Below are 72,089 nucleotides of genomic sequence, written 5' to 3'. Positions count from 1 at the left end.
CAGGATTGCTACCTGTGCCACGTGCCAGTGAGGGAAAGTGTAGGATGCTCTGGAGGATGAACACTTGGCTGAGGAACTGGTGTAGGGGGTAGTGTTTCAGATTTCAGGATCATTGGGACCTCTTCTGGGACTGGTGGGACCTGTACAAGAGAGACGGGTTACACCTGAACTACATGGGGGCCAATATCCTTGCAGGGAGGATTGTTAGTGATATTGGGGAGGGTTTAAACTAGTTCCATGCAAAGTCAGAAATAGAAGGGTTGTGTGTGCTGGTAATAATCTTCTGAGGTGTGTCTGTTTCAATGTGAAGAGTATTGTGGGGAAGGCAGATGAGCTGAGGGTGTGGACTGACACATGGAATTATGACATTATAGCCATTAGTGAAACCTGGCTACAGGAGGGGCAGGACTGGCAGCTTAATGTTCCAGGGTTCCGATGTTTCAGATGTGATAGAGACAGAGGGATGAAGGTTGGGGGAGGTGGTGGAGGTGGCATTGCTAGTCAGGGAAAATGTTACAGCAGTGCTCCGTCAGGACAGAATAGAGGACTTGTCTACCAAGGCCATATGGGTGGAGCTGAGAAACAGGAACGGTATGACCACATTAATGGGGTTGTATTATAGACCACCCAATAGTCAGCGAGAATTGGAGGAGCAAATCTGCAGAGAAATAGAAAACAACTGCAGGAAACATAAAGTTTTGATTGTAGGGGATTTTCATTTTCCACATATTGATTGGGACTCCCATACTGTTGAAGGTCTAGACGGGTTAGAGTTTGTAAAATGTGTTCAGGTAAGTTTTCTTTCTTTTTACAATATTTTTATTCAGAAGAAAAAAAAGCAAGATTTACAGAGTGCAACAAATAGATACATTTCAACATAACTTGTGTACATTCATACATTGTAATAAAATTGATCAAAATGTTATAGCATAACACATAAAGGTATACCACTCTGTAATCAAGAAATTAAAGATAAGTCATACATAATAAAAGAAATTTTTTATATAAAAAAAAGTCAACCCCCTACCAACTACCAAAGAAAAAAGCTGATGGATGACAATGGATAATTAGAAAAAAAAACATATTCACTTAAGAAATGAAGATAAAAATATACATAAAAGTCTGTGCACTGTTAAACTTTATAAACTGGAAAAGTAATTTAGGAAAGGTCCCCAAATATCATAAAAAGCTTGTTTCAAATTTAAGACTGAGCAGCAGATCTTTTCTAAATTTAAATAAGACATAATATCACGTAGCCATTGAAGATGTGTAGGAGGGGTAGACTCCTTCCATTTAAGCAAGATTGCTCTTCTTGCTAAAAGAGAGGTAAAAACTAAAACCTGTAGGTTAGGAGTATTTAAAGTTATATCTTCATTTGCAATAATACCAAACAAGGCAGTAAGGGGATTTGGGTCAAATTGGACCCTAAAAAGTTGTGAGAAGGTATGAAATACTTCCCGCCAAAACTTTCCAATTGTAGGGCAAAACCAAAACATATGAATTAAAGAGGCATCAGCAGAGTTGCATTTATTACAAAGTGGAGAAACATTCGGGTAAAAACTGGTAAAAATAGTAATAGGAAAGTTTTCTAAATGAATATATAGAGGTACCAACTAGAGAGGATGCAATATTAGATCTCCCATTAGGAAACGCATTAGGACAAGTGACGGAAGTGTGTGTAGGGGAACACTTTGGGTCTAGTGATCGTAACACCTTTAGTTTCAACTTGGTCATGGATAAAGATAGATCTGGTCCTCTGGTTGAGGTTATAAAATGGAAAAGGCCAAATTTGAAGAAATGAGAAAGGATCTAAAAAGCGTAGATTGGGACAGGTTGTTCTCTGGCAAGGATGTGATTGGTAAGTGGGAGGCCTTCAAAGGAAAAATTTTGAGAGTGCAGAGTTTGTATGTTCCTATCAGGATTAAAGGTAAAGTGAACAAGAAAAAGGAACCTTGTTTTTCGAGGGATATTGGAAATCTGATAAAGAAAAAGAGAGAGATGTATGACAGGTATAGGCAACAAGGAGCAAAGAAGGTGCTTGAGGAGTTTAAAAAGTGGAAGAAAATATTTCAGAAATAAATCAGCAGGGCTAAAAGAAGGCATGAGGTTGCTTTGGCAGTCAAGGTGAAGGATAATCCTAAGAGCTTCTACAGGAATATTAAGAGCAGAAGGATAGTAAGCGATAATAATAGGAGGAGGAGAAGATGGCGGAGCAATGCAGCGCGTGCGGCCTCTCCGGTGAAATGATATCTGTTATTTGTACAGTAGGATATCGTGCACAACTCTGATTTCATGGAGACACACATGAGAGAACGGAGGAACATCTGGAGAAACTTCTGAAATGCTCGCTTCACTGCCGCTGCTGCTGTGCGGTCCGGAATCTCCGGAGGAGAAGGCCTCGGAGACATCGGCTTTGCTTGTTTCGGTGGCCAGGATGAGGTCGAAGGCGCTCGGCAGAGGATGGTGCTGGGGAGGCTGTATCGGAGGGGCTGGTCGGAGGCTCGAAGTATTCGGACGGACTCAGAGTCTGCCGTGGTCGGGTGCTTCCAATGCATCAGTTGTCGGGGCCTGGAAGTTTATGGCAGTGAGAGTTTCTCCCTTTTTGCTGCCTGCGATCGGGGACTATCGGAGTCGATCGGGACATGAGACTTTTGTTTACCGTGCCCATAGTCTGCCTTTATCAAATTATGGTATTGTCTTGCACTGCTGTAACTGTATGTTATAATTATGTGGTTTTGTCAGTGTTAGTCTTTGGTTTGTTCTGTTTTTTTGTGATATCACTCTGGAGGAACTTTGCATCATTTCTTAATGCATGCATGCATTTCTAAATGTCGATAAACAAGGACTGAGTGTCCTCATAATCTAATATTGGTCCTCTTGAAGATCAGAGTGGTCGGCTACGTTTGGAACCAAAAGAAATGGAGGAGATCTTAAATAGGTTTTTTGCATCTGCATTTACAAAGGAAACTGGAATGGAGTCTATGGAAATAAGGCAAACAAGTGGTGAGGTCATGGAACCTATACAGATTGAAGAGGAGGAGGTGCTTGCTGTCTTGAGGCAAATCAGAGTAGATAAATCCCAGGACCTGACAGAGTATTCCCTCAGATCTTGAAGGAGACTAGTGTTGGAATTGCAGGGGCCCTGGCAGATATATTTAAAATGTCGGTATCCACGGGTGAGGTGCCGGAGGATAGCTCATGTTGTTCCGTTGTTTAAAAAAGGCTCTAAAATTAATCTGGGAAATAATAGTCTGGTAAGTTTGACATCAGTATTAGGTAAATTATTGGAGGGAGTACTAAGAGATAGGATCTACAAGTATTTGGATAGACAGGGACTTATTAGGGAGAGTCAATCTGGCATTGTGTGTGGTAGATCATGTTTAACCAATCTATTAGAGTTTTTGAGGAGGTTACCAGGAAAGTCGATGAAGGGAAGGCAGTGGCTGTTGTCTACATGGACTTCAGTAAGGCCTTTGACAAGGTCCCGCATGGGAGGTTAGTTAGGAAGATTCAGTCGCTAGGTATACATGGTGAGGTAGTAAATTGGATTAGACATTGGCTCAATGGGAGAAGTCAGAGAGTGGTAGTGGAGGATTGCTTCTCTGAGTGGAGGCCTGTGAATAGTGGTGTTCCACAGGGATCAGTGCTGGGTCCATTATTATTTGTCACCTATATCAATGATCTGGATGATAATGTTGTAAATTGGATCAGCAAATTTGTTGATGATGCAAAGATTAGTGTTGTAGTGGACAGCAAGGAAGGTTTTTAAAGCTTGCAGAGGGATTTGGACCAGCTGGGAAAATGGGCTGAGAAATGGCAGATGGAGTTTAATGCAGACAACTGTGAGGTATTGCACTTTGGAAGGACAAACTAAGGTAGAACATCCAAGGTAAATTGCAGGACACTGAGGACTGCAGTAGAACAGAGGGATCTGGGAATACAGATACAAAATTCCCTAAAAGTGGCATCACAGGTAGATATGGTAGTAAAGAGAGCTTTTGGCACATTGTGGTGAACTACATATACCTGTCTGGACTGCTCCTGTGGCTCCTCCCTCAGACCCCTGCTGACTGCTCCTGTGGCTCCTCCCACAGACCCCTGTATAAAGGTGATTGAGGGCTGTGCCCGGCCTCATTCTCCAGGATGTAGTGTTGTTCATTCTTCCGGTCAATAAAAGCCGATATCTCGCTTCTTACGTCTCAGAGTGAGTTATTGATGGTGCATCACACATTGGCCTTCATAAATCAAAGTATTGAGTATAAGAGGTTAAGGGTGAAAAGGGAAAAGTTTAGAGAACATTGGGGAGGGGCTTCTTCACACAGAGAGTGGTGGGAGTGTGCAATGAGCTGCCAGATGAAGTGGTAAATGCGGGCTCACATTTAACATTTAAGAAAAACTTGGACAGGTACATGGATGAGAAGTGTATGCAGGGATATGGTCCAGGTGCAGGTCAGTGGGACTAGGCAGAAAAATCAGTTTCTGCGTGGTTATCTACCCTCGGGGAAGAAAGGAAAGAAAATGAGAAGAAAAGAAGGCAAGGTTGATCTTAGCCATTCGGAGCCTTTCAGGGAAAGATGGGATGCAAAATGTTAAGAAGTCTTTCAGCACAGAAGGAGAACAGAATGGCAAACTGCTGACAATAGTGTGATTTCAGTGGAAAGACCTGAAAAGGGACCATACATGGAATACAATACAGTCTCAGAGGATGAGGAACTGGGAGTATTGTATGATTTATATGCAAACTCCACAAGATGTGATAAGTGATTTCTATCAGTGGACAGGCCAACATGATAATTGACAGTGAGGGCAAAATGGGCTCCAATATGATTGAGGATGAAGCTGAATTCAGTCAGGGGGCTGGGGGACCTGTGTCAGAGTGATAGATAGGGTCAGGCAACCATGAGTGAACAGGAACCGTCACAAGAAGTGCCTGAGGCTGAGGAAGCTGAAGAAAAGGTAAGTTCTCAGAGAGTCAAGAAGCCCCCAGACAGGCTGGCATCTGATGCACGGGATAAACAGTGTTGTATCCATCCCAGTAGTGAGATCTGTTACTGCCATTTACAGAAATCACAACATTTATTTGAATATTGTGTCATTGATAATGATTTACTAAATTTTAAAGACATGAGGACATGACTTTTCTGGTGGTGGGGGGGAACAGATTGCTGTGTTTAAGATTTCTACTGTTATGCTGTGAGGTATTTTATTTTTGCAGTTTTCTGTAAATACAGTGTGTCCCCAAGTTAAGAGAATTGTGGCTTCAGCTAAAGAAAAGTGATCATGTTGTCCAACTTGGGAGTGTTGTGTCAGCCAATCAGGAGTAGGATGGCAAGGAGGACTCCTGAGAGCTGGGCAAGGAGAGTTTTCTGCAGGACAGCAATCTGGTTTGGGGTCTTTTCTGGTGGGAGGTACAGAGAAAAGACCACCAGGGAAGATGCCTGGAGGATCCCATCCGAAGGGAACCCTTTAGCAAGGAGTGCTTCTCGAGGTGGAGAAATCCAGTAAGGAAAGTTCTACTTGTGCTGGGAGATGAGAATTCAGCGCCATGAGTTAAGCAATCACCCAGCTACTACAGAACTGAGTGCCAATCCTTATGTAACAGTTAGACTGGTTTAACTGTTATGGGCCCTTTTAGTTTTATATTTGTTTCTCTGTTAACTGTTTCATGAAGTTCAAAATTGGTAAATACACTTTCTACATAATTTTATGCTGTTGTACGATCTGTCATTTCTGGGCCACTGATATCTGTGTATGGGCAGTATTTACACAGCATTCACTCTTATTGAGATTTCTTTAATTGGAACATCCCGATGTTCCTGTTTGGTTGAACCCCAAATCATACCGACACTAGACGTGTATTGCTTATGAAAGGCGGCCTTCTCTCCACTGAGTCACGTGGCTGTTAGCAGAGTTACTAACGAGCCAAGTTGGTGTCCGAGGCCCGGTGAGAGTGTTGCACTTGTAAACCCTGTCCCTAAGAATCCTCTCCAATAGTTTGACCACAATTGCCTCACTGGTCTGTAATTCCTAGTGTTATCCCTAGTACCTTTCTTGAACAAAGGAATAACGTTTACCACCTTCAGAACATTTGGTTTAACTCCTGTGGCCAAAGGAAATGCAAAGAACATCAAAAAGGTGAAGCAATCTCTTCCCTCACTTGCAACTGAAATCTGAGGCATTTCCCGTTCGGCTTCAGGGACTTATCTATCCTAAAGTTTTTCAAAAGTTCCAACACATCCTCTTTCTTAATTTCATCACGTTCTAGCATATCAGCCTCACATTTGTCAGGGTTCTCTCACTAGTGAATACTGAAACAAAGTATTCGTGAAGGGAATGTGTCGTGAAGTGTCCTGATGAAGGGTCTCGGCCCGAAACGTCGACAGCGCTTCTCCCTATAGATGCTGCCTGGCCTGCTGCGTTCCACCAGCATTTTGTGTGTGTTGCGTGAAGGGCCTCCCCCACTTCCACTGATGCCAGGCGCATGTTTCCTCTTTTAACCCTGAATGACCCTACACACACTGTGGTCATGCTTCTGTTCTTCACCTACGGTTTTCCCTTATCTATTTGCCAAGGCCTTCTCAGGTCTTCTAACTTTCCTAAATCTGTACTTAAGCTGCTTCCTAATTATCTTGTAACTCTGTTATAAAGTTGCCACAAAAGAGCCCCGCCTGATCTTTGCTTCCACATCCTTAAGTATATTTCCTTCTTCCTCTTTATCAGATGTTCCACACTTCTTGTCAGCCAGGGTTGCTTCACTTATCATCCTTTCCTTGCCTCGATGGGACAAACCTGTCCGGAACCCCGTGTAGGTGCTCCCAAAAGAATCTCCACATTTCCAATGTGCATTTCCCTGAGAACATCCGTTCCCAATTTAAAGATCAAAGTACAAAATTCTGAGTAAAATTTATTATCAGAGTACACACATGTCACCTCATAAGATTCTTTTTCTATGAGGCCTGGTGAGAGTGTTAGCAAATCTATAGAACAGTAACTGTAAGCGGGATCAATGGACAACAAACTGTGCAAATGCAGATATAAATATGTTTCTAAGTTCCTGTCTAATAGCATCGCAATTGACCTTTCTCCAATTAAATACTTCCCCATAGTGTCTACTCCTATTGCTGTCCAGGCTATCAAAGTTCAAAGTAAATTTATTATCAGAGTACATATATGTCAGCTTGAAATTCATTTTCTTTTGGGCATTCACAATAGAATCAATGAAAAGCCGCCCACTACAAGATGGACAAACTAACAATGTGCAAAAGACAAGAAACTGTGCAAAAACTAAAAGAAGAAAAAGAAAAAGGCCAGGGAGTAATAAAAGTCATGAAGTTGTGGTTGCTGTCTCCAAACTGCTCACTCACCAAGAGATCTGTCACATGATTATGTTCCTTGTCTGGTTCTAGATCCAGTAAGGCCACTCCTCCAGTCGGCCTGTATACATATTGTGTCAGGAATTTTTCTTGGACACATCTAACAAATGTTGTCCCTTTAAAACTCTTGAGCTAAGAAGATGCCAATCAATATAAAGGAAGTTAAAGTCACCCTTGACAACAACACTGTTATTTTTACCCCTTTACAAAATCTGCTTACCTATAGGTGTGATCCTCAGTGTCCCTGTTGCTACTGGGTGGAGAGGGGTTTGTCTGCAGAATACTCCCAAAAGAGTGATTACTCCCTTCCTGTTTCTGACTTCCATCTACACAACTCAGTAAACGATCCCTCCAGGACATCCTCCCTTTCTGTATCTGTGACACTATCCCTGATTAGCAATCCCAGTCCTCTACCTCTTTTACCTCATTTTCTGTCCTGTTTGAAACGTCTAAACCCACAACATCCAGCAGCTATTCCTGCCCTTGTGGTAGCAATCTCTGTGATGGTTTCCATCCCACTGACTCTTGAACAGACCTTCCATACACTAAAACATGAACTCTTGATTTCCCAGTCTACTTTGTCAATGACCTTTGCACCTTATTTGTCTTCCAGCACTTTCTCTGTGTGGTAAACTACATATACCTGTCTGGACACGCCCCTCTGCTGACTGCTCCTGTGGCTCCTCCCACAGACCCCTGTATAAAGGCAATTGGAGGCACTGCTCCTCCCTCAGTCTCCAGGATGTTGTGTGGTGGGCTGTTGCTGCTAATCAAAGCCTATCGTTCGCCTCCTGTCTCCGAGAATTATTGATGGTGCATCAATTTTATTAGCAGCAGTTTTAAAACGTGAAGAGCATTTTACAACCAGTCAAATTGGACATTGCTTCTCAATCACCAGAAGCAGCCATTGCCTTTGAACTCTGGCTTGCATGCTTCCAATCGTACCTGGAAGAGATTCGCGTGACTGAACCTGCTATCATGCACAGAGTTCTCCTCTCCAGAGTCAGTCCACAGGTATACTCCCTAATCAGGGACCTGCCGACCTACCAAGGGGCACTGGACGCCCTCAAAAGATAATACCTGTGGCTGGTAAACACCGTCCATGCAAGACATCGCTTAGCAACGCGGCAGCAGCGGACCGGCAAGTCGAGCGCTGAATTTGTCCAGGCCCTACAGACACTCGTGCAGGCCTGCGACTGCCGGGAACTGACGGCGGAACTGCATGCGGAGCTCCTGGTACGAGACGCCTTCATTACGGGGATCAGGTCAGTATACGTGCGCCAGTGGCTGCTGGAAAACGCCGATCTTACCTTACAGTCAGCGATCAAGTTGGCCGACACGCTGGAGGCTGCTCTGCACAACGCTGATGCTGTCCACCCATGCGACCTCCCACCGGTCCCATGGACGCTGCAGACCCCGCCACCCACTGGCGAATCGACCTTGGCTGCTGCCAGTCACAAGTATGCACAGTGTTACTTCTGCTGACTCAAAAAGCACCCCCAAAAACGCTGCCCGGCCTGAGAAGCTACCTGCTCCATCCAGCTACGGAAAGAAGGGCCACTTCGCCAAGGCCTGTAAGTCTAAACCATGAGCGGGGTCGAGCAGCGCCGCGTGTGAGGCATGGGGTTGCCATCTTCATCGCCGCCATCTTGCCTGCCCACCTCATGCGAGGCATGGGGGCGGCCATCTTGGTCGCTGCCATCTTGCCTGCCGGCCTCGTGCAAGGCATGGGGGTGGCCATTTTTGTCGGCGCCACCTCGCCCCGCCTCCGACCCACGGGTGCTTACCGGGTACCAAGACGGCGATTCAACTCTGGCCTCCGTGACCTTTGACCAAAGCGCTCCACATCAGCTTGCAAGGTTAATGATGGACATCCTGGTGGAGGGGCTCAGGACTAGCTGCCTGTTCGACACAGGCAGCACGGAGAGTTTCATTTACCCGGGCACGGTGCAACGTTCCGGATTCGTGACACAGCCATTAAGCCAGAGAGTCACCATGGCTTCTGGATCGCATTCCACAGACATCCGGGGGGGTTGTGTAGCGACATTGGTGGTGTAGGGCACAGAATATCGGTTCTTTGCATTACTGTTCATGCCTCAACTGTGTGCCCCTGTGCTATTGGGGCTCGAATTCCAGAGCCACCTGAAAAGTGTGACAATGGAGTATAACGGGCCCCTCCCACCAATCACTGTCAGAAATCCTCAGTTCTGTGGGACTTAGTCACATACCCCGCTACTGACCACACACACACACCGACCCGCACATCCCACCCAGCACCATGCCAACGGCCGTGCTACTGACACCACTTCCAGCCTCTCCACCCTCAAGATCCCTCCCCCACCGCTGTTCGCCAACCTGACCTCCCACTGTAAACTTGTGGCAACTAAAAGCAGGAGGTACAGCATGGGGGACAGGGCCTTCATTAAGTCGGAGGTGCAGTGGCTGCTCAGGGAGGGGATCATTGAGCCAAGCACAACTCCTTGGAGGGCCCAGGTGGTTGTTGTTCGGACAGGGCAGAAAAATAGGATGGTCGAGGACTATAGCCAGACCATCAATAGGTTCACGCAGCTTGACGCGTACCCCCTACCCCGCATCACGGATATGGTCAACTAGATAGCTCAGTACAAGGTGTACTTGACCATAGACCTGAAATCCGCTTACCATCAGCTCCCCATCCGCCCGGAGGGCCGCCCCTACACCGCCTTCGAGGTGGGCGGCAGGCTCTATCACTTCCTGCGTGTCCCCTTCGGTGTCACGAATGGTGTCTCCGTCTTCCAGAGGGAAATGGACCAGATGGTGGACCAATGCCAACTGAAGGCTACGTTCCCATATCTGGATAACATCCCCATCTGCGGTCACGACTGGCAGGATCATGACACCAACCTCCAACGATTTGTCCAAGCTGCCAAAGCTCTTAACCTTACTTATAACAGGGACAAGTGTGTGTTCGGAACCACCCGACTTGCTATCCTTGGGTATGTCGTGGAGAACGGGGTTGTTGGCCCTGACCCCGACCGTATGCGCTCCCTGTTGGAACTCCCTCTTCCCACCACTCTCAGAGCCCTCAAACAGTGCCTGGGCTTCTTTTCCTATTATGCCCAATGGGTCCCTCACTACGCAGGCAAGGCCCGCCGTCTGGTCTAGTCCACCGCATTTCCCCTCTCAGCCGAGGCCCGCGCGGCCTTCAGCAGCATTAAAGGGGACATTGCCAAAGCAACGATGCATGCGGTGGACGAGACCATTCCCTTCCAAGTAGAGAGTCACGCCTCCGACTTCGCGCTGGCTGCTACCCTCAATCAGGCAGGAAGGCCAGTAGCATTCTTTTCTCATACCCTTCAAGGCCCTGAAATTCGGCACTCCGCGGTGGAGAAAGAAGCCCAGGCCATAGTGGAAGCTATTAGGCACTGGAGGCACTATCTCGCTGGCAAAAGGTTCACCTTGCTGACCGACCAGCGCTCAGTTGCGTTCATGTTTAGCAACCAACATCAAAAATGATAAAATTTTGCGGTGGAGAATAGAACTCTCCACCTACAACTATGATATCCTGTACCGGCCTGGAAGGCTCAATGAGCCCCCTGATGCCCTATCCCGGGGAGCGTGTGCCAGCGCACAGCTCAACCGGCTATATGTCCTCCATGCACATCTTTGCCACCCAGGGGTCACCCGACTTTACCATTTCGTGAAAACCCGGAACCTGCCTTACTCTCTTGAGGACATCAGGATGATGACCACGGACTGCCAAGTCTGCGCAGAATGCAAACAACACTTCTACCGTCCTGAAAAGGCACAACTTGTCAAGGCCACCCGCCCCTTTGAGCGACTGAGTGTCGACTTTAAGGGCCCCCTTCCCTCCACCGACCACAATGTCTATTTTCTCAACATTATCGACGAGTACTCGCGGTTCCCCTTTGCCATCCCCTGCCCTGATACCACTGCCACGTCCGGCATAAAAGCCCTGCGCCAGCTCTTCACTCTGTTCGGATATCCCTGCTATATCCACAGTGATAGAGGGTCCTCGTTTATTAGTGATGAGCTGCGCCAGTACCTGCTGGCTAGGGATATTGCTACTAGTAGGACCACGAGCTATAATCCCCGGGGAAATGGACAGGTGGAGAGGGAGAATGCCACTATGTGGAAGGCCACACTCTTAGCCCTTAAGTCAAAGGGATTGTCGGTCTCTCGCTGGCAGGAGGTCCTCCCCGAGGCACTCCACTCCATCCGCTCCGTTATGCACGTCCACCAATGCCACCTCTCATGAGCGACTCTTTTCTTTTCCCAGGAAGTCTGCCACTGGGACCACCCTACTGGCTTGGCTGACGTCCCCAGGGCCAGTGCTGCTCCGGAAACATGCGAGGAGCAATAAATACTCCCCGCTGGTCGAGAGGGTTCACCTACTTCATGCGAACCCCCAGTATGCCTACGTGGTCTTACCTGATGGGTGGGAGGACACGGTCTCTGTCTGTGACCTGGCACCCGCAGGAGCAGCAGACCACTATCCCGAACACTCCACGGTGACTATGAACCTTGTACCCACCGAGGTGTATACCCACCTGACACCGCGCACACCAAGCCCTACACAGACTCCTCACGACACTCCCATATCGGGCGCCTCGCACACGCATGAGGGATTACTGACACCTAACGGGCTGGCACCTCAAGTCAGGCCGGAGCCAGCACAACCACCGTCACCGGTGCAATCACCACCGGTGCTACGTAGATCGCAGCGACAGATTCGACCGCCTGATAGACTTAACCTGAAAATATACTTGTAAGAAACTTCGCCCCATGGGGATTCTTTTAAAACAAAAGGGGGGGGGGGGTGAATTTATTGAACTACATATACCTGTCTGGACTCGCCCCTCTGCTGACTGTTCCTGTGGCTCCTCCCACAGACCCCTGTATAAAGGCGATTGGAGACACTGCTCCTCCCTCAGTCTCCAGGATGTTGTGTGGTGGTCTCTTGCTGCTAATCGTGGTCTCCTGCTGCTAATAAAAGCCTATCGTTCACCTCCCGTCTCCGAGAGTTACTGATGGTGCATCACTCTGTAACTGCAATACAATGCATTCTGTTTCTCTTTTTACCTCCTCAATGTACTTATGTATGATACGATGTCTGGATAGCAAGCAAATGCAATCTTTTAATTACATCTCAGTACATGTGACAATAAACCAATAGAGCAGTAGTGTTAGATGGACTTCATTTGTGTTTTGATGACTTTACAAGACAACATGAACATATCATTGCAAAAAGTTGCAGTAAAGTGACAAAAATTTAAAATATCATTTCAAATTGTGGAGAAGGTTGTTTTAAAGTTCACTTTTGAAGGTCAGTTTGACGGTACTGGTGGGTTTCATTATTAATGAAACATTCAGCTCTGGGAAGGGTGACGAGCCACTTGCTGCCAAGGAACATATGACCATTTACCTGAAGTATATTTCACAGGGTGAGAAACACTGCACACTGATCTGTTGGGGCTTCTCCACCCAAAGACCCAAAAGAAGAGCTGAATCATCTTTAAGAAGGAATCAATTTATGTACAAAATGGTGACGGATTGCACAGATGCTGTTCCATGTAAAGATGGAATATTAGATGTGGGTAAAATATGCAGCGTCGAGTGGTTTTCTGTAGAGAGTAGTGCTGCAGCTTCTGTAGTTTGTAATATGTTTCAATGATCTTGATGATGTGCTGGTCTGATTTGTTAGATTAGTAGCATCCTTTCTTTTTGATTCTTGATTTTTTTTACAGCTAGATGGCTGGAAAGCTCTTTAAACAAATGTAAATACTGATCTTAAATTCTTACTGATAGAACCAGGCTGAAATTTAATCAGCAGAGAAGGGTATTGTCTCTCAGATGCAGACACCCCATCGCAGTCAGTCAGTAAATGCACAGATTATGAAACCAAGGAGGCCAAGAGGTTGCAGAAAAGTGAGAGCTCCCCAAATTATTCAGAGGAAATCAGAAGTCTGAGGCAACAAGAAGATCCAATGTACTAGAATACATGGCAGGAGGAGACTCCATTTTCCTTCTTCATGGGTTACATGCTGCATTCAATGAAGTATGTTTTCCACAAGATGTCAGGATCAGTTGTATTTGGCTGAAAAAATTGTAGAAAGCCATTTTAGTAATTAGAGCAGGTAATTCTTCTTTGATGTGTTACAATCAATGCAATTGGACACTTCAATGAAAATATAAGGAAACTGTCTGTACTATCTAAGCTCCCTGCCTGATTATTGGTTGGCTTTCTTTTGTTTCTCCAGTAACTGCAGTCTTAAATAAAGAAGGTGCTTCCATTTCAGTGATGTGTGTGGTGAAAGCCAATTTACAAGGAGTTTCTCAGAGCTGAAGGAACTTTCGATAGTTCTCCTTTCACATGCTCACCATACATGGATGCAGCGTGGAGTTATGTTACCAAAGCAGCAATCCAGAGTGCTGGACCTGAGTTCAGCACAGTAGCTGTGGAATTTAATTTCACTTAATATTAAGGAATTTTAGGGGTTGAACAGAAACTAGTCTTCACAATGATGGCTCTGATCTCTAACGTCTTCTGGAGAAAATATGTCTGTCATACTTACCTGCCCTACATGTGAATTCAGACTCAGATCCATTCCACACTGTTTAGCTGACTCATAAATGTCCTCTGTTGTGGCCTAACAAGTGATGCGATTGCTATTACTCTTGTCAAAACTCTCTCAAGGCCAGTTAGGGATGGGCAATAAAACTGTCCTTGCCAGAAACACCTTTATCCTAAAAACAACCCATTCAATAAGTAAAAATAATCTAACACATTTTAGAAAGTTACTGCCTAGAGTCCATTTTGTAACTGCCCAGTTAGGTGTCATGATGTTGGCAGTGTGTTCCTTTCAGTAGTCGTGCTTAAATCAACCAAGTAGGGTGACAGACTTGTAGTTGCACTGTGACTGTTCAACAATGATCATCGTTTCACCTGAAAGCTCCAACATGCATTGCCATTGGGTTTGTGTAAATAGTGAAATCTATTGTTGCTCTTCCTGTGATTTGGTACGTGCCTCAAGATGGGGAAAAGCAGGTTCATCAATATGAACAGCACATGGAAGTAACTGGTTTAATGGAAAAGTATTCCACCAGGAAGTGATTATTTCCTTTACCTTCTCCATTAAATAATTTCTGCCCTAAAAAAACAAGCTATTTGAAGCCACTTTTTGGCCAGGAACAATGTTTCAATAAACTATCCATGAATTATAATTTGTTGATCGAGTACACCATTCTGCACATTTCATTTAGATCTCCTATTTATTATTCTACATAGCTGAGCATTGTCAAGTGAGGTTTATTGGCATTTAACTACATACATGTATACAACATATAAAACCATGTCATGTATAGAGAAACAAGACAACTTTTCATCAAACCAGGGTGTAAATCACATAACACACATTACACACGATAACTTATGAAGGTAAGGATAAAATCTGCACATGAATCACCCATAAATAACAAACTGAAGTGCATTAATATAACATATTGTAAGGTTTGAAACCGATTAACCAGTGACGCTTTGAATATGAAGTGGCCAGGTGTTCAGAACCTAATGGTATGAAGGATGAAACTATTTCTCATCTCGACCGTTCTTGTTTTTATGCATCGTAGTTTCTTACCTGTAGGTTAAACGTCAAAGAGGACGCTGGATGGATGTGAGGGAGCTCTCATAATGCTACGGGATCATGAATGCGGCACACCTGATAAATGACCCAGTTGATGGTAGGGAGACCCCTATGACCCTCTCAGCAGTTCTCACTGTCCTTTGTAGGGACTTCTGGTCTGATGCTGAACATCTCCTATTCCAGATGGAGATGTATCTTGTCAGGAAGCTCTCAATGATGCTCCCGTAAAATGTAGTTCAGATGTGGATTGGGAGCCTTGCTTACCTCAATCTTAGGAATTGCAGGCGTTGCTCTGCCTTCTTGTTCAGGGAGGTGATATTAAGGGACCAGGTGAGGTCTTCCATAATGTGAACTCCCTAGAACTTGGTGCATTTAACTCTCTCTACAAAGGAGCAATGTATCTGCAGAGGGCAATGGTTCATCTGCAACTTCCAGAAATCCACAATCATTTCCTTTGTATTCTCCACATTCAGGCTTAGATTGTTCTTCTCACACCAATCCATCAGCCGCTCCACTTCCTCCCCATACTCTGTCTTGTCATCGTTTTTGATAAGGCCAACCACTGCTGTGTGTTCAAATTCAGCAATTGACTCTTTGAGTTTAATCCATCAGTTTTAGGACCACTTCCATGAGCTCACTCCCTTCTCAATCCTCCTATCAGGATGAACATTCACAGGCCTTCCCTGTTGGTGCTACACTCTACCTGTATTATGAATCTGGTACGCAGTGATTACTGTGTTTATTGTACAGTGTTTCAGGAAAGAGGAGGGAAACCCCTCTGCAGTTGCCACAAATAGACATCTCCTATCTTGAAGAAGGTCATGGTTATGTTGTCTACAAAAGCAAAACCCTCTAGCATGTTCTTCCCTTCCCAGAAACGAAAGATGTTAGGAATTTGTACCGGAAGTTCTTCACTGTCATGTTTTAATTCTTTATTGGAATTTTATCAGCTGTGAATGCCTTCTTTTATCGATGACTGAAAGACCCTTTCATCCTCTGGGCAGCTGGGACACAGTAATAATTGCAGCAAATAATATTGTTGTGAGATGGACTCAAGAAAGCTTTCAAAGTGCTCCCTCAAGTGGCCACCCTCTCAGAATCAGAATCAGGTTTAATATCACCAGCATAGGTTGGGAAATTTTTTGTCTTTGTGACAGCAGTACAAACGAATACAGAAGAATGGAGGAAAAAACATGAATTACAGTAAATATAAGTAGTGCAAAAATAAAAATATAAAAAGTGATGAGATGTTCTTCAGGGGTTCAATGTCCATTCAGAAATCGGATGGCAGAGGGGATGAAGCTGTTCCTGAATTGTTGAGTGTGTGCCTTTAGGCTCCTGTACCTCCTTCCTGATGGCCGCAATGAGAACAGGGCATGTCCTGGGTGATGGATGCCACCTTATGAGGCATCGCTCCTTGAGATGGAGGCTAGTACCCATGATGGAGCTGACTAATTATACAACTCTCTGCAGGTTATTGCGATCCTGTGCAGTCCCATGCAGCCAGTTAGACTGCTCTCCACGGTACATCTGTAGAAATTTGCGAGTGTCTTTGGTGACATACCAAATCTCATCAAACTCCTAATGAAATATAGCCACTGTTGTGCTTTCAGGCTTTAGGATTAGTTGTTCCCATCATGCAACACTGCACTTGGTTCCAGCTTTGACATCGGCGCCTGATTTAGGAAGTTCCAATGTTGACACGTACTTGTTCAGAACAGCTTCACGGGCCAACTGTTCAAATTAACAGACAAAACAGACTGGATTATAAGTATTACCACTGGCTAAATACTATATGTTTACACTATGGATTCATATATTATGATGATGTTTTCTACACAACATAGATCCACAATCAACTCTGTTAGGTTTCTATCTATTTACTCAGTGTACAAGAAAGTTAAATTCCGATCAGTCACTGTGCATCTACCTGCCAAGGATGCCTTTGTCATTATGATGATATAAAGCTGGATAGTTTATCAAAAATAGAAATGCAGTGAACTTTAATTCCACTTCTAAAATTACACCAACTACCTTTAGAATGAATAGATGGAGAGACTAACAAGAAATAAATGTAAAATATTACCAGGATTCATGGTTTTCTCTGAGCATTATGTTGAGGACTGATTCTTCCTTGGCAGGCAACAAGGGCAGGGATCTGACTTCTCTTCCTGACTCCACCAAGATCCATGGGCACAAAACATTTGAACTAGACAAGGAGCTCAATGCAGGTGCCCTGTCTGGCATGTGCCAGGACTCTGCAGTAATGATGATGCAGCCACTGCCAGTGTTCACTCTTATTGCTCAATAAAACCTACAGGAAGTTTATGACTTTAGTGCCTGTGTAGCCAATAACAAATGTTGAGAAACAGCAGTCAATACCCAGTTTAACTTCATCAACTGCCATCTTGCCCAATGCAATCAAACTGAAGGCACAAGAACCAATGTAAACCTTAAATATTTATGAAGTCATCACCATAAAATATCCTGAAATTTTACATACTTTGGTTTGGTACTTGAGGATTCAAAGTTCAAGTTCAGTTTGTTGTTATTTAAACAACAACAGACACTGGAGGAGCCTTCGTGAAGATAAATCCTAGGAAGCCGCCGGGCCCAGATGGCATCCTGGGACAGGTTCTCCAGGCCTGTGCAAGTGAGCTAGCTGGACTGTTTGCTGACATCTTCAACTGCTTCCTACTTCAGTCTAAGATCCCCTCGTGTTTTAAGAAGGCAACGATAATCCCGGTGCTGAAGAAAAGCAAGGTGACATGCCTGAATGACTATTGACCTGTGGCTCTAGATCAATTGCTATGAAGTGCTTCGAGCGATTGGTTATGGCACACATCAACCATAGCCTACCGGTCAACTTCGATGCTTTGCAATTCGCCTACTGGAGCAACAGGTCAACGGCAGGGGCCAGCTCTCTGGCACTACATTCCTCCTTAGAACACCTGGAGAATAAAGACACATATGTAAGGCTCCTTTTCATTGACTACAGCTCTGCCTTTAATACCATCATTCCAAATAAACTGATTCCTAAGCTCCAGAACCTGGGTCTTAGAACTCAGCTCTGCAGCTGGATCTTCAACTTCCTCACAGACAGGACCCAGGCTGTGAAAATAGGGGACAAGCTCTCCTCTACAATCACTTTGAGCACCGGTGCCCCACAAGGCTGTTATAGTCCATTGCCTGGTGGAGGACTCTGCCCCTTTCCTGCCTGGGAGGTCTGGGCCCTGCCCTGGAGTTATGCGGCCCACCCAGTGAACTCCAAAATCCTGCCTTGCCTGAACTCCAAGACTCTCCCGGAACCCCAGAATCAACTTGAATGTCACGTCCCTCATGCACACCACGGTCACCACATCTTGTCTATCGTTTAGTTGTTGCTGTCCTGCCCCTAGTACTTAAGTGCCTGTGTCCTGCACTTGGGTCCAGCCTCCTGTCCCCTTATTGACAAAGGCTGTGTACTCAGTCCCCTGCTGTACTCACTGTACACCCATGATTGTGTGGCCAAGTTTCCATCGAACTCAATATGAGCTTGCTGATGACACCACAATTGTAGGCCGTATCTTGGGTAATGAAGTGTCTGAGTACAGAAAGGATATTAAGAACCTGGTGGCATGGTGCAAAAACAATAGCCTATCCCTCAACGTCAGCAAGACAAAAGAAATGGTTTTTGACTTCAGAAGGAGTAGCGGACCGCACAACCCCATCTACATCGGTGGTGCGCAGGTGGAACAGGTCAAAAGCTTTAAGTTCCTCGGGGTGAATATCACAAATGACCTGACTTGGTCTAACCAAGCAGATTCCACTGCCAAGAAGGCCCACCAGCGCCTTTACTTCCTGAGAAAGCTGAAGAAATTTTGCCTGTCCCCTAAAACCCTCACTAATAGTTATAGATGCACTGTAGAAAGCATTCTTCTAGGGTGTATCACAACCTGGTATGGAAGTTGTCCTGTCCAAGACTGGAAGAAGCTGCAGAAGATCGTGAACATAGCCCAGCACATCACACAAACCAATCTTCCATCCTTGGACTCTCTTTACACCGCACGCTGTTGGAGCAGTGCTGCCAGGATAATCAAGGACACGACCCACCCAGCCAACACACTTTTTGTCCCTCTTCCCTCCGGGAGAAGGTTCGGGAGCATGAAGATTCGTATGGCCAGATTTGGGAACAGCTTTTTTCCAACCGTGATAAGACTGCTGAACGGATCCTGACCCGGATCTGGGCCGTACCTTCCAAATATCCGGACCTAACTTGCATTATCTTACGTCCCCTTTTCTATTTTCTAATTATGATTTATAATTTAAATTTTTATTATATTTACTTTGATTTGTACTCCAGGGAGCGCGAAGCGCAGAATCAAATATTGCTGTGATGATTGTACGCGCTAGTATCAATTGTTTGGTGACAATAAAATAAGTAAGTTATATACCTGCATACTATCAAACTAAACAACATTCCTCTGGATGAACGTGCACAACACAGCAAATATAACTCACACATACAACACATAAAGTAACACTACGACAAATCAATTAACAAATAATAAGTTGCTTATCCGATACAAATTTAACAAAACAGTATAATGCAACTGGCACTTCATATGCGATGAGACTTGGTTGGTGACAGGGAGTTCAGTAGTTTTATGATCTGGGGGAAGAAGCTGTTTCCCATCTTAACAGTTCTTGTCCTAATGCTACGGTATCACCTGGCTGATGATCATGGTCAAAGAGATTGTTAGACGAACGGGAGGGATCATTGACAAGGCTAAGGGCCCTGCATATGCAGTGCTCCTGATAAATATTTCAGACGGGTGATAGAGAGACCCCGATGATCCGGGGAGCCTCACTTGCCTCAATCTCCTCATGATGTGGAGATACTGTTGAGCTTTCTTGATCAGACAGGAGGCCTTGAGGGGCCAGGTGAGATTGTCCATTATGAGCATTCCCAGATCTTGGAGCTCCTAACTCTCTCCACGGAGGAGCTGTGTATGTACAGTGAGGAGTGATCAGCCTGCACCTTCCGAAATCGCACAATCATTTTTTTGGTCTTGTCCATGTTGAGACTCAAGTTGCTGTGCTCGTACCGTTCCACCAACCACTCTACCTCCTCTCTGTACGTGTCTCATTATCATTGTTGATGCCAACCACTGTTGTGTCATCAGTGAACTTGATGATTTGGTTTGATCAGTCATGTGTCAACAGTGTGGACAGAAAAGGGCTGAACACACAGCCCTGAGAGTGCTGGTGCTCAGCGTATGAAGCTAGAGATGTTTCTGCCCTCATGAACTGACTGTGACCTTACTGTCAAGAATTCCAGGATCTAGAGCATCCTGGCATTTGAGGCACCATTTTCCAGGTGGGACAGGACAGAGTGGAGTGTAGAGGCTGTGACATCATCAGTGGACTGATTGGAGTGAAAAGTGAACTGGAAAGGATGCAATGTAGCAAAAAGATGGGGTTTAATATGATCCATACCCAGCAAGTCAAAGCACTTCATTATTGTTGACGTCAGTGCCACTGGATGGTCAGTGCTGAGGCAGGTTACTGTCGTATTCTTGGGCACCGGGATGAAGGTGGTCATCTTAAAGCCTGCGGGGACAGTGAACTGCTCCAGAGAGATATTGAAGATGTTTGTTAGAATCTCATGTGACTTATGTCTCTGGTGTCACAGAAATGTCTGTGAATTCTCTGAGAATAATCCCATTTTGTCTTCCTGATGGCACGGGAAAGCACAGCTCTTGCTCACCGGAGAGTTGTCTTATTCTCTGTCCTGAAGGCAGTGTCACAATTTCTCAGCTCTGCCTGGGCCCCTGGCTTCAGATTTGCACTCACATAGATCCGTTTATTAACAGAGACGTCTTCAGTGCACTTCTCTATAGAGCCAGTCACAGATCTTGCATATACATTGACGTTAATGTCATGTTTATAGATAGCCACTCCCTGAGCATATTCCGGTCTATGGTAACCTGTCTCAATGACTATCGTCCAGTAGCACTTACGTCCACCGTGATGACGCTTTTTGAGAGGTTGCTGATGAAATGTGTCAACTCCTGCCTGAGAAGCAACTTGGATCCACTCCAATTTACCGACCAGCACAAGTCCACAGCAGAAGCCATTTCATTGGCTCTTCACTCAACCCTGGAACATCTGGACAGCAAAGGCACACACATCAGGATGCTCCTTATTGACTACAGCTTGGTATTCAATGCTCTCATCCTCTCAAAACTAATCAATAAGTTTCAAGATGTTGGCCTTAATACCTTCCTGTGCAATTGGATCCTCGTTTTCCTCACTTACAAAACCCAGTCAGTTCAGATTGGTAACAATATCTCCTCCATGATCTCCATTTGCACAAATGCTCCACAAAGCTGTGTGCTTTGCTCCCTCCTCTACTCACTTTACACTTATGACTATGGCTATGCACAACTCCAGTGCCATGTTTATCTTTGCTGATGTCACTACTGTCATAGGCAAATCAAAGATGGTGATGTATCAGCATATAGAAGGGGGTATTAAAATCTGACTGAGTGGTGGCACAACAACAACCTCTTACTCAATGTCACCAAGACCAAGGAGATGATTATTGACTTCAGGAGAAGGAAACCAGAGGTCCATACTTTATTGATCCCGAGGGAAACTGAGTTTTGTTACAGCTGCACCAACCAAGAATAGTGTAAAAATATAGCAATATAAAACCATAAATAATTAAATAATAATGTTAATCATGCCAAGTGGAAATAAGTCCAGGACCAGACTATTGGCTCGGGGTGTCTGACACTCCCAGGAAGGAGTTTTAAAGTTTGATGGCCACAGGTAGGAATGACATCCTATGACGCTCAGTGTTACATCTCGGTGGAATGAGTCTCTGGCTGAATGTACTCCTGTGCCTAACCAGTATATTATGGAGTAGATGGGAATCATTGTCCAAGATGGCATGTAACTTGGACAGCATCCTCTTTTCAGGCACCACCGTCAGAGAGTCCAGTTCCACCCCCACAACATCACAACATTTTCTTTCTCTCGAAAAAAAAAGAATAATTGAGTATATATATAAGAAACCTGAAACTATGTTAGCATTAAAACAAATAAAAGAAATAAGAAGATTAATACACGACAGGTCCTGTATGGACCATTAGAGTATAATTCTATGAAAGTTCCCTACAAAACAGTTATGCATATACTAAATATTCATAAGTAAAAAAAAGTTTAGTCAGCCACGTCCCATACCCGAGACTAAAAAATGTATAGAATAGACTTGACTCAGAAGATCCATAAACATCTCATACAACAAAATACTTCAGAATTACCTATTGGGTAATTGGGTTAACTTTAAGATTTTATTCAGTAGGCTTAACTTTAAGATTTTTAATGTACTCCCATCCCTCCTGGGGAGAGTAGGTTCTCAATGACTGAAACTTTTCAGGATGAATTATCAGCCTTGCTGGGTTGCGAAGGGAAGGGTATAAATCTAATTTATACATTTCACTAATGACTTCTCGGTATTTCCTTCTTTCCGCAAAGATTTCAGGAAGATAATCTTCTAGTATACAAATTTCTGTTGATTTAAAGATTAACTTTCATTTTTTTCTGGCTTCTCGAAGTATGGCTTCCTTGGTTGTATAATAATGCAGAGAAAGCACAATTGGTCGAGGATGTAATTCGGATGAACGGCAAGAAAATGGAATTCTATGGACACTGTCAATTAAAGGGCTAGCTTCCAGGGTCTCACTAAAAAGTGAGTACAACATATTTGAGAAAAATCTTAACAGATCGCCAGCTTCTGTATTTTCAGGCAGTCCCAGAATACACAAATTCCCCCGACGCCCTCTACTATCTAAATCAACCATTTTTTTCTTCATTTTAGGTAGTTCTGAGGTAATTTCATTGATTTTCTTTTCCATCGAAGATATCTTCATTCGTAGATCTTTAATAGTTTGCTTGATCTTTAATAGTTAATAGATCATGCTCATTCTCAATTCGGGTTGTAGTCTGCTGAAGTGTTTGAAGTTGACAGTCCAGATATTTCAGAGAATCTTGAACCGTAGAGAAAGCTTTTTCAAGCTTCCCGTTTGATCCGGTCAGCTTATCAATCTTGGTATTAAGTGACCCGAAGTCCGACTTCATGTCTTGTATTGAAGAAAATATCTCTGCTAAAGTAACAGGTTCCTCCACCTTCTTACATTGTTGCGTTTGTTCCGTTTCAGGAAAAGTCTTGCTGCTTCTCAGTTCAAGGCCAAAACGACTTTTGTCAGCTATTGTAATTAGATTGTAAATCCTTCAGTAAAAGTAATAAATCCTTCAGTAGAAGTAATAAATCATCAGAGCTAAAAAGGATCTGTCAGTGGGATATAAAGTATATATAAAAAAGGAAGCCGCTAAGAATGCGACTACTCCATGCGCTGCAAAATGGCGAATCCTCCTAAGTTTCTTGTACACTGAGTCAATAGATAGAAACCTAACAGAGTTGATTGTGGATCTAAGTTGTGTAGAAAACATCATCATAATATATGAATCCAGAGTGCAAACATGTAGAATATAGCCAGGGGTAATACTTATAATCCAATCTGTTTTGTCTGTTAATGTGAACAGTTGGCCCGTGAAGCTGTTCTGAACAAGTACGTGTCAACATTGGAACTTCCTAAATCAGGCGCCGATGTCAAAGCTGGAACCAAGTGCAGTGTTGCATGATGGGAACAACTAATCCTAAAGCCTGAAAGCACAACAGTGGCTATATTTCATTAGGAGTTTGATGAGATTTGGTATGTCACCAAAGACACTCGTAAATTTCTACAGATGTACTGTGGAGAGCAGTCTAACTGGCTGCATGGGACTGCACAGGATCGCAATCACCTGCAGAGAGTTGTATAATTAGTCAGCTCCATCATGGGTATTAGCCTCCATCTCAAGGAGCGATGCCTCATCAGGTGGCATCCATCACCCAGGACATGCCCTGTTCTCATTGCGGCCATCAGGAAGGAGGTACAAGAGCCTGAAGGCACACACTCAACAACTCAGGATCAGCTTCATCCCCTCTGCCATCCGATTTCTGAATGGACATTGAACCCGTGAAGACCATCTCATCACTTTTTATATTTTTATTTTTGCACTACTTATATTTACTGTAATTCATGTTTTTTCCTCCATTCTTCTGTATTCATTTGTACTGCTGTCACAAAGACAAAAAATTTCCCAAACGATGCTGGTGATATTAAACCTGATTCTGATTCTGAGAGGGTGGCCACTTGAGGGAGCAGTTTGAAAGCTTTCTTGAGTCCATCTCACAACAATATTAGTGCCATATTGGGCTGAGTCCGTTACTCTCTGCACCTTCTTACACTCTTGTACAATCAAATTGCTGTGCAAGGCCATGGTACAACTACTCTAGGGTTACCCCTGTCAAGGGTAATTAGAGATGGCTAATAATTGCTGGCATTGTCAGTGATGTTCACATCCTGTGTGTGAATAAACAAGTATGTGAAATAAAATGTCAGTATCTTCTATATATTGCAGATCCCGGAGCTAAAATTATTGGAGGTCATGAAGTCAAACCGCATTCAAGACCTTTCATGGTATCTCTCCAACGACTTAGCGGGAACAGTAAATATGTTCACTATTGCAGAGGTACTTTGATCAGACCAAACTGGGTACTAACTGCAGCACACTGTGAACAGTAAGCTATGTGGTTTATGAATAAAAAAGATATTTTGTGATTAACTTACAAGTGCTTATCTCCCAATCTTAGCTTTCATAAAATAATTCCTTTTACACTGTTGTCACATCATCATTAATATGTGTATCACCGTATTATTGGCATTTATTTTTATTAGCAAGTGTCAGTTTGAATGGTCAGATATATACTCAGTGGCCATAGTATTAGGTACCTCCTGTAGCTAAAAAAAGTGGCCACTGAGTGTCTGTTCATGGTCTTCTCCTGCTGTAGCCCGTCTACTTCAAGGTTTGACATACTGTGAGTTCAGAGATGCTCTTCTGAACACCATTGTTGTAACACGTGGTTATTTGAGTTACTGTCGACTTCCTGTCTGCTTGAACCAGTCTGGCCATTCTCATCTTCCCTCTCTCAGCAACAAAGTGTTTTTGCCGACAGAACTTCTACTCACTGGATGCTTTTTCTTCTTTATCACACCATTCTCTGTAAAAGCTAGAGAATCTCCTCATTTTCCTGTACATCTACACTCACCCCATCTTCCCTCTGCCATAATAGTGATAGAGTCCCTCTCGTCCTTGCCTACTCGCCCATCAGCCTCTGCATCCAACACATTATCCTCCGCAATGTACACCATCTGTAAAGGAAACCTACCACTAATCATATCTTTACCTCCCCCCACCCCCCGCTTTCTACAGCAATTGATCCAGCGCCATATTGGGCTGAGTCCATTACTCTCTGCACCTTCTTACACTCTTGTACAATCGAATTGCTGTGCAAGGCCATGGTACAACTACTCTAGGGTTACCCCTGTCAAGGTTAATTAGAGATGGCTAATAATTGCTGCCATTGTCAGTGATGTTCATAAACTGTGTGTGATCCCGGAGCTAAAATTATTGGAGGTCATGAAGTCAAACTGCATTCAAGACCTTTTGTGGCATCTCTCCAACGACATTTCAGGAACGGTTCGTTTGTTCCCTATTGCGGAGGTAATCAGGCCAAACTGGGTTCTAACTGCAGCACACTGTGAAAAGTAAGCTACGTGTTTTATGACTAAAAAAAAATTTTGTGATTAAGTGCTTAGCTCCCAATCTTAGCTTTCATAAAATAATTCCTTTTACACTGTTGTCACATCGTCATTAATATGTGTATCACTGTATTATTGGCATTTATTTTTATTAGCATGTTTCAGTTTGAATGGTCAGATATATACTCAGTGGCCACATTATTAGGTACCTCCTGCAGCTAAAAAAAGTGGCCACTGAGTGTCTGTTCATGGTCTTCTCCTGCTGTAGCTCATCTACTTCAAGGTTTGACATACTGTGAGTTCAGAGATGCTCTTCTGAACACCACTGTTGTAACACGTGGTTATTTGAGTTACTGTCGACTTCCTGTCTGCTTGAACCAGTCTGGCCATTCTCATCTTCCCTCTCTCACCAACAAAGCGTTTTTGCCGACAGAACTTCTACTCACTGGATGCTTTTTCTTCTTTATCACACCATTCTCCGTAAAAGCTAGAGAATGTTTTACCCGAAAATCCCAGGAGACGAGCAGATACAGACAGACAGACATACTTTATTGATCCTGAGGGAAATTGGGTTTCGTTACAGTTGCACCAACCAAGAATAGTGTAGAAATATATCAATATAAAACAATAAATAATTAAATAATAATAAGTAAATTATCCCAAGTGGAAATAAATCCAGGACCAGCCTATTGGCTCAGGGTGTCTGACACTCCGAGGGAGGAGTTGTAAAGTTTGATGGCCACAGACAGGAATGACTTCCTATGACGCTTAGTTTTACATCTTGGTGGAATGAGTCTCTGGCTGAACGTACTCCTGTGCCTAACCAGTACATCAGACACCACCGTCAGAGAGTCCAATTCCACCCCCACAACATCACTGGCTTTAAGAATGAGTTTGTTGATTCTGTTGGTGTTTGCTACCCTCAGCCTGCTGCACCAGCACTCAACAGCAAACATGATAGCACTGGCCACCACAGACTCGTAGAACATCCTCAGCATCGTCCGGCAGATGTTAAATTACCTCAGTCTCTTCAGGAAATGGAGACAGCTCTGACCCTTCTTGTAGACAGCCTCAGTGTTCTTTGACCAGTCCACCTTATTGTCAATTCGTATCCCCACATATTTGTAATCCTCTACCATGTCCACACTGACCCTTTGGATGGAAACAGGGGTCACCGGGGCCTTAGCCCTCCTCAAGTCCACCACCAGCTCCTTAGTCTTTTTCACATTAAGCTGCAGATGACCCTGGTTGCACCATGTGACAAATTTTCCCACCGTAGCCCTGTACTCAGCCTCATCTCCCTTGCTGATGCATCCAACTATGGCAGAGTCATCAGAAAACTTCTGAAGATGGCAAGATTCTGTGCAGTAGTTGAAGTCCGAGGTGTAAATGGTGAAGAGAAAGGTGGAGAGGGTCAGCAACTTTAAATTCCTTAGTGCTATCATTTCAGTGGATCTGTCCTGGGCCCAGTGAGTAAGTGTAATTATGAAGAAAGCATGGCAGTGCCTCGACTTCCTTAGGAGATTGCAAAGACTCGGCATGACAACTAAAACTTTGACAATCTTCTCTAGATGTGTGATACTAGCTGCGTCACAGCCTGATATGTAACACCTTGTCTGTAATGGAAAATCCTACAAAAAGTAGTGGATATGATTGATCCACCATGGGTAAAGCCCTCCCGACCACTGAGCACATCTGCACGGAGCATAGTTACAGGAAAGCAGCATCCTTCATCAGGGACTCCCACCACCCAAGTCATGCTCTCTTCTCATTGCTGCCATCAGGAGGAAGGTACAGGAGCCTCAGGACTCCCACCTCCAGGTCAGGAACATTTATTACCCCTCAAGCATCAGGCTTTTGAGCTAAAGAGGATAACTTCATTCATCTTCATTTGCACCATCAGTGAACTGTACCCACAACTGTAGACTCACTTTCATGGACTCTTCATCTATGTTCTTGATATTTATTGCTTGCTTGCTTGTTTGTTTATCTATCTACCTGTTAATTTATTTATTCATCTATTCGTCTGCTTCTTTATTTCTTTCATTTTCCCTTTTGTATTTGCAGAGTTTATTTATTGCCTTTTGCACACTGCTTGCTTGCCCTAGTGTGGTCTTTCATCGATTCTATCATGGTTATTAGATTTATCGAGTGTCCCCACAACAAAATAAATCTCAGCATTGTAAACAGTGATATAAATGTTTTTCAATATTAATATTTGAACTTCGAACTTTCAAAACATTCTGTATGAAACCCCCTTTTACTGGATGTCTCTAGAAACAGCTCGTTAGCCCGTCGTTAACAGCCACTGGATTCCGTGGTGCAAACTCCACCTTTCCCTGGCTTCATATATCTAGGATGTTTACAACTTTGATCCCAGTAAATCTGTGAGGTTAGGGTGCCTTGTCCACCCAGACTAACCTATAATTAATTCTTGGCAAATGGTCTGACCACAAAAACCTGTATGAAATTCATGTTGTAGCTTATTTAGGTACCTTTTTGCAATTTATGAATTTTATAGTAAGAACTCTTTTCAGTGAAATATAATTTTTCCTTATAATTGGCTTGTTCCAAATTTTGATATAGAAGTCTGCAAAGATAAAGAAAAATTGCTTCTAGGTTTTCTGTTTGTGAGAACACCTTAAAGTGAATAGCAGTTGATCACCATGGTAACTTTGAACTGCAGGACAATAGCCTCAAGGCAGAAATCCTTAATGCAGAAATCACAGAATCTTTGTTTGGAACCTTCTTTAAGATAGATAGATAGATAGATAGATAGATAGATAGATAGATAGATAGATAGATAGATACTTTATTCATCCCCATGGGGAAATTCAACTTTTTTCCAATGTCCCATACACTTGTTGTAGCAAAACTAATTACATACAATACTTAACTCAGTAAAAAAATATGATATGCATCTAAATCACTATCTCAAAAAGCTTTAATAATAGCTTTTAAAAAGTTCTTAAGTCCTGGCGGTAGAATTGTAAAGCCTAATGGCATTGGGGAGTATTGACCTCTTCATCCTGTCTGAGGAGCATTGCATCGATAGTAACCTGTCGCTGAAACTGCTTCTCTGTCTCTGGATGGTGCTATGTAGAGGATGTTCAGAGTTATCCATAATTGACCGTAGCCTACTCAGCGCCCTTCGCTCAGCTACCGATGTTAAACTCTCCAGTACTTTGCCCACGACAGAGCCCGCCTTCCTTACCAGCTTATTAAGACGTGAGGCGTCCCTCTTCTTAATGCTTCCTCCCCAACACGCCACCACAAAGAAGAGGGTGCTCTCCACAACTGACCTATAGAACATCTTCAGCATCTCACTACAGACATTGAATGACGCCAACCTTCTTAGGAAGTACAGTCGACTCTGTGCCTTCCTGCACAAGGCATCTGTGTTGGCAGTCCAGTCTAGCTTCTCGTCTAACTGTACTCCCAGATACTTGTAGGTCTTAACCTGCTCCACACATTCTCCATTAATGATCACTGGCTCCATATGAGGCCTAGATCTCCTAAAGTCCACCACCATCTCCTTGGTCTTGGTGATATTGAGACGCAGGTAGTTTGAGTTGCACCATATCACAAAGTCCTGTATCAGTTTCCTATACTCCTCCTCCTGTCCATTCCTGACACACCCCACTATGGCCGTGTCATCAGCGAACTTTTGCACATGGCAGGACTCCGAGTTATATTGGAAGTCTGATGTGTACAGGGTGAACAGGACCGGAGAGAGTACGGTTCCCTGCGGCGCTCCTGTGCTGCTTACCACCGTGTCAGACCTACAGTCTCCCAACCGCACATACTGAGGTCTATCTGTCAAGTAGTCCACTATCCAATCCACCATGTGAGAGTCTACTCCCATCTCCGTTAGTTTGTGCCTTAAGATTTTGGGCTAGATGGTGTTAAAGGCACTAGAGAAGTCAAGGAATGTAATCCTCACAGCACAACTGACCCCATCTAGGTGAGAGAGTGATTTGTGCAGCAAATACGTGATAGCATCCTCCACTCCCACCTTCTCCTTATATGCAAACTGAAGAGGATCCTGGGCGTGCCTGGTTTGTGGCCTCAGATTCTGTATTATCAGCCGCTCCATGGTCTTCATCACGTGCGACGTCAAGGCAACAGGTCTGAAGTCATTCAACTCCTTTGGTTGTGGTTTCTTCGGTACCGGGACAATACAGGATGTTTTCCACTGTCTGGGTACTCTTCTCTGCTCCAGGCTCATGTTGAAGATGCGCTGTAGTGGTTCTCCCAGCTCAGTCGCACAGGCCCTCAGTAATCGTGGGGAAACTCCATCCGGTCCAGCCGCCTTGCTGGTACAGATCTTCCTCAGTTGACCTTCCACCTGTGCAGCCGTAATCCTGGGCGTGGGCAAGGTCTCCTGTGAGTGGCTATTTTCCTGTGAGGGAAGTAAGCCTGGTGTGGATTTCTGCGGTGAGGATGAGATTGAGCTGTCGAACCTGTTGAAGAAGTTGTTCAGCTGGTTCGCTTTCTCCACATCTCCACTTATGTTCGCCCCCCGCTTTGCACCGCATCCGGTGATGATCTTCATCCCATCCCACACCTCCTTCATGCTTTTTTTCTGCAGCTTTTGTTCTAGCTTCCTCCTATACTGCTCCTTTGCCCCCCTTATCTGTACTCTGAGTTCCTTCTGAACTCTTTTAAGCTCCAACCGATCACCATCTTTAAAGGCCCTCTTCTTCTGGTTTAGGAGGCCTTTGATGTGACTAGTGATCCAGGGCTTATTATTGGGATAGCAGCGAACAGTTCTAACAGGGACAACTGCATCCACACAAAAGTTAATATAGTCCGTTGTGCATTCAGTGACCTCCTCAACGCCCCCACAGAGCCCCCCTTGCAGTACATCCCAGTTAGTAGTACCGAAGCAGTCTCTCAGGGCCTGTTCAGCTTCAGGAGTCCACTTCCTAAAAGAGCGTGTGGTAGTGGGATGCCTCATCACAATTGATTTATATCTGGGCTGTAACAAAACCAGGTTGTGATCAGCTTTCCCCAATGAAGGCAGTGGGGATGCACTATATGCCTCCTCTACGTTTGCATACAGTAGGTCAATAGTCCTATTACCCCTGGTGTAGCAATCCACGTACTGGGAGAAAGCAGGTAGTGTCTTGTCCAAAGTCACATGGTTGAAGTCCCCTGTAATTATCACCAGTGCCTCAGGGTGCTGTGTCTGAAGCCTAGCAACAGCGGAGCTGATGACGTCACATGCTACCGTTGCGTCGGCACGCGGCGGGACATACACATTCACAACAATGACGCTTGCGAATTCTCGAGGCAGGTAATATGGCCTCATACTCACGGCGATCAGCTCAATATCTCTTTCACAAACGGAGCTCTTTGTACTCACATGCCCGGGGTTACACCATCTTTCGTTAATGTAGACAGCGAGTCCCCCTAAAAGGAAAGTCCTTCACTGTAACTCTGGCTGTTAACTCTGGGTTATTATACTTTAATGTGACCCTCTTCCAATATATAAATTGTTAGCTGATTTGTCATATACCATTTTTCTATTTTCACTTGAATCCTTTGGATTGTGTAAACTTGCAGTTGGATCCCCTTTTCTGTGCTTTCAAACTTTTTGAACTCCTGGTGAAATTTTGTAAGTGGTAATGAGCAACCATTTCTCTCACAACTTCTGCTGAATTTCTGTCATAAATATTGTGTTGGAATTCTTTTTCAAGTCCTTTTGATGTCTGTTAAATAAAAAAAAAATTCATTGATGTGGATGATTTAGTTCATTCAGGTTTGCGTTATTTTCATATTTAAATCCAATCGTCAAAATCCCTTGCAAAGGTGAACACCAATTTGTAGCAGAACAAATAATCTCATCGTTCTTACTAACAAGTTTGTGCATATTGAATATATGACACCATTTCCATTCTGTAATTGCCAGTCACAGTGCAGTGAATTTCCCAATTTTTGTTTGACGGTAATGTTGCTTGTCATGTAGAACATCTACCAGTAGGTGGCTGCCTAATGTAGTAGCCGCTCTTCAGATTATTTAACCCATTTTTGCTCAATTTCTTGTGATATTTTAGAGAACAATTTGGCCAGTTATATTTTTCTTTACAAGAAGGAATTGGAGGCAATATCTTTCTTGAAGTTCACCTGATCTTAGTGGCAAAGGTATTCTCTTCAGTCAATAAATTAGAGCTTTCAGAATTATAACCCAGTGATGATGAAGGAAAGATGATATATTTTTTACAACTGCATGCTATGACTTAAAGGTAAACATCAAGCTGAAAAATGCTGTGATGTTCCCAAGCACTGGCTGCCCCTGTTGCAAGTATAATAAAAGTGTCAGGTACAGGACTATAATTTATAGGTGGCAGGGCAAGTTGGGAAGACTTCTCATAACAAAGTGTACAGTATGCTTGAGCTTAATATTAGACTAATAGATTGCAGAAGTAAGGAATCATGCTGAATTTTATAAAAAACTACAGATGGAATTATTTGTATGATTATGTTCTTTATAGGATCACAATTTAGGAATGATAGCAAGGCTTTGACAATACTGATTTGGTATGGCATCTTAACTTTTGACAAACTTCCTATAGGTGTGTGGTGGAGAGTATGTTAACTGGCTACAGCACAGTCTGGGGTGAAAACACCAATGCCCTGGAAAGGAAAATCCTATAAAAAGTAGTGGACACAGCCCCGTCCATCACGGGTAAAGCCCTCCCCATCATTGCCCACATACAGTATACATGGAGCGTTGACACAGGAAAGCAGCATCCACCATCAGAGACCCCCACCACCCAGGTCATGCTGTTTGCTTGCTGTTGCCATCAGGAAGAAGGTACAGGGGCCTCAGGACTCACACCACCAAGTTCAGGAACAGTTATTATTCACCCTCAACCACCAGGCTCTTGAACCAGAGCAGATAATTGGAAACCAGACAAATTTGGCACAAAATTGCCAGGTTCAGAAGCCAGAGGTCTAGGATCCAAAAGGCCAAAAATCCAGGGACAAGAGTTTGAATCCCCCCACAGAACGCAATAGAATTAAATTCAAATTATTAGATAAATGTGGATTTAAAGATAAACGCTGATAGTTGAGAAATAGACATGTTTAACCAATGTCCATCAGGAAAGGAAATCGGCCAGCCTACACCTGGACTGGCCCTTAACATGACTCCAAACCCACCAATGAGGCTGACTCCACCTCCTCAGTTTAAGGACAATTAGAAATGGACAAGAATGCCAGCATTAGTAGCTACGCCTACAGCAAATGAACCAACAAATTAAAACAAAGGATTACAGATATGCCATTGAAATTAACATACAACAGCTCTGGGCAAATGCATGATTGCAGCATAGGACTGTGGAATTAGCCTTTAAGTAATCTTGAGAACATATATTTAGTACCTGAACCAGCATGATGTCATTTTCTGGAGTTTTTGAATTAAACTCTGGGTGAGGAATCATCTTCCTTCTGCTCTTCTTGTCTCTCAGAAAGCGAATCTACTCCAAGGACCACTCTAGATTGTTTTACTTGACAAAGCCTAGGTTAACAAATTTCACGACACATGCTGGTGATAATAAACCTGATTCTGATTGGAAAGGTGACGGAGATATTCAGGATTCCAGAAAGCACTTGAAAAACAATGGTCTCGGGACATTGTCCCTTTATTTATCATGTTATTTATGAGCACGAAATACCAATTTTACAAAATCATAAAGCAAACGTACTTCCCTCTTACTTTCTTTTAATTTCACTGATTTCCTTCAGTTCGTTGTTCTCATTAGACCTTCATTCTCCAGTATTTCTGGCAGATTTTAGTATCATCTTTCCTGAAGACAGATTCAAAGTGATTGTTCAATTTCAATTTCTCTGCCATTTATGTATTTTCCATGATAAATTGTCCTGCCTCCTGTCTATAAAGGATAAATATTAGCCCCAAGTAGCATTTTGCATTTTAACTTAATCTACCAAAGTTCCTACAGTTTATGAATAAACTCTTCTCAGGCTTCAAGCCGTCACAGGTATTGATTATAGCAAACATTTTGATGAGAAACTCTGCCATCATCATCTTCAGGGACAATGCCTGGATATGTCTATTCGGGTGGTATTTATATCCCTGTATTCTGTCCCTCCTGATTGGTTAGTCTGCATCCAATCAGGTCTCCACTCTCCTACCTTGATTATGATTAATTTCCAGTTCTTACTTAGAGCAAGACCTTTGTCTTTGTTAAAATTCATTTCCACCAGTTCTACTTCAATGTCTTTCTTTACCAGGTGGTTCTGAAAACCATTGTTATGGCACAGTCATTTTGTGCAGTCGAAGTCAATCCTATGACCATTGCGAATGCAATGTTCTGCTACCACCAGTTTCTCCAGGTAATCCAAATGGATACACCTCCTGTGCTCCATGATGGGCGTTTCCACCGTGTGTTCAATCTGACTGATATACACTGGCGGTAGCGACGGGTTCCTCCTCGTTGTTCGGTTTCCTGGTTTTACTGTCAGCCCTGTTAAGGCCCCGATTTATTTCTTTCAGCTTGTAGCCATTCTGCATCCACTTCGTGCATAATCGTCTTATTCCCACAGGGAGACACTCGGTGTCGGAAATACCTTTCGTATGGTTAAGCAAATTAGAAAGAACCGCTCTACATTGGGAGTCGTGATGATGGGTATTACTATTAAGGTATAAGTCAGTGTTAGTGGGTTCCCGGTAGACACCATGTATGAGACTGCCGTCCAGTTTCCGTCACCTTAGAATGTCCAGGAACAGGAGGAAACCATTCTTCTCCATCTCCATCATAAATTGTACGTTTGGATGTTTACTGTTCAGATGTTTGTGAAACTGTTAGAGTGCCTGGAGTCCATGAGGCCACAATATGAAGGTGTCACCACCATTACGCCTCCCAACGTAGAGTGGTTCTTTCTACTTCGACTAACTGTGCAAACATACTGAAATTTGTGAAAGGGGCCACAAAATAGTCAGCACAGGGAAAATGGAATTTCCCTCTAATTCAATATGGATAATTGATGCCATTGTCTTTAGTTTCTGTTGTGATCTCTATCCCTGATCTTACTTAACATCGCTCACACTAGAAATTGTTTGAACACTTTGCTTCCTTGGTGCTGGATTCAACTGTGATAAATTTTTCTGGTCAGATATCTCAACTCAATCTGCTGATTTCCACTCTGAAAAATTATCACTTCCATTTTGGAGGTGCTCTGCAGCAGAAAAATGCTCAGCAGATCAGTCAGCATTTGTGGAAGTGAAATTTGTACTTAATTCTCTGAGTGTTTCCTCGTACACTGTGTGTTTACTCACCCCCCCCCCCCAATAATGACAATGTGTTCCACAGCTTTGACATTACTCCTTAAAAATATTTATCCACCCTTCTTTTTGCTTTAAATTTGTGTGTGTGTGTGTGTGTGTGTGTGTGTGTGTGAGTGTGTGTGTGTGTGTGTGTGTGTGTGTGTGCGTGTGTGTGTGTGCGTGTGTGTGTGTGCGTGCGTGTGTGTGTGTGTGTGTGGGTGTGTGTGTGCGTGTGTGTGTGTGTGTGATGTCTGTGCAGACAGAGAAGGAGATGTATGGTGAAAGTTAAGGGGAGAGAATGTGTGAGCAAGAAAGAGGGAAAAAAGAGTGAGGAGGAGAGGAGAGGGAGAATGAGATAGAGAGGTGAGAGTTGGTAGAGGATGAGAGAGTGAGGGGAGACTCAGGAAAAGAGAGGAAGATAAAGAGAGAGAAAGATAGGGAGAGAATGTGTGTGAGAGAGAAAGAGGTAGTGAAAGAGAGAGGGAGATGAAGGGAATGGAGGGAAATAGAGAGGGGGAGATTAAGAAAGGAGAGGGAAATGGAGAGAGACATAAGGAAGTAGAAGAAGATAGAAGAGAGAGATGTTGTGTGTATGTGAGACTGAGAGTTGCAGTCACAACTACATGAAGGTCTCTTTTGTTGGCCAAGCAAATGAGAAATACATTTTCCTTAACTTCCATAGAAAAAACTGTCCATTTTCATAAAGGTTTATACATGCTAAGCTAAACCAGGAAAACCTGCAGTTTGGGATAATGACTTGCATTGCCAGTGGAGTATGTTTTATTCCATCATGCTGACCGTCTCCTTTGCTTTGTTCAGAAAGAATATGTGTACTGCTTTCAGATCAGATGATCAGGAAATCCAAAGTCCGGATGATTTGTGAACCCAATCCAATGGGAGGTAATGCCAACTGGAGGGCATTAAAGGGTCTGAAGTTCAAAGAGGGGAATTTAAAGGAGATTTATGAGTTGATGGAAGTAGATATTATAGCAATGATTCAGAGCCATTTGGACAGACACATGAACAGGCAGATAATGAAGAGATGTGGACCCTGTACAAGCAGATATTCACATGGTATCAGGATCAGCACAGACTTAGTGGCCTGAAGGACTTTGCTCTACTGCTCTATATTCTGTGTAAGTGTCTGGTCACTTTCATTGGAGGTTGGAGGGTGGGACACTCAAATAAATAAATCACTTCCCTCTAAGTCTATTATAAATTAAAAATAATTTAGGTGTGATCACACAAGAAACAATCATGAAACCATTACTGTACAAACCATCATTTTCCTAGCACCGGTGTTTAAGTAGCTAAACAAGGAATATTTGTTTTCATTTAAGAAACTAGTTTAATTTAATTTGCCATCATAAGCATAGTTTATGACCAATATTCTCATGGGGAGGTATGCCAGAGCTGTTGGGGAGGGTTTAAAATTAATTTGGCTGGGAGTGGGAACCAGAGTGAACGGGTTCAGAATAGGACAGATTGTGAAAAAAGCAAAGATAACATGCAGTCAGACTGTCAGGAAGGACAGGCAGATGATAGGACAGATGATAAGATGTTGGAGGGATTGGAAAATAGGCAGAGGGGGTGAAAAAATGAAGTAAAAACAAAGGAGAAGGCATAAAACAAAGCAAAAATTAACAGGAATACAGGAGTGGGGAGATTTTAAAAACCTACAACGAGCAACTAAGAGAGCCATTAGAAAGGAAAAGATGGAATATGAAAGCAAGCTAGCAAACAATATCAAAGTGGACAGTAACAATTGTTCGTGTATGCAAAAAATAAAATAAAGATGAGAGTGGATATATGACTGCTAGAACATGAGGCTGGAGAAATAGTATTGATGGATGGAAAAGTGGCAGGTGAACTATATGAGTATTTTGCAACACGAGTGAATCTGCAGATGCTGGAAATAAATAAAAAACACAAAATGCTGGCAGAACTCAGCAGGCCAGACAGCATCTATGGGAGGAGGTACCCTTACCCCCATCCCTATCTATTATTTTAGTCTGGTTCTCTTTCTCTCTCTTTGCCCCCCCCCCACTATAATCTCTCCCCCCAGCCCTACCTTTCTTTCTCTTTTATTTCCCATAATTCTCCACCTTCCCCCAGCCCATTTCCCTCCAGCCTATCACTTCCCAGCTCTCTACTTTATCCCTCCCCCACTTCTTATCCCCCCTCGACCATCCCATGTTACTTCACTCCTGATGAAGGGTTTCAGCCCGAAACGTCATTATTACCTCCTCCCATAGATGCTGTCTGGCCTGCTGAGTTCTGCCAGCATTTTGTGTTTTTTATGAGTATTTTGCATCAGTTTTTACTGAGTGAAGACACTAGCAGTGTGCCAGATGTTGAAGGGTGTGAGGGAAGAGAAGTGAGTTCATTTACTATCACAAGGGAGAAGGTGCTCAAAAAGCTGAAATAGCTAAGGGTACATCAGACATCTGGACAAGATGAACTGCACCCTAGGGTTCTGAAAGAGGTAGAGTTAGAGATTGGGGAAGCAGCCGTAATGATCCTTCAAAAATCATTGGACTCGGGCATGGTTCTGGAGGACTGGAAAATTGCAAATGCGACTCCACTCTTTAAGAAAGGAGGAAGGCAACAGGAAGGAAATTATAGACCAGTTACCCTGACCTCAGTGGTTGGGAAGATATTGGAGTCAATTGATAAGGATGAGGTTATGAAGTACTTGGTGACACAGGAAAAAACAGAACAAAGTCAGCATGGTTTCCTTAAGGAAAATCCTACCTGATGAACCTGTTGGATTTCTTTGAGGAAATTGCAAGTAGGATAGATAAAGGTGATGCAGTGGATGTTGTATATTTGGACTTTCAGACGGCCTTTGACAAGGTGCCACTCATGAGACTGCTTACCAAGTTAAGACCCATGGTATTACAGGAAAGTGGTTGAGCATTGGCTGCTCGGTAGGATGCAATGAGTGTGAAGAAAAGGATCCTTTACTAGGGGTTGGCTGCCAGTGACTAGTGGCGATCCGCGGGGGTCGGTGTTGGGACCTTGTCTTTCTATACGATATATCAATGACGTCAGTGGCCTTGTTGCCAAGCTTGCAAATGATATGAAGTTTGGAAATGGGTTTGGTAGTGTTGAGGAAACAGGTAAACTGCAGAAGGACTTAGAACAATTAGGAGAATGGACAAAAAATTGGCAAATGAAATACCATCTTGGAAAATGCATGGTCATGTGCTTTGGTAGTAGAAATAAATCTGCAAACCATTTTTTAAATGGGTAGTAAATCCAAAACTCTGAGGTTGAAAGGGATTTGGGAGTCCTTGTGCGGAACACACTCAACATTATCCCCCCCAACATTATCCAGAGTAATATACCTGCTGTTGAGTGGGATGGCCACAGGGGTATTCTGTACTGGCTGTTTAACACCTTTTCCCTTCCTGAATGTCACCCAGTTTCCTGTGTCACGCACCTTGGGTACAATGAACTCTCTATATGTCTTATCTATCACCCCTTCAGCCTCCCGAATAATCTGGAGATCATTCAGTGCCATCTCCAACTCCTTAACATGGATTATCAGAAGCTGCAGGTGAATGCACTTCTCACAGTTGTAGTGGTCAGGGAGACTGGTGGGCTCCCTGCCTTCTTGTATCCCACAAGAGGAGCATTCAACTATCCTGTCTGGATGAGCTGAGCTGTCTCCGCAACTTCCTGCAGTTCCTTGTGGTCATCATGCACCAAGGATGCTTCTTTGCTGCATCAATAGAAATAGGCAAGGCTCAAAGGATACCTACCAAATTTCTCGTGCCTCCTGAGGAAGTACAGGTGTTCATGAACCATGGTGTATATCTGTTGGCCTAGGATAGGTGATGTTCTCTCTGAGCAACTTGAAGGTCTCAATCTTCTCAACCTCAGCGACTGTTTCAAGCCGGCTTTAATCATACCAGTGCCCAGGAAGAGGGTGTCAACCTGTCTGAATGACTATTGCCCAGTGACACTTACATCCACAGTGTTGAAGTGTTTTGGGAGGTTGGTGTTGAAGCATATCCACTCCTGTCTGAATGGTGACTTGGATCTGCTCCAATTCACCTACTGAAGCAACAGGTCTACAGCAGATGCTATCTCGCTGGCTCTTCACACAACCCTGCAACATCTGGACAGCAAAGATGCATACATCAGGATGCTCTTTATCGATAACAGTTTGGCATTTAACACTATCATCCCCTCAAAACTAATCAGCAAACTCCAAGACCTGGGTCTCAATACTCCTTTTGTACAATTGGATCCTGGATTTCCTCACTTGTAGACCCCAGTCGGTTCGGATTGGCAAAAGCATCTCCTCCACAATCTCCATCAGCACAGGAGCACCATAGGGATGTGTACTTAGCTCCCTGCTCTACTGACTTTACACCTGTGACTGTGTGGCTAAGTACAGCTCCAACACCACATACAAGTTTGCTGATGACACCACTGCTGTGGGCCGTATCAAAGGGGTGATGAGTCAGCATACAGGAGTGAGTTTGAAAACTTGTCTGAGTGGTGTAATAACAACAGCCTCTCACTCAATGTCAATAAGACAAAGGAACTTATTGTAGACTTCAGGAGAGGGAAACCAGAGGTCCATGAGCAGTAATCATTAGAGAATCACTAAATTAGTCAGTATCTCTAAATTCCTGGGTGTCACTATCTCAGAGGACCTATCCTGGACCCATTATATAAATATTATTACAAAGAAAGCACAACAGCGCCTCTACTTCCTCAGAGTCTGCAGAGGTTCAGCATGTCACCGAAAACCTTGGCAAACCTCTATAGATGTGTGGTGGAAAGTGAGCCGACTGGATGCATTATGGCCTGGTATGGGAACACCAATGCCTTTGAGTGGTAAATCCTACAAAAGGGAGTAGATTCGGCCCAGTACATCATGGATAATACCCTCCCAACGATTGAACACATCTACATGAAAGGTTGCCATGGAGAGCAGCATCCATCATCAAGATCCTCAGCACCCAGGCCAGGCTCTTTTCTGACTGCTGCCCTCAGGTAGAAGGTACAAGAGCCACCAGGTTCAAGAACAGTTACTACCCCTCAACCATTAGGCTCTTGAACAAAAGGGGATAACTCCACTCATTTAAACACTCTGTTATATTGTTAATTCATGCTCATTATTTGTTACTATTAATTTTTATATTGTAATCTGGGAGACAGGGAGTCCATCAGTGCCCACCTGCAGCTTCTAACAATCCATGTTATGGAGTTGGAGGTGGAAATGGGTGAAAACCAGATCATTCGAGAGGCTGATGGGTCTATAGATAGGATATACGTAGAGGAAGTTACTGTACACCCAAGGTGCAGGACACAGGAAAATGAGTGACAGTCAGGAAGGGGAAAGGGGTTAAACAGCTAGTTAAACAGTCCTGTGGGCTTTCCCCTCAACAACAGGTATACCACTATTTTTTACTGGGGAGAAGAGACGCGCTGTGGCGATAGGAAATTTGTTAGTTGGGAGAATGAACACGAAGTTCTGTGGACGAGAATGAGATTCTCAGATGGTATGTGGCCTCCCAGGTGCAAGTGTCCGAAATATCTCAGATCAAGTCCTCAGCATTCTTAAGTGGGAGGGTGAACAGCCAGAGGTCGTGGTCCATGTAGGTACCAATGACATGGGTAGGATAAATGATGAAGTTCTGCATAGGGAGGTCTGGGAGTTAGGTGCCTATTTAAAGGGCAGGATCTCCAGGGCTGTTTTCTCAGGAATGATACCCATGCCACGTGCTAGTGAGGCCAGTACTAGGAAGATTATACAGTTCAACATCTGGCTAACGAGTTGATGCAGGAAGGACAACATAAGATTTTTGACTCATTGGGCTCTCTTCCAGGGTAAGTGGGAACTATACAGAAGGGATGGTAGCCATTAGTGATACTTGGCTGCAGGGGGGGCAGGACTGGCATCTGAATATTACAGGGTTCTGTTGTTTCAGATGGGAGGGAGCAGGAGGGATTAAAAGAGGAGCAGTGATGTTACTAGTCAAGGAAAATGCTACGGCAGTGCTCCGTCAGGACAGACTGCAGAACTCGACTATTGATGTATTATGTGTGGAACTGAGAAGTAAGGAAGGTGTGACCATGTTAATGGGGCTGTATTACAGATCACCCAACAGCCCGAGGGATTTAGAGGAACAAATTTGTAAAGAGATCACAGACTGTTGCAAGAAACATAAGGTTGTTAAGATTAAAATTAGAGAGCCACAAGGGGCTGATAAAATCCAGTTTATATAATCATTCTCACTCACTGGTAAATCAACCTAGGGTCAGTAAACCAGGCCAACAGTCCAGAGCAATAGAAATGAAGGGTTTTCTTGTTGGTGGTGTCAACTTTTAGAAGAGATGTAAAATGAAGACTGTTATAAGCTTCTTGTCAGTGGCCTGGACTCCCCAACAGGCCCAAACAGTTAATGATGCCAGAGCACTTTTGCTTGAAGGACATTAGTGAACCAGAATGGTTTCTGATGGAGATTTGACAACTTTAGGCAACTGTCATTTTACAATAACTTTAGCAGCGTAAACTCTCTAGCTGCCAGGATGGGATTCAGACTCATGCCTCCAATCAATAATAAACTCTATGAATTGTAGTCCACCAACTGAAATGCTAGCTACTATATCCTTACGACTGTGGTAGGCAAGGTCTGAGTATACAAGTTTTGAAACTTTATATTATTAAACGATGAAAAGTGTCTTTTAAATCTGATTATAAATTGCTTAAATACAGTGAAACCATTTTACTCATCCAGACTATCATTTTGTTGATAGCTGCCCTCTCCTTACCACAGTCCCAGTACTATTTGCATGATCTCATAAAATGTGCAGAAATGCTGATCACATCAGTCCTGAATGATATCAGATTGTCCAACATCACTACTGGCCACTCTGTTATCTTATCATAGTTTTCTGATCTTCATACTATCTGATATGTTTCTCACAGATCCCCTTTAAAAGTCTTTCTACAATTTTCTCATGACCATGACACTTACACAGAATATAGAGCAGAATAGCAAAGTCCTCAGGCCACTAAGTCTGTGCTGATCATGGTGCCAATTTACACCGTACATCTGCTTGCAATTGTCCACATCTTTTCATTGACTGCCTGTTCATGTGTCATAGCATGTTAACAATTTAGTTTCATATTTTGATTTCAGAAAGTATAGATAATTGTCTAATCATAAATATGAGAGTGTAGAATTTAAGAATTGTGAATTGGGACTGAGCCAATCCCTTCCACCTCATCCCTGAGTAAACAAAATATAATGTATAATAATTGTGATTTGCTCATTAAAAATAAATTCTCATACTTTGTGAAATAGAAACGTTAAACATGCTATGTTTGAACTTGAAGACTTAACATGATATGGGATGAAAATCTATGGGTCATAATTCTACAGTTTAGCTCATGAAGATTTGTATTGTGTATCCTGGAGCGGAACCTTCATTCTGTTGGAAATATTGGTGACTGTACCACAATATTTGGATCATTCGGGAGAATGAGCAATTTATAGATAGTAGTTTCAGGGAGGTAGCTACACCAAAGGAGCAGGGCACAGATAATTGGATTACTGTCAGGCGAGGGAAGGGGAAAGGGCAGGCAGAGCAGGGTTCCCCTGTGGCCATTCCCCTCAACAACAAATATACCGATTTGGATACTGTTGGGGGGGTGGATAACTTACCTGGGAAAAGCTGTGGCAGCTGGATCTCTGGGACTGCATCTGGTTCTGCAGTGCAGAAGGGAGGGTAGAAGAAGAGGAGAGTGGTAGTGATAGGGCACTCGATAGTTAGAGGTACAGGCAGGAGGTTCTGTGGTCGTGACTGAGACTCCTGGATGGTTTGCTGCCTCCTGGGTGCCAGGGTCAGGGATGTCTCTGATCACGTGCCAGCATTTTGAACTGGGAGGGTGATCAGCCAGTTGTCATGGTGCACATCGGTACCAATGGCGTAGGAAGGAAGAATGAGGAGGTCCTGAAGAGTGAGTATAGAGAGCTTGGTAGGAAGTTAAAAAGCAGGACCTCGAGGGTGGTAATCTCAGGATTGCTACCTGTGCCATGTGCCAGTGAGGGAAAGTGTAGGATGCTCTGGAGGATGAACACATGGCTGAGGAACTGGTGTAGGGTGTAGTGTTTCAGATTTCAGGATCATTGGGACCTCTTCTGGGGCAGGTGGGAACTGTTCAAGAGAGATGGGTTACACCTGAACTACAAGGGGAGGTTTGTTAGTGCTGTTGAGGAGGGTTTAAGCTAGATTTGCAGGGGGATGGGAACCAGATTGCCAGAGCAGATAGTGGAGTGGAAGTGAAAATAAATTATGTTAAAAGTTCATGCAAAGTCAGAAATAGAAGGGTTGTGTGTGGTGGTAATAATCTCCTGAGGTTTGTCTATTTCAATGTGAAGAGTATTGTGGGGAAGGCAGATGAGCTGAGGGCGTGGACTGACACATGGAATTATGACATTATAGCCATTGGTGAAACTTGGCTACAGGAGGAGCAGGACTGGCAGCTTAATGTTCCAGGGTTCCGATGTTTCAGATGTGATAGAGGTAGAGGGATGAAGGTTGGGGGAGGTGGTGGAGGTGGCATTGCTAGTCAGAGAAAATGTTACGGCAGTGCTCAAGCAGGACAGATTTAAGGGTTTGTCTACCGAGGCCATATGGGTGGAGCTGAGAAACAGGAAAGGTATGACCACGTTATTGGGGTTGTATTATAGACCACCCAATAGTCAGCAAGAATTGGAGGAGCAAATCTGCAGAGAAATAGCAGACAACTGCAGGAAATATAAAGTTGTAAGAGTAGGGGATTTTAATTTTCCACATATTGATTGGGACTTCCCATACTGTTAAAGGTCTAGACAGGTTAGAGTTTGTAAAATGTGTTCAGGAAAGTTTTCTAAATCAATATATGGAGGTAGCAACTAGAGAGGATGCAATATTAGATCTCCTATTAGGAAACGCGTTAGGACAAGTGATGGAAGTGTGTGTAGGGGAACACTTTGGCTCTGGTATTCATAATGCCATTAGTTTCAACTTGGTCATAGATAAAGATAGATCTGGTCCTTGGGTTGAGGTTATAAACTAGAAAAAGGGCAAATCTGAAGAAATGAGAAAGGATCTAAAAATCTTGGATTGGGACAGGTTGTTCTCTGGCAAGGATGTGATTGGTAAGTGGGAGGCCTTTAAATCAGAAATTTTGAGAGTGCAGCGTTTATATGTTCCTATCAGGATTAAAGGTAAAGTGAATAAGAGTAAGGAACCTTGGTTCTCAAGGGATATTGGAACTCTGATAAAGAAGAAGAGAGAGATGTATGACATGTATAGGAAACAGGGAGCAAATAATGTGTTTGAGGAGTATAAAAAGTGTAAAAAATACTTCAGAAAGAAATCAGGAGGTTCTAAAAGAAGACATGAGGTTGCTTTGGCAGTCAAGGTGAAGGATAATCCAAAGAGCTTCTACGAGCAAAAGGATAGTAAGGGATAAAATTGCTCCTCTTGAAGATCAGAGTGGTTGGCTATGTATGGAACCAAAAGAAATGGGGAGGATCTTAAATGGGTTAGGACTTTATTTCCTGGAGCATAGAAGAATGAGGGGAGATTTGATAGAGGTATATAAAATTATGATGGGTGTAGATAGAGTGAATGCAAGCAGGCTTTTTCCACTGAGGCAAGGGGAGAAAAAACCAGAGGCCATGGGTTAAGGGTGAAGGGGAAAAGTTTAATGGGAACATTGGGGGGGGCTTCTTCACACAGAGGGTGGTGGGAGTGTGGAATAAGCTGCCAGATGAAGTGGTAAATGCGGGCTCACTTTTAACATTTAAGAAAAACTTGCACAGATAGATGGATGTGAGGTGTACGGTGGGATATGGTCCAGGTGCAGGTCAGTGGGACTAGGCAGAAAAATGATTCAGCACAGCCAAGAAGGGCCAAAAGGCCTGTTTCTGTGTTGTAATGTTCTAAGGTTCTACATGGTTCTAATACCAAACGTCTCCCGGCAGTGTAACAGATGAAACCCTATGTGACAGGAAATGTGGTAAGCCAACCCTCCTCATCTTTCCTGATCTATGTGGAGCTGTTAAAATTCTTGCTGCAGCTTGGTTGTCCTGTTCCTTTCTTCCATTTTCGAGCTGGATAGGCTCCTACTTGTTTCCATTCATTCACTGAGGTCAGAGCATCGGGGAGGGTTTAGGTAGGAAGTAGACACATTTTTCGAAAGATCAAGGAATTGAGAGCTATGACCGTTTGACCAAAGAGAGGAGGTGAAACCTATGGAAGATCACTCATAATGACATTAACTGGTAGGGCAGGCAGGTTTGATGGGCCGAATGTCCGGCTCCCACTTCCATTTGCTTAAATTCATATGATCTGTTGTACTGTGCAACCTCTGAAGTGCCTGAAGAATATATCCTCGGGGCTACCTTTAATTTTGATCCACACACCACCCTTTGCTTGCACCAATTAAAACAAACAGGGTTCAGATTTGTGTTGATGCATGTACTATCACACAGCCCCCCCTCAGCTGAACCCTCCCCAAAGATGGGGAGAGAATGTGTATGTGAGAGACGAACAGCCAGACAAACAGAGAGATGGAGATGAAGAATGGAAAAGGAGATGTAGAGAGAGAATTGAAGTTTGTTACAACTGTAACTATTTGTAACCAGTTACCACTGATTTTGCAATTCAGAATATCGGTTGCAAAATATAAATGTCTCCATTGTACAAACACAGGAGAATTTCATTTTCCTTAACCTCCATAGAAAAAACTACCCTTTTTCATCAAGGATTATACATGTAAAGCTAAAGTAGAAAACCTGCAGGTTAACGTAATAATCCAACCATAAACAAGAGAAAAGCTGCAGGTGCTGGAAATCTGAGCAACACACACAAAATTCTGGAGGATGTCAGCAGGCCAGGCAGTATCTATTGAAAAGAGAACAGTCGATGTTTCAGGCTGAGACCCTTTGGCAGGATTGGAGAGAAAAAAAGCTGAGGGATCATAGAAATATTTCAGAGCCATTTGGACAGACACATGAACAGGCAGACAATGAAGAGATGTGGACCATGTGCAAGCAGATGTACAGTGTAAATTGGCACCATGAACAGCACAGACTTAGTGGCCTGAGGACTTTGCTATTCTGCTCTATATTCTGTGTAAGTGTCATGGTCATGAGAAAATTGTAGAAAGATATTGACTTGTAAAGGGGATCTGAGAGAAACATATTAGATAGTATGAAGATCAGAAAACTATGATAAGATAGCATAGTGGCCAGTAGTGATGTGGGAACAATCTGATATCATTCAGGACTGCTGTGATAAGCATTTCCACATATTTTATGAGATCATGCAAATAGCACTGGAACTGTGCTAATGAGAGGGCAGATATGAACAACATAATAGTCTGGATGAGGAAAATGGCTTCAGTGTACTTAAGCAATTTATAATCAGATTTAAAAGATATTTTTCATCCTTTAATAATATAAAGTTTCAAAACTTCTGTACCCAGACCTTGTCTACCACAATAGTAGGAAATAGTAGCTAACATTTCAGCTGGTGTACTACAATTCATAGAATTTATTATTGATTGGAGGCATGAGTCTGAATCCCATTCTGGCAGCTGGAGAGTTTATGTTGCTAAAGTTATTGTAAAATGACAGTTGCCTTCAGCCCTGGTGACCATAAAGTTATCAAATCTCGATCAGAACCTATTCTGGTTAACTAATATCCTTCAAGCAAAAATGATGTGGCATCATTACCTGTTTGGGCCTGCTTGGGAGTCCAGGCCACTGACAGGGTAGATTTGTAATTGCCTCTTGAGGTGGGCTGGGTAAGAGGGCAGTTAGGAGTGGACAATAAATCCCAGTTTTTCTAATGATAGTCACACTCTGTCCATCTCACTTAATCCATTTATCAGTTTACCCAACTTGATTACATTATCTCTAATCCTTCTAAACTCACTAGGCTACAGAGTTTTTAGGAATAATAGCAAGAAAATATTTGCGTGTGTCTTTTATGTTTCAAGGATTGAAGATGTTCCAAAGTGCTTCATAGTGTCGTTCAGACACCAACTGAACTCTGCTATTCTTTTCTGAATAAGGCCATTATCAATTTTATGTCAACTTGAGGAGCTTACAAGAGTCTTAGTTTAACATCCCTTACAAAAGTTGACACCACCAACAAGAGAACCCTTCATTTCTATTGCTCTGGACTGTTGGCCTGGTTTACTGACCCCAGGTTGATTTACCAGTAAGTGAGAACGATTATATGAACTGGATTTTATCAGTTTAGATCTTGATCCTCTCCACAACAATTTTTCTCAAAAGTGTTGTCTCCTCAGAATTTATTTCTGTTTATGATAGGCCGCTTGAAGCTGAACACAATCTAATTTTAGACTACTTGCATAATGCAGGAACTTGAAGCAACAAGTAATTAACTTTTATTGAATATAATGCATTTAATTGCATAATGTTGAGGTTGGATCACAAATAGAGAAAGCTTGGAGACAGTGTGAAATTGAGGATAGGCAGGAGATCGAGAAGGGACGCAATCTGACCGCTGGTTTGAGATGTGTCTATTTTAATGCGAGGAGCATTAAGAAATAAAGCAGATGAGTACTGTGAATTCTGGTCGCCTCACTCCAGTAAGGACGTAGAAACCATAGAAAGGGTGCAGAGGAGATTTACAAGGATGTTGCCTGGATTGGGGAGCATGCTTTATGAGAATAGGTTGAGTGAACTCGGCCTTTTCTGATTGGAGCGACAGAGGATGAGAGGTGGTCTGATCGAGGGGTAAAAGATAATGAAAGGCATTGATTGTGTGGATAGCAAAGCTGAAATGGCTAGCACGAAAGGGCATGGTTTTAAGCTGCTTGGAAGTAGATGCAGAGGAGATGTCAGGGGTAAGTTTTTTACGCTGAGAGTGGTGAGTGCGTGGAATGGGTTGTCGTCAGCAGCAGTGGAGTTGGAAACAATATGGTCTTTTAAGAGACTCCTGGATGGCTGCATGGAGCTTAGAAAAATAGAGAGCGTTGGGCAAGCCTAGGTAGTTCTAAGGTAAGGACATGTTCAGCACAACTTTGTGAGCCGAAGGGCCTGTGTTGTGCTGTACGTTTTCATGTGTTGCTACGTTTCTATCTTTACAATAATTCAGCTAAGCTTAAAACGTTTAGTTAGATAGATAGATAGATAGATAGATAGATGGATACTTTATTCATCCCCATGGGGAAATTCAACTCTTTTTCCAATGTCCCATACACTTGTTGTAGCAAAACTAATTACATACAATACTTAACTCAGTAAAAAAAAATATGATATGCATCTAAATCACCATCTCAAAAAGCATTAATAATAGCTTTTAAAAAGTTCTTAAGTCCTGGCGGTAGAATTGTAAAGCCTAATGGCATTGGGGAGTATTGACCTCTTCATCCTGTCTGAGGAGCATTGCATCGATAGTAACTTGTCGCTGAAACTGCTTCTCTGTCTCTGGATGGTGCTATGTAGAGGATGTTCAGAGTTATCCATAATTGACCGTAGCCTACTCAGCGCCCTTCGCTCAGCTACCGATGTTAAACTCTCCAGTACTTTGCCCACGACAGAGCCCGCCTTCCTTACCAGCTTATTAAGACGTGAGGCGTCCCTCTTCTTAATGCTTCCTCCCCAACAGGCCACCACAAAGAAGAGGGCGCTCTCTACAACTGACCTATAGAACATCTTCAGCATCTCACTACAGACATTGAATGACGCCAACCTTCTTAGGAAGTACAGTCGACTCTGTGCCTTCCTGCACAAGGCATCTGTGTTGGCAGTCCAGTCTAGCTTCTCGTCTAACTGTACTCCCAGATACTTGTAGGTCTTAACCTGCTCCACACATTCTCCATTAATGATCACTGGCTCCATATGAGGCCTAGATCTCCTAAAGTCCACCACCATCTCCTTGGTCTTGGTGATATTGAGACGCAGGTAGTTTGAGTTGCACCATATCACAAAGTCCTGTATCAGTTTCCTATACTCCTCCTCCTGTCCATTCCTGACACACCCCACTATGGCCGTGTCATCAGCGAACTTCTGCACATGGCAGGACTCCGAGTTATATTGGAAGTCTGATGTGTACAGGGTGAACAGGACCAGAGAGAGTACGGTTCCCTGCGGCGCCCCTGTGCTGCTGACCACCGTGTCAGACCTACAGTCTCCCAACCGCACATACTGAGGTCTATCTGTCAAGTAGTCCACTATCCAATCCACCATGTGAGAGTCTACTCCCATCTCCGTTAGTTTGTGCCTTAAGATCTTGGGCTGGATGGTGTTAAAGGCACTAGAGAAGTCAAGGAATGTAATCCTCACAGCACAACTGACCCCCTCTAGGTGAGAGAGTGATTTGTGCAGCAAATACGTGATAGCATCCTCCACTCCCACCTTCTCCTTATATGCAAACTGAAGAGGATCCTGGGCGTGCCTGGTTTGTGGCCTCAGATTCTGTATTATCAGCCGCTCCATGGTCTTCATAACGTGCGACGTCAAGGCAACAGGTCTGAAGTCATTCAACTCCTTTGGTTGTGGTTTCTTCGGTACCAGGACAATACAGGATGTTTTCCACTGTCTGGTTGATGTTTTTCATTTGCATTCAGTGTCTGAGGCTTCTCGCTGAAGTGTCCAACAATAATCAGCCAGTTGCCCAGATACCATTTCTCAATGACCTGGTGAAAACTCACTGTGTTTGTCACTGACAGCACCAGGATTTGCAGGGAAGAAGTCTAAATGGGAATGCTGAAAATGAATCTTTAGTGACATGTTGCACTTCATGGTTCTGTATGCTTGAAGCACGTTGTCAACCAGCTATTCGTAGTTTGGTGTTCTGTAGTTGCCAACATTCTTGAGTGATTTCCATGTGATGTTCTCTAGTCCCACTAGAAGTTCTTCAAATTGTCTGTCATTGGTGACCTGTTTGATTAGTGAACCAACAAAATTAATCTTTGCATCAGCTATTCTGTCTTGAATAATGAATTGAAATAGCAAATATAGGCGATTTCCCAAAAAAAAGTGCGTGATAGGGAAATGTCATTATGATTTTCATGATCAGCAGGCCAGGGTGCACCCTGAAGAATTCAGGAACCAAAATCTTTGATGCCTGGTGTTATTGTTCCTTTCATTCCAACAGTCCTATTCGCAACCACCATCTCAGTCATGGATTCCCATCTGCTCTTTACAATCTTCACAACTCTATGAACAAATGGATGCCATCTATATTAATCCAGTGTAGTAATATCATTTGGATTTGGATTGTCAATATTTTAAAGTAAATGCAGTAAAGTGACATATTCAAATGATGTTTCTCAAATTTAATGGTCTTTTAAGGTATCACTTAGTATGCATTCACATAGAATCTAAACAAATATGTCCTGCATGTTATCAGGTTAGTCAATGAAATATAAGGAGATAGGCATCAAAATGAAAAGCAAACCCTCAGTGAAACCCTCAATATTTGCTGAAAATTCCTGTTTCGCTTTGACCCTGTCATGTGACTTTCCATAACTGATATGGATTCAGATTAGAAAGATTAGCAAACTTTTATGTTTATTGCTGGTTGTGGGGGGGGGGGTCACTAAAATAAAAGTTTGTAGGAAATTTGAAGTTAATAACTCATCGGGGTGTTTGATAAGTTCGTTGCCTAAGGTAGAAAGAGCTGAGTTATCAACTTCAAACTTTCTGCATAATCATTCAAAGAGTGGAACTGTATGTGCATGTAATGAAAGCCGTATAAGACATCTCCTTCCACCTTAGGACACAAACTTCTCAATTACCTTTGCTGTGGAAACTTTCTGGGGGTCCAAGATCCGTATGCTCCACGACCGCTTTACTAAGTGTGTAAATGTAGGAGGGGTCTGTGTTTATAAATAAATGTGCTAGGTTTTCTAAATTTGACTCCTTCAACCTTAGACCACAAACTTATCAATCACACCTCGTATTTATCTTCTATATATATGCCAATAGATTCTATTTCATTGTATTTCCTTGTAATTTTATTTCTTATTTGGAGAGGACAACTATATAAAATGTGGTTACAAAATTTCAATGAGCAACATGTCAAGCAGCATCTATGGAGGGAAGGAAATTGTAGAAGTGTCGGCTTATTGTTTCTCCAGCCTGTGGCATCTGCTGTTTCTTGTTTCCCCTTACTCTATTATCACTTTTTTCTTGGAAATCTACTTGATCATACTTAATTTTTAACTAGGTATTATTATCTTGATAATTAGTGAGAAAGTGTTGGATTTAATTCTTATGGGTTGAATTCTGAGTGGTGGCCACGGGCACTCGCATGGGCCCAAGCTATACCTGCCTCTTTGTCATCTATGAAGAACAGTCTATGTGTGAAGTCCATGGTTATCTCGACTATACCTCTTCCCAATTTATCTCCTGTAAAATGCTATTCCCTTTTCTCAGTTTTTTTGTCTTCTGTAGGAGCATGAATGAAGCCACCGGAGAAAGTACTGGTAGATACAGAGCAGCTTCTTTATTCGACAAAACAAGCTACAGCAGGCATGATATGGAGATGCTTCCGGTCGAAAGGTGTCCAGGGTCAACATAGGGCTCGATATTTTATGTGCTAAACATCAAAGGACAACTCCATGCTTACGATAGATGGACAATACTTTCTTTGAGACTATGCACAGACTTCATACCTCCTGATTGGCAGCCACATCAGACATCAAAATGAACTTTAATCAGCATTGTTTGGTCTGGGATTCACAGCTTTTTTAGCAACCCATTGTTCTGAGTTTCACTCCAAATTAAATCCACAATACATATTCAGATGTGAAGACTGGTAGCCAAAGTCATTTTTGCTAAACCCAGAAATCGCTCTAGCATACCCTCGTCTTAATCCTCCTGGACAAAAATAAATTTGCACCAACCTAAAGGAGGATCTACTCAAATCGGGCAGAAAAATGCCCTGCTCAGAACTCCACCCATCCCCTACCCCAAGCTAAAACACTCTCTTTCCCGGGGCACCAGCAAGTGCATCACAGGCCCTCTCGTCGATGTACAGGAAGGAGATGGTGTGGTCTCTATTTGAATGAATGCTGAAAGGGTCCAGCTCATTTCTATTCATTCCCCATTCGGGCTGGGGGTGACTGTCTTCAGAAGCCATGTGCAGTCCTTCTCAATCTGCCATGCTATCGAAGTTGTGGAACCTGCTGTCTCTGTTAACTTAAATCCCTCCCCATCTATTTTTTGCCAATATCTTTTCTATTCTACGTTATTCAGCTCAGCAACCAGCCTTCATTACAGAGTACTAGGCTTTAGATGTTTCAGAAAGAACAGAGAGGGAGGCAAAAGAGGTGTGAGCGTGGCATTGCTAATTAGAGATTGTGTCACGGCTGCAGTAAAGGAGAATGTCATGCAGGGATTGTCTACTGAGCCATTCTGGGTGCAGGTCAGAAACAAGGAAGGGGCAATAACCTTACTGGGTGGTTCTATAGAGCCCCCAATAGTAACAGGGATATTGAGGAGCAGATAGGAAGGCAGATTTTGGAATTGTGCAATAATATTAAGATTGTTGTCATGGTAGATTTTAACTTTCGTAATATTGATTGGCATCTCCTTAGTGCTAGGAGTTTAGATGGGGTAGAGTTTGTTAGGTGTGTTCAGGAAGGTTTCCTGACACAATAGGTAGATAAGCCAACTCAAGGAGAAGCTGTACTTGATCTGGTATTGGGAGATGAATCTGGTATGGTGTCAAATCTCTTGATGGGAGAGCATTTTGGAGATAGTGACCATAACTCTACCTCCTTCACCATAGTGCTGGAGAGGGATAGGAGCAGACAATTTGGGAAAACATTTAATTGGGGTAGGGGGAAATATGATGCTATTAGGTAGGAACTTGGGAGAATAAATTAGGAGCAGATATTCTCAGGGAAATACACAGCAGAAATGTGGCAAATGTTCAGGGAACATTTGCATGTGGTTCTGCATAGGAATGTTGCATTGAGGCAGGGAAAGGATGGTAGAGTTAAAGAACCAAGATGTACAAAGTATGTAGAAAATCTAGTTAAGAAGAAAAGAAAAGCTTACAAAAAGCTCAAGAAACTAGATACTGTTAGAGCTCGAGAAAATTACAAGGAACGAGCTTAAGAATGAAATTAGGAGAGCCAGAAGAGGCCATGAGAAGGCCGTGATGGTCAGTTTTAAGGAAAATCCCAAGGCATTCTACAAGTATGTGACGAGCAGGAGGATGAGTCGTGTGAGCTAATCAGATATGATAGTGAAAACATGTGCATGGAGTCGGAGGAAGTAACGGAGGTACATAATGAATACTCTGCTTCAATATTCACCAGGGATAAAAAACCTTGGCAATTCTGGGGATGAGTTGCAGCGGACTGAAATGCCTGAACAAATAGACATTAAGAAAGAGGATGTGCTGGAGCTTTTGAAAAGCATTAATTTAGATAAGTGACTGGGACCGGATGAGATATACCCCAGGCTACGGTGGAACTGAGGGAAGAGATTACTGAGCCTCTTACGATGATCTTGTGATGAGAAGTACCAGAGGATTGGAGGTTTGCAAATGTTGTTCCCTTGTTCAAGAAAGGGAGTATAGATAACCCTGGAAATTATAGACCAGTGAGTCTGACTTCACTGGTGGGCAAATTGTTGGAGAAGATCCTGACAGGCAGGATTTATGAGCACTTGGAGAGACATAATCTGATTAGGGATAGTCAGCATGGCTTTGTCAAAGGCAGGTCAAGCCTTACAAGCCGGATTGAATTGTTTGAGGAAGTAATAAAACACATTGATGAAGGTAAGCAGTGGATGTAGTGTATATGGATTTCAGTAAGGCATTTGATAAGGTTCCCCATGCAAGCCTCTTTCAGAAAGTAAGGAAGCATGGGATCCAAGGAGACCTTGATTTGTGGATCTAGAATTGGCTTGCCCACAGAATGCAAAGGGTGGTTGTAGATGGTTTGTATTCTGCATGGAGGTCGGTGACCAGTGGAGTTCCGCAGGGATCTGTTCTGGGACCCCTCCTCTTTTTGATTTTTATAAATGACCTGGATGACGAATTGGAAGGGTAGGTTAGTAATTTTGCTGATGACACAGAAGTTGGGGGTGTTTTGGATATTCTGGAGGGTTTTCAGAGGTTACAGTGGGACATCGACAGGATGCAGAACTGGGCTGAGAATTGGCAGATGGACTTCAACTCAGGTAAGTGTGAAGTGATTCATTTTGGTAGGTCCAATTTGAAGACAGAATATAAGATAAATGGTAAGACTCTTGGCAGTGTGGAGGATCTGAGAGATCTTGGGGTCCATATTGATAGGACACTCAAAACTGCTGTGTAGGTTGACAGTGTTGTTGAGAAGGTGCATGGTGTGTTGGCCTTTACCAACCATGGGATTGAGCTCAAGAGCCATGAGGTAATGTTACAGTTATCTAAGACCTTGGTCAGACCCCACTTGGAGTAGTGTGTTCAGTTCTGGTCACCTCACTACAGGAAGGATGTGGAAACTATAGAGAGAGTGGAAAGGAGATTTACCATCTGTGATCTCATCCACCCCTAACAGTTGGCATATTTCCTTCATCACTTTCCCTGTGAAATGTGCTCCCTGATCCGAGTCCAGCTGGACTGGGGTTCCCCACCTTGGGAGGATTTCCTGAACTGGAATCCATGCGGTAGAATCCATCCTTGTTGGGAAAGCCACTACCCACCGGCTGAAGTGATCAGGAATTACTAGACTGTAGCTATTCCCCCTGCTTTTGGGTCGGGGTCCCAAGAAGTCAATCTGGATGTTTCCCCAGGGTCCCTTTGGCTGTGACTGATCTGCCAGCTGTAGATTTATGCCCTTACCAACGTCTTTCAGCAACGGGTGTCTGTTTGAATAATAGGCCTCTGGTCTTCTTGTTTCCCCATGGAGCTGCAGCACAACTGTGTCGAAGTGCCCTCCCTCGTTGCTGCAATACAGGTGAAAGGGGCGAGCCACATCGGGTAATACTCACTCAGGTGCAGAGACCAGGGCTTTCCTGATATCTGTAAAAGCCCTTTTCTCATCTGGCTCCCAACTCACTTCCTCCAGAGGGGACTTCCCTCCTTTAATCAAGGCCTAGATCAGGTGCTGTAGTGCTGAGATCCCTAGAATGAAATTACGACAGTAATTAAATAGACCCGTTACTTTCCTCACCCCCTTAATGTTTACTGGGTGGGGCAAGAGTCTGTTTGCTGAGTCTCTGTCATCTGACCCTGGGAAATGGTGTAGCCTAGGTAGTGTACGGTTTCCTATCTGGGCCTTGTGTGAACTGATTTTAAACCCCCCTTGTCTTGCAGTATCTCTAAAACACTGGCTATTGCCCCTAAACAACCTGCTTCATCTTCCAAAGCAATTAGTAGATCATCTGCATATTGTCTAAGCTGGTCGATCCATACAGCATTAGATAGAGCTTTTCTGTGCCACGACCTTATGGAAAAATGGCTGGGCTATTGTGGAAACCCTGGTGGAGTCTGGTCCATGTATACTGCTGCCCACCCAGGGTGAAGGCAAATCGTTCTTGGGACTCAGGTGTCAAGGGGAGCCTGCAAAATCCATTACCAATTCCAGGACTGAAAAAATCTGTATGTTGTGGAGACAAGCTATTCAGGATTGTTGCAGGTCTTGCCACAATGGGGTGCAATCTCGGCGTGGATTTTTAAAGGGCTGGATCGTCTTTTGTTATTGGATATGATCCATCGGGTTTGTTTACTGTCTATGTAGTCGAGTTAGTAGTTGCCGCAGTCTCTCTGAGTTCCCCAGGTGTTTTAGTTCCTTCACTACACCCGAACATCTGCAGGTCACCAGCGCAGGCAGTGGTGGCCATTGCCACATCTTTTACTGACCCAGGCGGCGTCTTCACAGTTCTAGGATCTGATCGACAGTCAGTTTGGTCATTCTGGGTGTTGATGGGGTGAGCAATTACTTGTCTGCTGTGACATTCACTTGTTCCTCTTTCCTCTGTTTTGGACACTACCTTCAACTGTGTATGTCCGTATCGGTCACATCTGTAGCATATGAACTCCTTTACCCTCCCACATCTACTCGAACAGTTCCATGCTCCGTGAGCTGGCCAATGGCAAACAGAACACATCACAGTAGCTGCATCTACTACAGCTGCTTTACAATTTCTCTTGCACTTTCTTCGGTCTATCTCACAGGCCCACAGAACTATCACAGAGTAGGCCGACCCCACTGTTATCCCGAAATCTAAACCTTCCTGGTGGGCTGAGCGCAGGTCTTCCATCAGAATTTTTAGGAAGACTGGGTCGTCTCTCCCTGGATTATCCAATCCTGAATATTCCTCATACACTCAGTATTTACATTCTGCATAATCCATGGCTGGAGTGGTTTGAACGGGGCATGACTGTGCAAACGCATGGAGGTCGGCCAGTGAGAACAGCGGGAAGAGTTTAAAAAGAAGACAGCTTTACAGAGCGGGCATCGGAGGAGTGGGCGATGGAGTAGAGGGAGATAGAGAAGGCTTTGGCTCAACATGGCTCCAGTGATAAGGGGTCGAGGCGAAGTAGGTTATCTGTTTAGAATACAGACAGAGTATGTGTGTAAGGCCAGTTTTCTGTGCTCGGTGTCAGATGTGGGAGATCCTGGAGACTCCCAGCCTCCCGGATGACCACATGTGCACCAGGTGCGTTGAGTGCAGCTACTTAGGGACTGCATTAGGGAACTGGAGCTGCAGCTCGATGACCTTCGTACGTTCAGAGAGAGTGAGGAGGTGATAGAGAGGGGCTAAAGGCAGGAAGTCCAGGACCCCAGGAGACTGAGAAGTGGATAACAGTCAGGAGAGAGAAAGGCAAGAGGCAGATGGTAGAGAGTACCCCAGTGACTGTCCCACTTAAAAATAAGTACTGTACTCCTGTTTGAGTACTGTTGGGGGAGACGGCCTACCTGGGGGAAGTAACAGTGGTCACGCCTTTGGCACAGAGCCTGGCCCTGTGGCTCAGGAGGGTAGGGGAAGGAAGAGGATGGCAGCAGTGATAGGGGACTCTATAATCAGGGGGTCAGATAGGGGTGTCACGGCAGGAGACCCGTGTGTTGTCGGGGGAGTCGGGTTATCTTTGGCTGTGTGCCCAGATCTTTGGACACAGAGATTAAAAAAAAAGTGAAGTAATGAACTTTTGACATCGTACACCAGCGAGCTGTTTGATTTGTATCCCCACTCGCTGTGAAAACGGAGACAGCGCTTTCTCCTTTCTTAGGGAGAAGGAGAGCCTGTGGTATGTCAAATACCAGGTGGAACGTGAGTCTTTGGGGTAACTGCAAGTCTGTGTCTTTACTGTTGCTTTGCTCACACTTGAGTGCTCGGTGGTGGGTGTCGATGCTTTTTTTGCCGGTGGGGGAGTGGTATTGTTGTTTCCTGCCGATTATGTGCAGGAGGGAGGGGAGTTGGGGGAACTTTGGGGTTCTAACATTTGACTGTCGTTCATTCTTTGAGGCATTCCTCTTTTTGTGAATGGCTGTGAAGAAAAAGCATTTCAGGATGTATAGTGTATACATTTCTCTGACATTAAATGTACCTTTGAACAGAAATAACAAATACTGGAGATTTCAAGAAATGCTGCATGTTAGGCATATTTCATGGTGATATTAATTATCTGCAGCCCAAAATCCATAAGACAGTATTCAGGAAGCAAAATCTTTGATGTCTGGTGTTATTGGCTCTTTCATTCCAACAAACATATCCCCAACTACCATCTGGGTGATGGATATTGCCATCGGCTCTTTACAATCTTCATAGATCTGTGAATAAAAGGATACCATCTATATTAATCCAGTGTAATAATATCATTTGGATTTGGATTCTCAATATTTGAAAGTAAATGCAATAAAGTGGCATATTCAAATAATGTTTCTCAAATTTAATTGGTCTGTTAAGACATTTAGTATGTATTCACATAGGATCTGAATAGATATTTTCTACATGTTCTCAGGTTACAGGATTTCAATGAAATGTAAGGAGATGGACATCAGAATTAAAAGTAATCCCTCTCAGAAACCCATAATGTTTGTTGAAAATTTCTGGTTCACTTTGACCGTGTCATGTGATGTTGATTCAGAACAGTCGATTTGCAAATCTTCACGTTCATTATTGGTTTAGGGTGTTGGTGGGACACAAATAAATAAACCACTTCCCTCTAATTTCAGTATAAATTCAATAACTTTGGTGTTATCACAAAAGAAACAACGATGAATCCTTCACTGTACAATCCACTTGTTTTGTTAATTGTCGTCTTCCTAGCTCCAGCGTGTAAGTAGCAAAATAAAGAATACTTAAATACTTTATATTCACGAAAGCATTTATTTTAATTATATTTAATTTATGATGCAGATTATATCATGGTTTATGGTAAGTACTGTACATTTACTGTTTTAGCTACATTAATATTTATCTTCTATATATGCCAATAGATGTCTGCTTCATTGATTTTCCTTGTAATTTTATTTCTAATTTGGAGAGGAAAACTATATAAAATGTGGTTACAAAATTTCAATGAGTAACACGTCAAGCAGCATCTATGGAGGGAAGGAAATTGTAGAAGTGTCGGCTTATTGTTTCTCCAGCCTGTGGCATCTGCTGTTTCTTCTGTCTCCTTGTACTACTATCAATTTCTCCTGTAAATCTACTTCGTAATATTTAATTTTTAACTAAGTACTATTATCTTGAGGATTAATGAGAAGCTGTTGAATTTAATTTTGCAGCTGTGTTGGGTACTGGTCAGACCCCACTTGCAGTACTGTGCCAAACTTCGGTCACCTCACTACAGGGAGGACGTGGAAACCATGGAGAGGGTGCAGAGGAGATTGACAAGGGTGTTGCCTGGATTGGGGAGCATGCCTATTGAGAATAGGATGAGTGAACTTGGCCTTTTTTCCTTGGAGCGATGGAGGATGAGAAGTGACCTGATAGAGGTGTACAAGATAATGAGAGGCATTGATCATGTAGATAGTCAGAGGCTTTTCCCCAGGGCTGAAATAGATAGCAGGAGAGGGCATAGTTTTAAGGTGCTTGGAAGAAGGTACAGAGGAGATGTCAGGGGTAAGATTTTTACGCAGAGAGTGGTGAGTGCGTGGGATGGGATGCCGGCGTTGGTGAAGGTGGAAATGATAGGATCTTTTAAGAGACTCCTGGATGGCTACATGGATCTTAGCAAAATAGAGGGATATGGGTGAAGCCTAGGTAGTTCCAAGGTAAGGACATGGTTGGCACAGCTTTGTGGGCCAAAGGTCCTGTATCGTGCTGTAGGTTTTCTATGTTTCTATGACTGTCTCATCAGCTCACTGCCATTATCATTCCCCGGTTATTCCCACCTCCCCCCAGTCGCTGCCTCACTTCCCCTTTAAAAGAGCGATATCTTTCTTCATTGTTTGGCGTTCCCAGTAGTTGCCCATGGACCATCCCGCACCCCCTGGGCCAGACGGTTCCACGTATTCCTTGGGCACTTCGCTTTTACCAACATGTGTATATCTTTAGTGTGCATCTGGTGAACCTCTCCCTGAAATATCTCCACAATAATTCCCACACTATGTGAAATAGAAATGACGGGTACCAGCTAAACAGCACTTCCTTAAAACCGCAGAGTATGTACTCCGCAATCTGCCACTTTTGAGTACCTGAACTCATGACGTCTGTTGTGTTCCTTCACATCACACTCGCAAAACGTGTACTCTGAAATGCAGCTCCTCGAACGAATGAGTTTCCACTTCCCCACTCTGGCGTCGTGAAACGTCGGTAACCACCCTTCACAACTGGTGGCTTTGTCTCACCAAATTAACACGCAAAGTTTTGTCTCTTACATAAACAAACATGCACACACACACACCACATTTATACCTACCAGTTCAGCTCTCCGTGTTTGTGATTTCTCGCGTTCCCCGTGTACCACCGACCCGAACAGATCCAAGTTTAAGTGCTATTTCTTAAAATACTCACCCACTTAGACTGCTGAAATCACTGGCCACACGATGGGTCAGGAAGGTATCCCACTCCTGACACCAAATGTAGTTGCGTGAATGAAATCGCTGGAGAAAATTACTGGTAGATACAAAGCAGCTTCCTTATTCAACAAAACAAGGTGCAGCAGGCATCATTCGGAGACGCTTTTGGTCGAAAGATCTCCAGGCCCAACATGGGGCTCAATATTTTATGTGCTCAACATCAAAGGACAACTTTATATTTACAATGTATGAATAATACTTTCTTTGAAACTACACACAAACTTCACACCTCCTGATTTGCATGCACACCACAGATATCTGATTTTAATGAATTTTTATCAACATTGTCTAGTCTGGGATTCATGACTTTTATGAACCCATTGTTCAGAGATGCTCTCCAAATTAAATCCACAATGCATATTCAGATACGGACACTTGTAACCAAAGTCATTTGTTAAATGTAAATTGCTAATCCCAAAATTCCCTCTAACACCTTCCACACATCTATTCCCGGGATGCTTTTGGGTTTCTCTCCCTCTACTATTGATGTTCCCCTCATCCGAATCTCCTCCATTTCCTGTACATCTACACTCACCCCATCTTCCCTCAGCCGTAACAGTGATAGAGTCCCTCTTGTCCTTGCCTACTCGCCCATCAGCCTCTGCATCCAACACATTATCCTCCGCAATGTACACCATCTGTAAAGGAAACCTACCACTAATCATATCTTTACCTCCCCCCACCCCCCGCTTTCTACAGCGACCGATCCAGTGCCATATTGGGCTGAGTCCATTACTCTCTGCACCTTCTTACACTCTTGTACAATCGAATTGCTGTGCAAGGCCATGGTACAACTACTCTAGGGTTGTCCCTGTCAAGGGTAATTAGAGATGGCTAATAATTGCTGGCATTGTCAGTGATGTTCATAAACTGTGTGTGAATAAACATGTATGTGAAATAAAATGTCAGTATCTTCTATATATTGCAGATCCCGGAGCTGAAATTATCGGAGGTCATGAAGTCAAACTGCATGCAAGACCTTATATGGCATCTCTTCAACGACTTAACCGGAACAGTAAATATTTTCACTATTGCGGAGGTGCTTTGATCAGACCAAACTGGGTACTAACTGCAGCACACTGTGAAATGTAAGCTATGTGGTTTATGAATAAAAAAATTTTTTGTGATTAACATACAAGTGCTTAGGCTCCCAATCCTAGCTTTCATAAAATAAATGCTTTTACACTGTTGTCACATCTTGATTAGTATGTGTATCACCGTATTATTGGCATTTATCTTTATTAGCTCTTCAGAGATGCTCTTTTGAACACCACTGTTGTAACACGTGGTTATTTGAGTTACTGTCGACTTCCTGTCTGCTTGAACCAGTCTGGCCATTCTCATCTTCCCTCTCTCCTCAACAAAGTGTTTTTGCCGACAGAACTACTACTCACTGGATGATTTTTCTTCTTTATCACACCATTCTCTGTAAAAGCTAGAGAATGTTTTACCCGAAAATCCCAGGAGACCAGCAGATACTCAAACCATCCCGTCTGGCACCAAAAACCATTCCATGGTCAAATTCACTTAGGTCACATTTCTTACCCATTCTGATATTTAGTCTGAACTACAACTGAATCTCTTGACCATATCTGCAAGGAGTAATTTACAATGAGCTTGTCTGATGAACACTTTGAATCAATTTCAATCAGGAGTATAGTCTTGGCCCTTGCTTGGACACTGATTGGCTTTTGGAATCTGCACATTAAATTCCAAATATAATGTTGCTGAATTGTATATTTCCATAAAGTTTACTATTTGATTGTTGCTTTCTTGATGAATTTCTGTAAACTATTTTTTAAGTAAAGTGCAAATAATTATCTTTATTTTCGATTGGTAACAGAACAATTGCATCAGACCAGGATCTTCTAGCAGTTCTTGGAGCCCATGTTTGTTCAAAGAATGAGACAAGTCAACAAAGACTGCGCATCATCAGGCAGATTCCCATTACAAAATACAACAATCTGACCATGAAAGATGATATCATGCTGCTGCAAGTATGAATGTTTTTCTCATTCTTGCACAGTGTTTAAAATCTTTAATTTGCTTGTTAGCAATGTTTACTTTACTGAACAACAACTGTTGAATGGCTTTTGTGACTTGGATGAGAATTATTGATTGTGGAGAATATTAGTATTGGCAATGATCCCTCCCATCCGTCCAACAGTCTCCTTGATTCCCTTCCGTCAGGCAGGCGGTTCGATAGAAATACGACAAGAACTGTGAGGATGAGAAACAGCTTCTTCCCCGAGGCTGTAACATGACTCAACTCCCTGCCACCACCCAGGTCTCATCAGTTATGAAGCGCCAGTAGCTCGTACTCTTTACTTTTTAACTGTGCAACTTATTATTTGTTAATCTAATTGTGGTCATATTACTTCATGTGTTACGTGTATGAGGTACAGTATATGTACTGTGTTGTGACCTTGGTCAGGAGGAAGGTTGTTTTGTTTGGCTGAATACATGTGTACGATTGAATGACAATAAATTGAACTTGAACTTGAGCTGTCTAAGCCTGGGCAATATCACAGTTAACCTTGTCCTTGACATATAAAGGGTTAGTAAGTTAATTGGGGGGCTGGGTTCATTGGGCTGGAAGGGCCTATTACTGTGTTGTGTCTTTAAACTAAATTAAATATAAACTTTAATTAAAAGTGTGACAGCTGCTAAGTCTGACTTATTGGAGCTTCATCATTAACAAAGATAGAGTTAGATATTGAAGATCCTTCACAGTAGGATTAGTGCTTTATCACCATCATCCACACCACAATTTTCATGACGAATTATTGATTCCATCATATGAAATGTAATTTTATCTTTAAATTTATTGGTCATTTTTAATTGAGTCTCTGTCCCTCTGATCATCTGAAAAAAAAAGAAAGTAGCTTATCTGCAAAGTACAGATTTCTGGAGAATGAAATACTTAAATATATAAACGAACAAATCTCTTCAGGAGTAAAGAGATCATTCAAGATATTCTTCACTTTTAGAATCACAAATATGTGAATCAATGTTTTTGTGTCAACAGCTCGAGACTGATGCAAAAATCAATCAGTATGTGAAAGTACTCAACCTTCCCAAACGAGGAATCACCGACATGAAATCTGGAACAACGTGCACCGTGGCAGGATGGGGAAGAACAAAAACTATCACTTACTCTGACACACTTCAAGAGGTGGAGGTCGAGGTAATTGATCGCAGAAAATGCAAAGGCATGTATCGAATTAAAATAACCCAGGACATGATCTGTGTTGGTGACAGCGAAGGCAGAAAGAATACATGTAAGGTGAGTATGCTGTGTAGTCACATTATCAGTAACATTTCTATAAAGCTACTGGATTCAAGTATAAAAATCGCAGTGATTCACTGGTGCCTTCTATAGATTGAAACTATCCACCCTTCCTCAGTGTTATTGTGACTGACTCTTACCTGCTTTCTGAAGGGCTACTCAGTTGCATTAAAAAGTCCAGACATTACCTTATGGAAGCTAAGGGAATCTAGATTAGGCCATAAATGCTACACTTACAGGTAATGTCCACATCCTGAGGTGGATTAAAAAATAATAATCAGATAAGAAAATGTGTATGTGTTGATTATGGAGGAACCATTTTCTTGCATTTTCTAGAATCTCATATCCAGGCCCTGAATTTAGATGTCAACATAACTTACTATGATTTCTCTACCAATAAACTTTGTCTACTGTCAGTGTGATGATGAAATGGGCAGATGCAAGATAACAGAGTCAATCCAGTGAAATGTAACGTATTGACATGTCTAAAATGTAAAGAGAATTTATTCTAAATTGTGTCAATTTGAAAATAAGGATCATGCTAGATCCAGTGCTGTGTCTGATCCTAACATCCAGTTGGGACAGAGTGGATCAGTCTGTCTGACACTCTGTACCCATGAGGTGCCCTGTGAAACAGGCCAGGCTCGGGACGCCGAGCAGAATCAGGAATTGGATCCTGAGGATTTGCCTCCATGAATATCCTGACAGCCTTCAACAGCTCACAGTGAAAAATGCCAGAGATGATTAAAAACTATACAAGCATATTTAATAAAAATTGTTTAAAGACAACTGAACATAAAGGCAAATAATTAAAAAGGTTAAAATAAAGTAAATTTAATAGACCATTTCCCGTTATTTAGTTGTTTCACAGGCCAGTGACTCCATTCAGTGAAGGAGGTTACTGTTCTTGTGTCAGTTAGTCTTGCTTAAAAGCAGGGGGTCGGGTACAAAGTGAATCTGGCCAGATGCACGAGCTGGGTTCAGTGGAGAGTCGAGTGGCAGAGTGGAGGGACAGCTACACCAGCATTTGACATCTGTTTCATTCTGAACTTCCACATTCCACCAGAATTTGAAGTCAAACTGAAGTACAGATTGCAGATGGCTGATGGTTTTCTACACAATGGCTAATTTAGGAATAAACTCAATCCAGGCCATGGGAAACATTCCATGAAAAGACTCTTTGTGAGTCCAGTTACCTACATTTGCTCCTAAAGTAACTCACACCTCCTCGGTACAGCTGGGCACGGATAATGAATTGTGATGTGATGTCAAACTGACAGTTTGCAGTCTGTCACTTTAGCTAATTCTGCTCAATTGTCACCTTCATCTTTTTCTCTCTCTTCCAGGGTGATTCAGGCAGCCCTTTGATATGCGACAAAATGTATACTGGGATTGTGTCCTTTGGCAGAAAAGGATGTCCAGATCCCCAAACGCCTGCAGTGTACACTTTACTAACAAAGAAATACATTGATTGGATTCGGGATACAATTGGTTGACCGCTGAAGAATGCTGAAGAGCTGTACTGAGTTATCACAATCCTGCTTCACTCTGCTTTACTTACACTGATGCTCAGTTAATTGGCCTAGAGGGCTGGCTTGCCTCTATCCTTACCTTTTCTGTTTTGCATAAAATGTTACTGCAAAGTGCAATAAAAAACAATAATTATCAAATTCCTTGCCTTGTGAAATCCCTGTCCACTGATGCAAGTTATGAAAGTGAACTGAACCACACGTAGGTGACATTTTAGACTAGCAGCAGTGACTTGCTTTGCACCATAGAGATGTCGATAGTGGAGGCAATCAGATTGTGAGATCATTAGGATTTGCATTAAAATATTACAGATTGATTGTGGAGTAGCTTTATAGAGGTTGTCGCAACTTCATGGACAGAAGGGCTGCCTGGTGCTGTGAAGTTCCTTGTTCTATCAAGTAAATATTTAACTTTGGAACTGAATGCTCCTCTTGCATTACAAATGGTCGAATGAGATTTACAGGAAGATGTTGTTTCCTGCTTCTCATTGCTAACTGTCACAACTTCAACAGTGACCTCAGGTCAGCTGCAGGGTCATCAGCTGGGACCACCACTCATTGATATTTCTCTCCCTTAGCCCTGGTCCATCTCCTGGTTGCACAGCAGTGACACGGGCCTCCCTGTCACCGCCTGCAACTTCCAATGGGGTTAGTTGGTCCCTCAATTATGTCCTTCCTCCTCAGCCACAGCCAAAAGCTGCCCTTTTCTGCCTCTTCAGCCTGCTCTCTGGTGGGCCTCCTGAGCCTCACTCCTGTCACTGCCCTATCACAGGGTAACCTTGTCAGGGTAGATGATTGCCTCATGTCTTACACTCAGCTGCTAGGACTGAGTACTTCAGCCTCTTCCGCTCATGGGCAGCCTCCACTCCTTCCTCCCATTGGACGGTTAACTCAATGAGAACCTCTGCACTGTGAGATGGAGCAGCTGCTCTCAATTTATCAATTGTCTCAGCTTAATTTGCCTATATAACAGAAGTCTAATGTCTCCATGATATCCAGACGCCTCCTTAGTTGAACGATTATCTCAACTCTCCAAATGTTTCACAGAATGGTAGAAAAAGTCTAAGAAACTTTGCAATTCCCATTTCCAACCCCAGTTGTAGGTTGCACACTTTGAAGGCAGCCACTGCAGGGAAGCTGCATGTTGAATGAAATCAAATTGGGACAATTAACATGATTGAGAGTTGATGAACTGTGGGATGGAGGGAATCAGGAAGAGAGTGGGCCACTCGAAAGCAGAGGTCAGAAAGATAACTGAGGAACTGAGATGCAGAAAGAGTGATTGAGCAATAGATGAGTTTCAGGGTGAGACGTGATTGGGAAATCAGAATGAAAGACACAGGATATGGTGATTTGGGCATTATAGGGAAAGTTGTATCAAAGAACCAATGTCTGAAAATGAATTATAATCTTTATTCATCACTATACATTTAGAATTAGCACAACACAAGTGTATCCTCCATGCCCCCAGTTTACCCCCATTCGCCTAGGGTGAACCGCCGTCGCCCCGGCAATAGTGCAATACTTCGGTGTAAGTACGGAGTAATGCCCCCCCAGTAAACGCTCGCAACACAAATACCAATCCGTGCTGAATTGTACAATGATAATTCAAATTCATTTATCTGGCTCTATTTCCGTCAGGAGGAAATTGTCACCCATTTCTTGCTACCTCACCTATAATATTCATAATCCTGTCAACATCTGACAGTCAGACTGTTCATTTAATTGGATTTGGATTGGTTTATCATTGTCAAATGTACTGAGGTGCAGTGAAAAGCTTGTACTGCATACTGTTCATACAGATCAAATCATTACACACGGCATTGCGATAGAACATGGTAAAGCAAGAACAGAGTGCAGAATAAAGTGAAACAATTACAGGGAAAGGCAGTGTAGGTAAAGATAGAAGGTGCAAGATCGTAACAAAGTAGACTCTGAGGTCAAGAGTCTATCTTATCGTACTAGAGAAACATTTAATAGCCTTATAACATCAGGGTAGAAAATATCCTTGAGCCTGGTGCTACATGCTATCAGCCTTATTAAACCTCTGCCTGATGGGAACTTTAATTATGCCGGCTGGTTTACTGAGGTAGTGAGAAGTATGGAGAGTCCATGGAGGAGAGTCTAGTTGCTGTGGTAGAGTCATAGAGAAGTACAGCACAGAAACAAGGCCTTTGGCTGATCTAGTCCATGCAGAAACCATTTAAGCTACCTAGTCCCACTGAGCTGAACTGTGACCATAGTCCTCCATACCCCTACCATCCATGTACTTATCCAATCTTCTCTGAAACGTTGAAATGGAGCTCTCAAGCACCACTGATGCTGACAGCTCATTCCACACAAGTGTTCCCTTGCATTTCTTGTTCTCCATGAGCACCTCATGTGTTCCTACTTGCCTAAACCTGCTAAGCACCTCCTTTTTTTCTCAAAACCAGGGCCTCAACATCTCTTGAAAACCAAGGTTCCCTACAGTTATTATCCTTACATTTTATTCTGACAGGCACAGACAAGCTTTTGTTTCTCTCAATTTTGTTTTTGAAGGCCTCTCACTTTCCAAATACATCTTTGCCTGAAAACAGCCTGACCCAATCCACACTCACCACATCATTTCTGATTCCATCAAAATTGGCCTTTTTCTCATTTAGAATCTCAACCTGTGCACTAGACCTATCTTTTAGCATATTTACTTAGAAATGTGGTCACTGGATTCAAAGTGTTCCCCTACAGAACCTTTTGTCACCTGCCCTGTCTCATCCCTGATAGCAGATTCAGCATTGTACACTCTCTCATTGCCACTTCTATGTACTGATGGAGGGAACTTTTCAGAGCACGTTTGACAAACTCTATCCAATCTCGTCATTTTACAGTATGTGATTCCCAGTCACTACCTGGAAAGCTAAAATCACCTACTATAACAACCTTATGTTTCTTGCAACAGTCTGTGATCTCTTTACAAATTTGTTCCGCTAAATCCCTCGGACTGTTGGGTGATCTGTAATATCGCCAGTAATGTGGTCATACCTTTCTTATTTCTCAGTTGCCTCCATAAGGGATCACCAGTCGAGTTCTGCAGTCTGTCCTGATGGACCACTGTCGTGACATTTTCCCTGTCTAATAACACCACCCCTCCTCCTTTCATCCCTCCTGCTCCCTCACATCTAAAATAACTGAACCCCGTAATATTGAGATGCCAGTCCTGCCTCTCCTACAACCAAGTATCACTAATAGCTACAACAGCATAATTCCATATGTTGATCCAGGCCCTGAGCTCATCCACCTTTCCTATGATACTTCTTGCATTGAAATATACACAGCTCAGGACACTGGTCACACCCTGCTCAATCTTTGATTTCTGACTCTGTCTGAGGTCTTACCGATATCTGTATCCACAACCTCTCCACTAAATATTCTGGCACTCTGGTTCCCGTCCCCTGCAACTCTAGTTTAAACCCCACTGTGCAGCATCAACAAACCTTCCCACTAGGATATTAGTCACCCTTCAGTACAGGTGTAAACCATCCCTTCTGTACAGGTCCCACCTTCCCTGGAAGAGAGCCCAATGATCCAAAAACCATCTGGAAATCTAATTCTCATCCACAGAATCTCCTGTCCATTCCCCTAACTAATGAATCCCCTATCACCACAGCGTGTCTCTTCTCCCCACCTTCCCTTCTGAGTCACAGAGGCAGACTCAGTGCCAGAGACCCGACACTGTGACTTTCCTCTGTTGGGTCATCCCCCGAACAGTAAACAAATCGTAGTATACCTGTTGTTGAGGGGGATGTCCACAGGACTGTTTAACTGGCTGCTTAACCTCTTTCCCCTTCCTGACTGTCACCCGTTTTCCTGTATCCTGCACCTTGGGTATAACTATCTCTCCATATATCCTATCTATAACCCCTTCAGCCTCCCAAATGATCCAGTGTTCCATCTCCAACACTTTCACGTGGATTGTTAGCATCTGCAGGTAGACACTGGTAGTCTCCCTGCCTTCTGACATCCCACAAGAGGAGCATTCAACTATCCTGTCTGGATGAGCTGAGCTGTCTCCACAACTTTCTGCAGTTCCTTGTGGCCATGAGCAGTGCAGCTGCCATAACGCATCAAGACAGAATGCTTTCTATGCTACATCAATAAAAATAGGCAAGGTTCAAAGGGTACCTACCAAATTTCTGTCACCTCCTGAGGAAGTAGAGGTGTTCATGAGCGTTTTGGTCATGGTATAAAGCTGTTGGTCCAGAACAGGTGATGTTCACTCCTAGGAACTTGCAGGTCTCAATCTTCTCAACCTCAGCATTGTTGATGAAGATAGCAGCTGATCAAAACCCTCCTTCCTGATGTCAATGACCATCTCTTTTGTTCTGCTGAATTGAGGAAAAGATTGTTGTCATGACAGCATGTTACTAAGCTCTCAGTCTCCTTCCTGTATCTGAGTTCATCATCATTTGAGACAGGGGCCACCATGGTGGAGGTAGAGCAGAACCTGGCCACAGAGTTTGAGTGTACGGGGATCTGAGGACCCTGTGCAAGTAGGGGGCTGAGGACACAGCCTTGTGAAATGAGAATAATCATGATGAAGGTATTGAGCCTACCCTACTTGTTCCAGTTTGTTGGTCAGGAAGTCAAGGATCCAGATGCAAAGGGAGGTGCTGAGTCCCAGATCGAGGAGTTTGGAGATGAGTTTGCTTGGATTTATAGCAATGAAGATGGAGCTGTAAACAATAAATAATAGTCAAACCTAGTTGTATTTCCTGTCCAGATTCTCCAGGAGATGGCATTCGCTGAAGACCATTTTCAGAAGTTGTGAATGGCTGCATCAAGTTTGTCTGGGAGGCTGGAGTTAATGTCTAGTATGTAGCCCCTGGCACGCCTCAGGCTCGCTCAGCTCGCTTCCGTCTGGGGGGAGCAGCCTTCGGCTCCGCCAAACTGGGTAATCAGCTGGTGTGGATGCTGTGTGATGTCCCCACCCCACCAAATAACAGACAGTACACCGTATGCGATTAAATGATTACACTTTATAGATATTACTAGAACTAATTGATTAAGAACAATACAGTATATATGAAGGAAAAGAAATTAACGAAAATGTGCCAAACTTATCAAAGTCCAAACCCCTTCGAGCACAACCGTTGGAGCTCAATTCATCAAGTCTTCTGGCTACCATTCGATCCCTCCTTCCTCCTCAACTCGTACCTCAGGACCACCCGAAGTGATTAACCAAGCACCCCCGGCACGTCTGTCTTCGTCTCCTCTCCTCACCAAAAATCCTGGCCTCGGAACCCACCACCCGGCTCGGGGACCGTTCCGTCACCCAGCTTACAGCATCACGTCCTCTCCCTCTCACCCCCTCGCGCAAACTCCCCAAATGCCCGCCAACACTAGTTTACAGCCCCCCAAGACGGAATAACATTAATCCCAATTGGTTAAAAATGAATACAATTCTCGTTATCAGTAATTTTAACCCAAACAAACCGCAAGAGAAAGCACTTATCATAACAAAGACGCATTCCTACTTTTAACAAAACAAAGAAGCCATTTTGATTAACACACGCAGTAACAAATAAAGAAGAAACCCCCTTACACCAAGAAGAAACCCCTAGAAACCCCCTTACACTCTCCCCCCACCAAATTTAGTCATGTCCTCATGACTACTAAATAACTCGTCAACCCTTCCTGCCAACACGAACCCTAATCCAGGCACAAACAGTGACTTAGCTCCCCAAACTGTAGACCTGACTCCCTGTTCCTCAGGTGTTACATAGGTCAACTTATCTGGGAGTTTCCTAACACTCCAAGACCTCCGTACCCCCTCACCTAAACCCTTCAGGCTCGGGAATACCTCGGGTCTGCTTGCCAACTCCTCTCTCAACCTCTCACTTGTGCCCTCACCGCAACTCGAAGCCCCCTTGTCCTGTGACCCGGGCCCCTCTGTAACCCAGGCTGCCCACAGCTAACCCTCCCCACTACACCTGACTCAGTGGGCGAAGGGCTAAAGGTCTCTTCCTCAATCAAGGGGAAGTTAGAAAAAGGCAGCATGTACCACACATCCAGCACTTCATCCTTCGAATCCGTATTCTTCCTCATTTCCGCAATCGGTAGCTGCTGTTTGATTTTCTCCAAACTGAAACACTTGGCCTGGGCTGCCTCTGCAGCCCCTTCAGCCTCCTGCAGGCGAGACGTCAGCTTCTCCTCTGCCTCCTTCAACTCTCGCCACAGTCTCAGCCGTTCTGACTCACATTTCATATTCATCTCCATCTGGGACGCAGCTACTCCAACAGCTTCTTCCACCCTGTCCTGAAAAGCAGCAGTTAAAGATAGGTCAGCCTCCAGTTTAGTGTTCACTGAACTTATCTCCAGCTTTTTCTTCCTAATGACTTATTCCAGGTCAACTCTCAGGCTTTGCACTTCATTTGAACTGTCGATGATCATCTTCAGGTTCCCTTCAAGCTTCGCTTCCCTCTTCCGAGATCTGTCCGCAATTGCTTCACCTCCGCAAACTCCCCTTTCCAGGCTCTCGGTTTGCTGTTACTCTTAGCCAGACAACCTCCTTTGTCTTCCCCAACTTGTAAGTCTTCCAACTGGTTCCGGATCACTTTCTCCAATCTCTGTGGGGAATTCAGTCTCTCCGTCATCACTCCAAACTTGATTCCGTAGAGACAGTCACTCACGAACCGCGACCTTGACCAGTCCTGGCACGTGTCTGGAGAAAGCTTTAGCTCTTTAGTTCTCAGCCGCTCCTGCAACAGTCTCGCTTCAGATTCTTCCGAGGCAGATCCAAATACCAGGAGATCGTCCACATACACCAAAACTCCAAACACCTCCACATCCCCCCGGTCTTCCACATGCCCACCGGGAAGGTTGCAAGGGCTCCGGATATGCCTTGTGGCATCTTTTCAGACCGGAGAATCCTAGGGGATCTATAACAGCCGTCTTCTCCTTGTCAGCCTCACTCATCGGGATCTAGCACCATTCATTCCTCAGATCCAGCTCCTTAAACCACTTCGCACCACTCAGACAGGCCATCGCCTCTTCGGCCCTCAGGGCCATATTCTGGTCACTGACAGTGCGCCTCTTCAGCGCAATATAATCCACACACACGCTGCCTACGTCTTCCACGGCTTCAGGGGCCAGTCGCCACGACCTCTCTCTCACCGAGGCGTCTTCAGCGGTCAACTCCCCTCCCTCGTGGTATTTCACAGCGTCCACTAAGAGGGTCTCACCCTCAGACACTTCCACCAGGCC

General features: G+C 43.5%; 1 protein-coding gene across 2 annotated transcripts; it reads left to right on the top strand.

Moving 5' to 3' along the window:
* The first annotated feature begins 35,826 nt into the window (after positions 1–35,826).
* On the top strand, positions 35,827–64,988 carry LOC140737780 (granzyme K-like). Of its 2 annotated transcripts, none has more exons than XM_073064416.1 (5): positions 35,827–35,902; positions 60,958–61,117; positions 61,873–62,026; positions 63,058–63,315; positions 64,665–64,988. In XM_073064416.1, the coding sequence occupies exons 1-5, from the start codon at positions 35,851–35,853 to the stop codon at positions 64,812–64,814; spliced, it is 774 nt and encodes a 257-aa protein (XP_072920517.1). In that variant the 5' UTR covers positions 35,827–35,850; the 3' UTR covers positions 64,815–64,988. The 2 variants fall into 2 exon arrangements, with proteins under 2 accessions (XP_072920517.1, XP_072920516.1); XM_073064415.1 differs by lacking the exon at positions 35,827–35,902 and adding an exon at positions 58,193–58,281.
* The last annotated feature ends 7,101 nt before the right edge of the window (positions 64,989–72,089 follow it).

Source organism: Hemitrygon akajei, chromosome 13, assembly GCF_048418815.1.
Source record: "Hemitrygon akajei chromosome 13, sHemAka1.3, whole genome shotgun sequence".
Lineage (NCBI taxonomy): Eukaryota > Metazoa > Chordata > Chondrichthyes > Myliobatiformes > Dasyatidae > Hemitrygon > Hemitrygon akajei.
Note: the sequence above shows the minus strand (reverse complement) of the source record. Positions and strands in the feature narration are given on the sequence as shown.

What these genes read in the sequence shown, in the direction of transcription:
- LOC140737780 (XM_073064415.1), top strand. Translation starts at nt 58,221, where the DNA reads ATGAATCCTTCACTGTACAATCCACTTGTTTTGTTAATTGTCGTCTTC. An exon ending in ATGATATCATGCTGCTGCAA is followed by an intron (nt 62,027 to 63,057) that starts GTATGAATGTTT and finishes TTGTGTCAACAG; the next exon opens with CTCGAGACTGATGCAAAAAT. An exon ending in GCAGAAAGAATACATGTAAG is followed by an intron (nt 63,316 to 64,664) that starts GTGAGTATGCTG and finishes TCTCTCTTCCAG; the next exon opens with GGTGATTCAGGCAGCCCTTT.